Below are 69,343 nucleotides of genomic sequence, written 5' to 3'. Positions count from 1 at the left end.
GGGCCCTGGGCTGGAACCTGGAGTAGAGGGTGGGCCCGGGTTCCCCCCAAATCTCCCAACTCCTGATCAGACACAGGAGGAGCTGATCCAGACTGTGGGGGAGATCACTGAGGTGAGCAAATCTGCCAATAAGCACAGGACCCACCAAGGTAGAGGATGAACTTTGTCACAATATGCAAGCAAGAAGCAAGCTAGAGATAATGAGGTTAACTCAATCAGGGAGGATGAGGCCCTGTTCTAGCAGTTGAGGTGTGAAAACCAAGGGAGGAGAAACTGGTTTTGTAGTTGGCAAGCCATTCACAGTCTTGGTTTAATCCTGAGCTGATGGTGTCAAATTTGCAGATGAACTGAAGCTCAGCAGCTTTTCTTTGAAGTCTGGTCCTGAAGGTTCCTGAGCTAGAGTTACTATGGTGCGGTGTGCAGTTACTGGTAAGAATATGCTTCAGGTTGGCAGGTTGTCTGTGAGCGAGGACTGGCCTGCCACCCAAGGCCTGTCAAAGTGTGGGGTCGTTGTCCAGGATGGATTGTAGATCCCTGATGATGCGTTGGAGGGGTTTTAGCTGGGGACTGTATGTGATGGCCAGTGGAGTCCTGTTGGTTTCTTTCTTGAGTTTGTCTTGCAGTAGGAGGCTTCTGGGTACATGTCTGGCTCTGTTGATCTGTTTCCTTATTTCCTCGTGTGGGTATTGTAGTTTTGAGAATGCTTAGTGGAGATTTTGTAGGTGTTGGTCTCTGTCTGAGGGGTTAGAGCGGATGCGGTTGTACCTCAGTGCTTGGCTGTAGACAAGGGATCATGTGGTGTGCCCGGGATGGAAGCTGGAGGCATGAAGATAGTGGTCGGTAGGTTTTCGGTATAGGGTGGTGTTAATGTGACCATCACTTATTTGCACCAGGGTCTCTAGGAAGTGGACCTCCCGTGTAGATTGGTCCAGGCTGAGGTTGATGCTGGGGTGGAAGCTGTTGAAGTCGTGGTGGAATTTTTCGAGAGGCTCCTTCCCAGGGTCCAGATGATGAAGATGTCATCAGTGTACCGTAGGTAGAGAAGGGGCGTGAGTGGATGAGAGCTGAGGAAGCGCTGTTCCAGGTCGGCCATAAAAATATTGGCATATTGTGGGGCCATGCGGGTGCCCATAGCGGTGCCACTGATCTGGAGATATATATTGTCACCAAATTTGAAATAGTTGTGTGTGAGGATAAAGGCACAGAGCTCAGCAACCAGTTGTGCTGTGGCATCATCAGGGATACTGTTACTGACAGCTTGTATTCCATCTGTGTGTGGGATGTTTGTGTAGAGAGCCTCTACATCCATGGTGGCTAGGATGGTGTTTTCTGGAAGGTCATTGTAGTTTCCTTAGGAAATCAGTGGTGTCACAGAGATAGCTGGGAGTGCTGGTGGCATAGGGTCTGAGTAGAGAGTCCACATATCCAGACAGTCCTTCAGTGAGAGTGCCAATGCCCGAGATGATGGGGCGTCCAGGATTTCCGGGTTTGTGGATCTTGGGTAGTAGATAGAATAACCCTGGTCGGGGCTCTAAGCAGCACTGGCACTAGTGTTTTCAGTGCCCTAGGCACACGGCCATTTCGCCGCCCCGCGCGCTGGTCCTGCGGCTCCGGTGGAGCTGCCGCAGCCGTGCTTGCGGGAGGTCCACCGGAGAAACGGACCATCCGCAGGGACGACTGTGGCAGGTCCACCGGAGCCGCCTGCCGCTCCCCCCCCCCCCAGCAAAATGCCGCCCCCCCAATAATCCTGGCACCCTAGGCAATTGCCTAGGCCTCCTAAGTGGAAGCGCCGGCCCTGGCTGTAAGGGTATGTTGATTTGTTTCAGTGTTAGTGTAGGGAGTGTCCTGAGTAGATAGTGCAGTTGCTTAGTGTATTCCTCAGTGGGATCTGAGGGAAGTGGCCTGTAGAATTTAGTACTGGAGAGTTGTCTGGCGGCCTCCTTTTGGTAGTCAGACCTGTTCATGACGACAACAGCACCTCCTTTATCAGCATCTTTGATTATAATGTTAGGGTGATTTCTGAGGCTGTGGATGGCATTGCGTTCTGTGCGACTTAGGTTATGAGGCAAGCGATGTTGTTTTTCCACAATTTCTGCCTGTGCATGTTGGCGGAAACATTCAATGTATAGGTCCAGACTGTCATTTCAACCCTCAGGAGGAGTTCATGTGGAGTTCTTCTTGTGCTGTTGGTGGGAGGGTACCTGTGTATCAGTGCGCTGTTCAGTGTTGTCCTGAAAGTATTCTTTGAGTCGGAGATGGCGAAAGTAGGCTTCCAGATCGCCACAGAACTGTATCATGTTGGTGGGGGTGGAAGGGCAGAAATAGTCCCCGAGATAGGACAGACTTTTCTTCTGGGCTGAGTGTGTGGTTGGATAGATTGACAATATTGCTGGGTGGGTTAAGGGTACCATGGTTGTGGCCCCCTGTGGCAGGTAGGAGTTTAGACAGCTAACAGTCCTTTTTCCTTTGTAGAGAGGTGAAGTGAGTAATGTAGATCTCCTGTTATATTTTAGTGAAGTCCGTTTGTATGGAAGTTTGGTTATTAATGAGTCTCCAGGTTGGAGAGCTCTTTTTTGATGTTTGCTGTATAGGATGCTGATCAGGTGGTTCCTCAGTTTCTTTGATAAAGTATGGCATAATCACTCACTGTGGTCTGTGTAGTTTGTAGATAGCAGTGGATTTTTTACCTTTAGTCCATTTCGTATGATGTCCATCCGTTTGCATTTGGAAAGGAAGATGATATCTGTCTGTATTTGTGCAAGTTTCTTCATGAGGTTGATGGACTAACACGGCTAAATGCAGTGCCTTGCATGGTATCAAGTATCAGAGGGATAGCCGTGTTAGTCTGGATCTGAAAAAGCAGCAAAGAATCCTGTGGCAGATCAACAGAGCCAGATGTGTACCCAGAAGCCTCCTACTGCAAGACAAACCCAAGAAAGAAACCAACAGGACTCCACTGGCCATCACATACAGTCCCCAGCTAAAACCCCTCCAACGCATCATCAGGGATCTACAATCCATCCTGGACAACAACCCCACACTTTGACAGGCCTTGGGTGGCAGGCCAGTCCTCGCTCACAGACAACCTGCCAACCTGAAGCATATTCTTACCAGTAACTGCACACCGCACCATAGTAACTCTAGCTCAGGAACCAATCCATGCAACAAACCTCGATGCCAACTCTGCCCACATATCTACACCAGCGACACCATCACAGGACCTAACCAGATCAGCCACACCATCACCGGTTCATTCACCTGCACGTCCACCAATGTAATATACCCCATCATATGCTAGCAATGCGCCTCTGCTATGTACATCGGCCAAACTGGAGAGTCACTACAGAAAAGGATAAATGGACACAAATCAGATATTAGAAATGGCAATATACAAAACCCTGTAGGAGAACACTTCAACCTCCCTGGCCACACTATAGCAGATCTTAAGGTGGCTATCCTGCAGCAAAAAAACTTCAGGACCAGACTTCAAAGAGAAACTGCTGAGCTTCAGTTCATCTGCAAATTTGACACCATCAGCTCAGGATTAAACCAAGACTGTGAATGGCTTGCCAACTACAAAACCAGTTTCTCCTCCCTTGGTTTTCACACCTCAACTGCTAGAAAAGGGCCTCATCCTCCCTGATTGAACTAACTTTGTTATCTCTAGCTTGCTTCTTGCTTGCATATATATACTTGGCCCTGGAAATGTCCACTACATGCATCCGACGAAGTGGGTATTCACCCATGAAAGCTCATGCTCCAAAACGTCTGTTAGTCTACAAGGTGCCACAGGATTCTTTGCTGGTTCCCCAAGGAGTTTGACACAGTACAGAAGCTTTAATAAGAAGCCTGGGAGGTGACTGGATCACAATCTCCAAGGCCCTAAATGTGGAGAAGTAGAGGACTCTTTAATCTAACTGACAAAGACGTGACAAGAACTGGTGGCTGGAAGCTGAAGCTAGACAAATTCAGACTGGTAACAACTGATCTACAGATGTGGTGGTTTCTCTATCATTTGAGTCTTTGGATCAAATAGGAGGTCCTAATAGATCTGGTCCAGCCCAGCCAGAAGTTATTGGGCTAGATGCAGGATCTAGCTGCTGAAATTCTCTAGCCTGTGTTGTGTAGCAGGGCAGACTAGATCATAATCTCTTCTGGCTTTCAAATCTATAACTCTGATAGGATTGCTTCCTGTTGTAGGCATGAAAACTGGATCCTGGAGTAGCCTTTGGCCTCAGAACTTTTTGGTCCAGAATACAGTTATTTAATAAGTTAATCTGACACAGCTTTATGTTTTTACTTATTATTGCAATGGGCTTTCATCCTGTCACCTCAGGGCTCTGATTGTGTTGTATGGAAGGCAGTAGCCAATCAGAGTACAAAGATTTGCATAGTCTGAGTATAATTAGTCTTATTTTCTGGCTCATAGAAGGATGCTGGATGCTTCACAGAGACATAGTAAGTCCCACCACAAAGAGTGTGATTAAAATTCTAGATGTGACACAGTGAGCGGGGGTGACAAACTCTGGAGAGATGATGAGGTGAGGAAGGTTTTGGCAGCTTATTGCCATTGGTGCCAGAGTGGGCACTGGCATGTTCTGTTAGTCTATTCAGATGGTTCTTTTGTGACCAGAACCACCCAGATAGATAGTTATTGAAAAATACGTGTATAGGTGTTCCCCAAATACCTCTACTCTGATTAGCCGAGGACCACAGTGAGGATTTCTATGCTGCATGACTGCTGAAAAATAAGTGACATAATTATACAAATCAGAATCTCTCTGCCACTCAGACTCCCAGGAACTACATAATTGAGAAGTGTGCAATTATGTGCTAGTTACTACACAGCATCCCTGCACTCTGGCTGGCTGAGAAAATTCTCAATTCTTTATGGTACCCCATACATAGGAAGCATTTTTTTAATTATGGGAGGAGAGTTTTAAAACACAGACTTATCCTGGCTCTGCCACTGATTTGCTGTATGACATTGCTGATTCACTTCACATTTTTGTACCTTGGTTTGCCCATCTGTAAGACTTATCTTATCAGGGAATTGTGAAGCTTATAGAGCCTGGAGATCTTTAGACAGAAGGTGCTATAGGAACAGAACATATTATTCTTTAAGTAACTGTTTGGGGTTATGTAGTGCTGACACTTCACACAGCATGACATTTACCAGAGCACAAGGTTTACAACCCCCTAAATCCCATATAAGCAACTGTAACAGTGCAGGACTCACCCCTGCGGCGCCTCTTGCTGGTGTCCTGGGAATTAGCTCATTTTCCAGCCTTGGAGCACTCTCTGCAGGTCAGTGTCCCACTGCCACTGGGCCCCCACATGCCTTCCAGGACTCCAGAGCCCCATTATCTGGGGCACTTCCCCCTGCGAGTAACCCCTCACTCTCAGGGTCTCCCCTCCCTGGGGAACCCCCACCCTCTATCCCCACCTCACCTCAGTCATAGGCTACTGCCAATCACCAACTAGCCCCCACTCCCTGGGGCAGACTGCAGTATAAGCCACTCATCACAGGCAAGGTTGGGTTTGGACCTGCTGCCTCTGCCTAGCCTTGGGCTGTCCCCAGCAACCCCAGTACCTGTTTGGCCTTATACTAGGCCGCAGCCAGGGTGGTTTCCAGGCCAGAGCTCCCCAGCTCCCTTGGCCGTCCCCCAGCCCTGCTCCACTCCAGGTACCTTGTATAACTCCCCAGCAGCTAAGCCAGTCTCCCTCACAGCTAGAGGAGACTGTGTCTGCTTCTGACTTTCCTGGCCTTTATAGGGCCAGCTGGGTCTGTTTGGGGCATGGCCACAGCTGAGGCTACCTCCCCAATCAACCCAACCTAAGGCTCCCAGCCCCAGCCCTCTCCAAGGGCTGGCTTTTAACCCTTTTCAGACCAGGAGCCAGTGACCACCCCGCTACAGCAACCCTGCGTAAATGGAAATCAATGGATTTAAAGCCAGAAGGGACCATTATCATCATCTGCATAGGGGTAAATTTTAGTGACACACAATAAGAGTCACTTGGGATAAGTGGATGAGCCAGCTTTCAGATATGATGAAACTCCTAAACTTGGCTTCCTGTGAACGAGGGATGCATGTAACCTTCTCTCTCAAGATATTATGTTTGATCTCGTCTACTCAGTTGACACATGTTTATGTTGCTCAGGGCTGCCCAGAGGATTCAGGGGGCCTGGGACAAAGCAATTTAGGGGCCCCTTACAAAAAAAATACTATATTCTCATGGGGAGTCCTGGGGGACCCAAGGCAAATTGCCCCACTTGCCTCCCCCCACTACCCCAGGGCAGCCCTGGGAAAAATAAACATTTAAAAACCTTCCACATCTCGACACAAACCCAGTTTTGAGAACTTCTTTTCAAGTCACCTTTACAAGGTATCACTGGGTCTCAGCATCAGCTAGTGCTAAAAGGCACTAAAGCTCATTAAAAGGGTTGGACAAATATTTTCCATCAAAACTTTTTTTGGATTGAAAACTAGGGGTTTTTTAAAAAGCAGAAAAAAATCACGGACAATGTCTGCTTTCCTTCAAAATTTGTTGTGTTTTTTTAATTGAAAAGCTGAAATTAGTCTGCCAAAACCTGAACATGGTTTGGGGTTTCAGAAGTGTGTGGCCAAATATTTGCTGCTTGCTGTGTTTGTTTAAAGAAACAATAAGAAATCTGCTTAAAAAAATCCAAAACTTTTGAACCACCTCAGCTTGTGACCAAATGCCTGAGCTCATCCAGTCAGGGATTTTTCCAAGTTTTTGATACTCTGCTGGCTTCCTTGACTCATATCTGTCTCCATAACTTTGGGCTCATTTAGCTTAGAACATAAGAATGGCCAGCCCATCCAGCCCACTATCCTGTCTACTGACAGTGGCCAATGCCAAGTGCCCCAGAGGGAGTGAACCTAACAGGTAATGATAAAGTGATCTCTCTCCTGCCATCCATCTCCACTCTCTGACAAACAGAGGCTAGGGATACCATTCCTTACCCATCTTGTCTAATAGTCATTAATGGACTTAACCTCCATGAATGTACCTGTTTCCTAGAGACTGGCTCCATGGGGTCCTTCATAGACTGGAGACGGTTACTGTGGGTTTGTCTTTAGCATAGCTTATGTACATACTCCACAAACTGAGCATTTGAGCTTGTTCCAGAATCTGGGTAGAGCTTATACTGTGAAAACTGAAATGCTCAAAATAGCACATGCATGTGAATGGACACAGGGTGCTAAAATTAAATTAACCCAGAGGTTCTCAAACTGGGGGGTGGGACCCCTCGGGGGTCACGAGGTTGTTACTGGGGGTCATGAGCTGTCAGCCTCCACCTCAAACCCCGCTTTGCCTCCAGCATTTATAATATAAATATATAAAAAAGTGTTTTTAATTTGTAAGAGGGGGTCACACTCGAAGGTTTGCTATGTGAAAGGGGTCACCAGTACAAAAGTTTGAGAACCACTGAATTAACCCCTCTGGAGCCTCGGGTAATCCAGAGGAAGGAGGACTCCTTGGTAGGATTGGGAAGGAGGTAGGTGGTGTAGGATATTGCTATTCTCATGTGATCCCTCCCCCATGGAAAAGATAACAGCTTGTCTGTTTGTGTTAAATAGCTGTCTGCAAGCCTCAAACTGCTGAATGAGCTTTAGGGTAGGGAAGGCTGTGCCTCCCCAAACAGCCTGGCCCTGCCCCCTATCTGACCCCCATCCACTTCCTGCCCCACAACTGTCCCCCTCAGAATTCCTGACCCACCCTGCTCCTTGTCCCCTCACCGCCCCCCACAAGACCTCCTCCCCAACCACACCCCCGGGACCCCACCAACCCCCTGGTTCCCTGTCCTATGACTGCCCTAACCCCTATCCACCGTGCCCCGCTGAGTCCCGACAGACCCCCGGAATGCCCACGATCCAACCCCCTGTTCCCTGTCCCCTGACTGCCCCCCCCGAACCTCTGCCCCCTCCCTGTCCCCAGGACTCCCTGCCCCTTATCCAACACCCCCAGCCCTGGCCCTAGCCCCTTGCCATGCTGCTTACCCCTGCCTCCCCCCTCTCCCGGAGCCTCAATGCTCTGTGTCCAGCAGTGGCCCTGGCCCCTGGACAGTGCTGCAGCAGCGCAGCTCCAGCATCACCAGACCTTGCAGCCCCGCCCCCTTACCACGCAGCTCCGAGTGGGAGGACCTCAGGCCTCGCCTGAGCCATGGCACTTTAGCTCTGTCCAGGGCTGCTCCTGAATGCAGCGCACTGAGGTGCCAGGGGAAGGTGGAGGCAGGGCTGGGGCTAGAGCATTCACGTTGGGGCCCCTGCGGGGCCCGGGGCAAATTGCCCCACTAGCCCCTCTCAGGTGGCCCTGATGTTGCTACATTCTGATCTCGTCCCCCTGCCCCCCAGACACAGCGGAAGGTGGATTTATATGTCATATCTGGATGTCGCTTTTGTTGTCACACTTGTTTGTGAAATGACATATTTTTCATCGTGCCTGATCCAAAGCCCAACTGAAGTCAATAGAAAGACTCTCATTGACTTTAGTGAACTTTGAATCAGGCCCTTACACATGTGATCCTCAGACCACTACCTCTACTAGTAATAACTACTGAATAAATCTGCATTCCCGAACTTTTAAACAAGGCAAAAACGGTGGATACATGCTGATTCTAACCTTATCACCGAACCCTTCCTATAAATATTTATTTATTACCCTCCAGACCCAAATTCAGCTGGACCACAAACTAAACGATATTTAATATTAAGGGACGACTGTGTATTTTTCATGCATCCAACATTCTCGTAAGAATGGCCAGACTGGGTCAGACCAAAGGTCCATCTAGCCCTGTACCCTGTCTTCCGACAGTGGTCAAAGCCAGGTGCCCCAAAGGGAATGAACAGAACAGGTAATCATCAAGCGATCCATCCCCTGTTGTCCATTCCCAGCTTCTGGCAAACAGAGGCTAAGGACACCATCCCTGCCCATCCTGGCTAATAGCCATTGATGGACCTAACCTCATGAATTTATCTAGTTCTTTTTTGAACCCTCTGGCAAGGAGTTCCACAGGTGGACTGTGCATTGTATGAAGAAATACTTCCTTTTTTGTTTGTTTTAAACCTGCTGCCTATTAATTTAATCAGGTCACCCCTTGTTCTTTTGTTATGTGAAGGTATAAATAACACTTCATTTACTTTCTCCACAGGAGTCATGATTTTATAGACCTCCATCATATCCCCCCTTCATTGTCTCTTTTCCAAGCTGAAAGGTCCCAGTCTTATTAATCTCTTCTCATATTGAAGCTGTTCCATAACCCTAATCATTTTTGTTGCCCTTTTCTGAACCTTTTCGAATTCCAATACAATGCTTCAATGGCAGATTAGGGCATGCCAGAATTGGACGATCTGGCCCTGAATGATTGTTTTTATTTTGGCTACCCACTTGTTTTTCATAGACAAAAAATGACTATCTTTTTGTTAATGTTTTAAAAGGGCATCACAGTACTTTCACGAATATTTATTTAATAATTTCCCCCCACCCCTCCATTATTATTATTATTATTATTATTATTGTCACCATTTTACAAATGGGGTAAACTGAAGTGCAGAGAAGGGAAGAGACTTACATGAAGTCAGAGAGCAAGATTCAGGAAGAGAACCTAAAAATCTTAACTCCAAGTTCCCTGCTCTAACCACTAGACCCCATTGAGGGTAGAACCCAGGACTCCTATTGCTAGAGCACTGCTCTACCCACTGGGCCACACTCCAGCCTGGATGAGTTTAATGCTCTAAGGTGACATTGGTTAAGCTACAGAGACTGAGTTGTCGGATTATAACAGCATTTAAAAGAGAACTAGATAACTTCATGGTGGTTAAGTCCATAAATGGCTATTAGCCAGGATGGGTAAGGAATGGTGTCCCTAGCCTCTGTTTGTCAGAGGGTGGAGATGGATGGCAGGAGAGAGATCACTTGATCATTGCCTGTTAGGTTCACTCCCTCTGGGACACCTGGCACTGGTCACTGTCGGTAGACAGATACTGGGCTAGATGGACCTTTGGTCTGACCCAGCACAGCTGTTCTTATGTTACGTTATTTAATCAAAGACTCCATTCCTTACTCCTGACAGCACCATTGAGGCTTTTAAGTTCTATTTCACCCCCAGCTGTGCAGTATATATAGCAAGAGAACATCATAAAAAAACTCTTTCCCTCTCATCAGTTTCTGCTTGTATAGACTGCTGAGCCCACCGTCCCCATTTGATTCATGCCAGCTCAAAACTAGTAGACACCTTACCCTGTTGAAGATCCTAGCTTCATCTGCTTAGCTATTCTAAAGCTGCTAGTGAAACAGTACATTCCAAAATGCTGTATATGACAGATGCACGTGTCCACCTTTGCATTCATGAAAATTTTATGGCTAAGAAACTATAACTACATCCCAGGCGCTCAGATATCAAGATGATGAGCGTGGTATAAAGCCTCCATAGATAGATTAGTCTAGACAACATCAGTATTTCATACAACCAAATATATTTTAACTGCCCATGTGGTGTACAGGTGCAACTTTTTGCCATTCCATTTGGCTACAGTGTGGAAGCCACCTGCATTCGAAGCTAGCCTTATGCCTCCCACACAGATGGCTTTAACAAGTGTGTGGGGAGGAAGGGGGGAGGTCCGATGCTGTGATAAGTATTTAATTAGCATACCAAAATAGTAAGCTCTATTTTTTTATGCAATGGATTTAAAAGCAGGAGAAAGACACAGAGCTAGTTAAATATAAGCACACTTGTGGAATGACTGTGCAATATTACCACTCATTCGAGATATAATACAACTCCATTATAGACTCTGAGACCTTTCTACGTAATGAACATATGAACTGGCTTGGATAGTTTATCCTCTCTGGAGAAGGGTTTGGGATTCAGGACTCGGCCTAACCTCTCACTTGCACCAGTTTTACACCAAGAAGGGAGATCAGAGTGAGAATCCCAGCAGGTGGTGAGAGATCAGGCATTCAGATCACCCTATCATTATGTACAGAACAGCTAATTTAGAGCATGTTTAGAGATCTGTTCACTCACTAGTTAGCTCTAAGATACAATCGCATTTGCTCCAATCCCTCAGACAGAGACAAACACCTACAGAATCTCTATCAAGCATTCTTAAAACTGCAATACTCACCTGGTAAAGTGAAGATACAGATTGACAGAGCCAGAAGAGTACCGAGAAGTCACCTACTACAAGACAGGCCCAACAAAGAAAGTAGCAGAATGCCACTAGCTGTCACCTACAGCCCCCAACTAAACCTCTCCAGTGCATCATCAAGGATCTACAACCTATCCTGAAGAATGATCCCTCACTCTCAGACTTTGGGAGACAGGCCAGTCCTCGCTTACAGACAGCCCCCCAACCTGAAACAAATACTCACTAGCAACTACACACCACACAACAAAAACACCAACCCAGGAACCAAACCCTACTACAAACCCTGGTGCCAAATCCGTCCACATATCTATTCAAGGGACACCATCATAGGACCTAACCACATCAGCCACACCATCAGGGATTCATTCACCTGCACATCTACCAATATGATATATGCCATCATGTGCCAACAATGCCCCTCTGCCATGTATATTGGCCAAACCGGACAGTCTCTACGCAAAAGAATAAATGGACACAAATCTGATATCAGGAATCATAACATTCAAAAACCAGTAGAAGAGCACTTCAATCTCTCTAGTCACTCAATAAACAGACCTAAAAGTGGCAATTCTTCAACAACAAAAAAACTTCAAAAACAGACTCCAAGGTGAAGCTGCAGAACTGGAATTAATTTGAAAGTGGCTACCATCAGATTAGGCCTGAATAAAGACTGGGAGTGGTTGGGTCATTACAAAACCTAAACTTAATTTCCCCAATATTAATTTCTCCCTACTGTTACTCACACCTTCTTGTCAACTGTCTGTAATGGGCCATTCTCTTACCACTTCAAACGCTATTTTTCCTCCCTTGGTATTAGGGTGATCAGATGTCCCAATTTTATAGGGACAGTCCTGATATTTGGGGCTTATTTTTATACGGGCTCCTATTACCCTCCACCCCGTCCCGATTTTTCACGCTTGCTATCTGGTCACCCTATTTGGTATCCTGCTGTTAATTGATTTATCTCATTATACTGACCTCACACTTGGTAAAGCAACCCCCATCCTTTCATGTATTTATACCTGCTCCTGTTTTTTTCACTTCATGCATCCATTAAAGTGGGTTCTAGCCCATGAAAGCTTATGCCCAAATAAATTTGTTAGTCTCTAAGGTGCCACAAGGACTCCTCGTTGTTTGCACTAGTTTGAATTGCTCTCTGCTTTTTCCGCAGGAAATACACACAAATGATAGCATCATCCGGAAGTTTCAAGTTATTTTGTATTTCCCAGTAATACACAGTGGACTAATCTGAAGATTTAATTAATGAGAGAATAACATTCATTCCCCAAAGTGAATCTGAGACCACCTCACTCCCACTTCATGACTCCATGCCTTTCTCAATGTCTCCTCTGACTCTCCTTTCTCTGATCACCTTTTTCCCCTTTGTTTGGAAACTCCATTGAAGTCATTCTTTGGAGAGCTCCTACTTCATTTTAAAACAGCTGTTCCACTGGGACGCTGATACCAGCTGCCTGGTTTTTTAATCTTTCCCCTCCTCCCACCAGCAATTGCAACTGCAATTTCTGAACTCCACTATTCCAGCTGCTTCCTCATATCCCCTTGGCTCCACCCCCTCACCACAGTCACACTTTGGGGAACATGGAAGAGGGAAATAGCAAGCAGAAACAAATATCAATAGTATTTAGGAAGTGCCTATCACTGTATAGAACCTAGGCACTGCTGGAGACAGCAGAATGATTGATTGGCTTAGAAATCATGACATTAAGGCCCACACTTGCAAAAGCGGCCTCTCATTTTGGGTGCATCATTTTTGGGAGCCCAGTTTGACGCTTAGAGTTGAATTTTCAGACATGCTGGGTTCCCATAGCTCTTACTGACTTCATCTGGAGTTGTGGAGCTTGGGCAGCTCTGAAAATTAGGTTCACAGGATGAAAGCCTCACCCCATCAAAGTAAATGGGAGTTTGCCATTGATTTCAATAGGGCCAGGATTTCACCCAAGGTATCTAAAGTTGAACATTGGAGATCACTGGCTCTAATTGCCTTTTAAATTTCAGCTCCTGGATTTTGTGAAATCATTTCCCCAAATCTCTGTAGATCTCTACTTTTCACTTCCTGTCCCTAACTTTTTAACAAATCAGATCGCAGATTAGATTTAAACAAATAAACCAGGCCTTTTCTGTGTGGCAGATAGGGGAAGTTATTCTATATCAGCAGTAAGAAATGAACTCTCTGAGACAGACTAAGCACAGATCTGCCAAGTCTCACTGATTGGGGGGAATCTAATTCTAGCTGGTTTTAATTTTTCCTTTGCATGTCTCATTGGATTTTAGTTATTTGCAGCCACATGTTCAAATCCATTTGTGTGCAAATCCCTATGGGCTAGATTGTATCAGCAGGAAGAGGGGGAAAACCCTTTTCTGAGAGGCTGTCGGAAGGGGAAGTGTTGTCTTTGTGGCACTGTGTTGTTCCCAATACCTCAGGCTTTGGTGAAGCCCCATTGCAAGAATTTGGATTTGCAGTTGGGGAGGTGGCAGGGGTAGGAAATGAACCTTCCCCATGCCTTGTCCCCCATGCATAATCTAATCTAATTTTTCATGTCACCATAATCCCACATCAGTTATGCTACCACCAATTAATGCAGGCGCTGCACTTCTCCATGCCATGGGGTCAAGGCCTGCTCCAGCTTTTTTGCTGCCCCAAGTGGTGAAAAAAACAATAGACAAATGCCCCATTGAGCTCCCACCGAAGTGCCACTGAAGAAGAAGAGACGGAGTGAAGGACCCGCCGCCGAACTGCCACTGAAAAGTAACGTGGAGCACTTGATAAGCCACTGAGGTGCCGCCGAAGACCTGGACATGCCGCCCCAGCAATGCACGGAGTGCTGCCCCTTTCTATTGGCTACCCCAGGTACCTGCTTCCTTTGCTGGTGCCTGGAGCCGGCCCTGCGTGGAGCTCCCTTTAGAAGAACCTCTGAGAATGCATATTGACAGGGAAGTGTTCTATTGGACCCATATTGCTCTTTAGCCAGGAGATGACCAGAAGGGTCTAAGAGTCAGTGTAGAGCAGTGGTTTTCAAACTTTTTGTACTGGTGACCCCTTGCACACAGCAAGCCTCTGAGTGCGACCCCCCCCCCCTTCCCCTTAAAAATTAAAAACACATTTTTTATATTTAACACTAAGTTTAAATGCTATATTTATAACTTCATGATTTAAAATGAATTTACCTTTTCTCTTTTAAATTAAGACTACACACATTTTTATCAAATTATTGTTATAAGCAGAAAAGTTATTTTTGAAAATTGTTACTGTTTAATACTGGAGCTTGCGAAGAAACTTTGTCAATATCACTTTTCACAGCAGACTTAGCATCCCATTGCCACCCTTACTTCTGCACCGCTGCATGTGCAACCCCAGTTTGAGAACCCCTGGTGTAGAGGCACAGGGCCTTGGGGAGGCTGGATCTGCTTTGGAGAGGATGGCATTGCACTAGTGAAGATCTGTTTCTGAAAACCTAGGAAGTCACCCCCATGCCAACAGCCAGACTATTTTGAAGACTTAAGTGATGCATAGTCCTGGCTTGTATGGCCCTGCATTTCACTCTGAGACTAACCCGTTATGCCATGCTGGGCCTCCCCAGCTCACAAAGGGAAGCTTGGACAAGCTTTAAGGGGATGATGACATTCTTGAATTAAAGACAAAGAGCTGGGCTTGGCTTAGAACAGCCTTTCCTAGCAACAGGGGAGATGGATTCTGGGGCAAGCAGCAGAGGCTGTCGGCTCCACAGCCAAGTAGGAACTGGGACGCTGGGACTGGCACATACAGAAACCACTACTGGCCTCCACCCTTTGTGACCTCCATTTCCCATCCCATGGTAGCATAGCTTCCCGTTGCTGGGTCTGCATGAGTACTAGTGTCAATCTTTTATTCTCATCTGTCTCTCTCTTTCTCAAACCAGCTCTGGTCTGACTTTGCCTCTCAGCCAGATCTGTTACTAGTGAGGGAACAAGTTCAGATCCACCACCCTGGGAGATAACAAAGCCTCTACACTGGGGAGAAGAATGGCCAAGAGGGGCCCACTACCCCAGCAGTGCCGAGGCAGGCTCAGTAGGGACTGCAGGCCATGGGATTCTCTGCTGGCACAGAAGAAACCTTCTGGTGTTCAATTAACTGGGGCATAGTGACCTGCCATTAGAGGGGGCATCATTCCATGGGGGAGGAGAACAGCCCACCAGAGAAACAAGGCTGGCAAAACTCCATGAGGTTCTAGTCCCCTGTGCAGCATATTCATATGTAGAGGACAGTTGGATCGCCAGCATAAATCAGGGAACTGGGAAATGAGTAAAAAAGGAAGCAAAGTATAGTGGTTAAATCAGGGACCTGTTAAGCAGCAGAGTGCTGAATGGGTTATTAACCTGGAGCTCACAAACAGGTTTGATGGGGTCACACCCATCTGTGCTTTCTTTATGGATAAATGGGAGGAGCATCTTGAAAATATTTTCTGAGGTAACATGGGTCCCAGTATGGAAGAGCCTGAGTACTACTGGTCTCTCTAATCTGGCTTCCATGCCCATTCCCATAATATCAGGGCACCTGACTGTTCTTGGCTGTACAGATTTGCTGAGTGATATTGGGCAAGTCATTTCCTCCCTTCCTGTCTCAGTTTCCTCATGTGTAAAAACAGGGATAACAATGGTCCTGACGCCACTCAAGGAGGTAAGAATATATAGACAAGAGGGTTAATTTGTTAATTTGCTGACAAAAAACTTTGTTAACACAGAGTTCAGAGAGACGTTCCCCTGGTGTTATCTGGACCACTGATCTGCTAGGTCACTCCAATCCTCAACTCTGGGAGCCAGTCTTACCCTGCTCTGCTGTGAGAATCCCCACTCCCAGTCTGTTCATGCACAGCCTCTAGCATGTAAGCTGCTTTTTAGCTACCTGACTGAGCATTTTCAGCCAGTCGCTGCTTGGGGTGTGCAACCGAATGATATTAGCTAATATCTCTGGTCATAGACACAACCCTAGGAACCTCCGGCTTGCAGTGCGCAGTTACAGTGGTGGCTCTAAGTATTTTGCTGCCCCAAGCATGGAAGGCAGGCTGCCTTCGGCGGCTTGCCTGCAGGAGGCCCCCGGTCCCGTGGATTCGGCAGCACGCCTGCGGGAGGTCCGCCGAAGCCGCAGGACCAGTGGACCCTCTGCAGGCATGCCACCGAAGGCAGCCTGCCTGCTGCCTTTGCGGCGACTGGCAGAGCGCCCCCCGTAGCTTGCCGCTCCAGGCATGCACTTGGCATGCTGGTGCCTGAAGCCGCCCCTGCCCAGTTATGCCTGCTGGAAGCTGCAAGCTTATATGAGTTTGTCAATTTAACAAAGAAATTGATATGCACCAGGCTTGTTATCCCAAAGGGAGTTTCTGACATGCTTCAGACCAAACACACTGCTTCAGGTATTTATTTACTACAAAAGATAGATTTTAAGTGATTATAAGTCAAAGTACAACAAGTCAGATTTGGTCAAATGAAATAAAAGCAAAACGCATTCTAAGCTGATCTTAACACTTTCAATGCCCTTACAAACGTAGATGCTTCTCACCACAAGCTAGCTGATTGCCCTTCAGCCAGGCTCTCCGCTTTCTCTCAGCGCTTCAGTTTCTTGGTGGTGATATCTGTAGATAGAAGTGGAAGAGAGAGGAAGAGCATGGCAAACGTGTCTCCCTTTTATCATGTTGTTTTTTCCCTCTTGGCTTTGCCCCCACCTTCGGTATCAGGTAATCACAGGGGCGGCTCTAGACATTTCACTGCCCCAAGCACAGCGGCATGCTGCGGGGAGCGCTCTGCCAGTCCCGCAGCTCCGGTGGACCTCCCGCAGCTTTGGTGGAGCCATGGAACCAGCAGACCCTCCGCAGGCACGCCTGAGGGAGGTTCACCGGAGCCCTGCCTGCCGCCCTCCCAGCAATTGGCAGAGCGCCCCCCGCGGCATGCCGCCCCAAGCACACGCTTGGTGTGCTGGGGCCTCAAGCCGCCCCTGGGTAAGCATTACCTCAGTATAGTCCCAAACTGACCAAAGGAAGTGGGATGACTCACTCGAGAGTCTAGCAGATCCTTTGTTGCTGCCTAGGCCAATAAGACTGGGCTGGGTTTGTCCCATACATGCCCTGATGAGGTGTGAACTGCCCCTCTGCTCCTGGAGTGTTTTGCCTGGGCTTGTTTTAAGCCACGAGGACACATTTTCAGCCTCATAACTATATACATGAAATTACAACCTATAACATTACTGTAACAACAATGCTCAGTGCATCAATGAGCCTTCCAAAGACACCTGACATGACAAAATTTTCGTTGCACACCATATAATCATATTTTAAGGATGAACATGGGGTTTCAGGGGCTTCTCCCGAGGTACAGAGCATCACATTCAGGTTGTTGGGTTCCAGAATGTCAAATTCAGTGACACTCAACCCTCTGAAACCCAGGAAATGAAGAGTTGAGGTATACACCAACACAACCTTAACTCTGCCCTCTTGGAGCTGGCAAAAGCCACTGGGAATTACCTGTTTGGCCTACAGCTGCATTCCCTGTTTGAAGTGTAGCTGTACTGAATGGTGGAAGCATTAGTTGGAGCAACTTGACTGAGCTCTGACTGTGATATGAGGGGATCAGGGAGGCCTAAGCTCCTCCCACCCCCGTGTGTGTGACAAAAGGGAAGAGGTGAATGTGTGCCTTAAGGCAGGGGTTCTCAACCTTCTTCTCTCTGAGGCTCCGCCAACAAACTGTACAAACTCCACAGCCCACCTCTGCCAGAACAACTGGTTTTCTGCATATAAAAGCCAGGGCCAGCTTTGGGGGGTAGCAAGCAGGGCAACTGGCTGGGCCCCTTGCCATATGGGGCCCTGAAAAGCTACGTTGATCAGGCTTCAGCTTCAGCCCTGGGTTGCAGGGCTCAGGGCCCCGGGCTTCAGCCCCATGAGGTGGGCCTTCAGCTTTCTGCTCTGGTCCCCAGTAAATCTAATGCTGGCCCTGCTTGGCAGCCCTCCTGAAACCTGCTCATAGACCCCCAGGGGCCCCCATACCCGTGGCTGAGAACCACTGCCTTGAGGGATCCAGTATAGCTCATGTCAGCACACACTTCTGTAGGTTATGTCAGTAGCAGTGCACAAGGGTCTTCTTGCCATGGGACTGTAAGCAGCGAGGAGGAATATGAGCGTGGTCTGTGGGTTTAATGATGGATAACTGAAATACAGCAGTAGATGGACTCCTGGGAGTACAGGTGAATGGATTGTGAAGGGGCTGTAAAACTTAACAAGTATGGGGTTGTTTCTGGGGAGTAGGCTTGGTGTTTGAGTGTAGAACAGTTGTAGGTAGCTCCTGATCAGCACTGTTCACCTAAACTCAAGTTTTGCCTTAGCAAAGAGAAGGTGCTTGACTCTGTGCTACAGTTGTGCCCTTATTCCCTGAATGACATGCACTATCTGCAAAGGCAGAGTACAAATATAGTACAAATATGGCTGTTAGGGGCATACTCATCATCATTCAAGGAGGGTAGCATTAAGGTTGTGTGGACATGTGCCTCAAAGCCTGTATTTCCTGGTTTTCAGAAGTTTATACTTCAAATACATTAATTCTTGAGTTACTGGTTTTGAGAGGTTTGAGTTTTGCAGAACTCAATGTTCTGGAAGGCCTACAGAGCAATATGAACTCTGTATTAATGATGTTTTTGTCAGTGAATTTGCTAGGTTTTTTAATAGAAAGAGAAATGTTTGTTGTAGGAGTCATTTAGGTAGTTGTAGTTATCAGGTAGGTTTGTAGCTGGTATGCTTCTGTGGCTAGGTAATAATTATACCCAGCTCTTATATAGCACTTTTCAAAAGTAGATCTGAAAGCATTTTACATCAATATCCCTATTTTACAGATGGGGAAGCTGAGGAACAGAAAGGTGAAGTGACAGGAATAGTCCCAGTCCAGTGGTCTCTCCAGTAGGCCATAGTTGCTGTGTGAGCCCTAAGTGCTCCTCCCCACTCCCATATATGTACACTTTTTTATAGTGCATTGAGGATAATGATCATTCTTTTAAATGTTTGCAGTGTATAGTTGCGGAGAGAAATCACAGATATGGTCTATATCCTACATTCTTGAGAGTTTTATTATGTGGTGGTTATTGTAACTTTAAGCTTATGAGAGGAAAGTGAAGCATTTCTTCTTTACTATCCTTCCTCCCCCATTCTCCTCTTCTCCTGCCCATTCCCATTTATCCCTCTCCCTTTCTGCAGCCCCCAAACCCCTTTTCCCACCCACTCTTCTGCCTCTAGTTCCCGCTTCCCTCCACCAACCATTCCCATAGTCTGAGTGCCTGCTGAATTATCTGATCTGCTCAGATTACATTTTCCCAAAACAATAATAATGATTAAAAAACAAAGGAACAAATCTGGAGAGATGTGAGTTTCACTCTCAGATTTCTGATAAGAGTAGGTTTCAAACTTAAAGTGCCTGCATGTTGGTCAGTTTTCAATGACCATGCCCGCTGAGGCTATACGAAGGCTAGCAGCTCTCTTGGCTAGTCTTTCTTCACATGTGCACTGTAATCTGTTCAGCATGTGAGTGTTAGGCTCTTGCCTATACGGTGAGTTTTACTCCTTTTTTGAATAATATTTTCAATATTGCTTCCCCAAAGGGGCTGTGAATGCCATGCACTAGCTGGGATGAATGTTGGTCCTGAGATCATTTTGGGGCATGATCAGAAACAGGTTTTGAGCCCCAGGTCTGAGCAAAAGAAATAAAAATAAAAAATGGCAGAATATGTCAACCTTAAGAAAGACTTTTGTGTAGGGGGTCCTGTATCTTGGGAACCTCATTCTCAAATGAGCCCAATTTCGGAACAATGATTCTACCCTGCGGTCCCATGATGCATGCCAAATTACTAGGCAATGCGACTAAGCATGCAGATTTTAGAGCATTTAGATGAGTTGTCCTTTAAACAGTAAGGGCTCCTAAACCTGAACAATGGCAGAGCTGGCGCTTGGCCCTATGTAAAGGCACTGGAGACCCTCCCCTGGAACTTCAAAGGTGCTCAGACTGCAATGGTAGGGTAGGCATGGAGCAGGCAGATAGATGAACAATACAGGAAAGAGGGAAAGTACTGCTAACTGGTATTAATGAATTTAGAATTACTGTAAAAAGCAACAAAGAGTCTTGTGGCACCTTGTATCAGAGGGGCAGCTGTGTTAGTCTGGATCTGTAAAAGCAGCAGTATTCACCCGCGAAAGCTCATGCTCCAAAACATCTGTTAGTCTATAAGGTGCCAAAGGATTCTTTGCTGCTGTTGTGGCACCTCATAGACTAACAGAGCATAAGCTTTCCTGGGTGAATAACCACTTAATCAGACACATGGGACGACATGGGTATTCTTACAAAGTGGGTATTCACCCAGGAAAGCTCATGCTCCAATACACCTGTTAGTCTGTAAGGTGCCACAGGACTCTGCTGCTTTTTACAGATCCAGACTAACAGGGCTACCCCTCTGATACTAGAATTACTGTATCAGAGAGGTAGCCATGCTAGTCTGGATCTGTGAAAACAGCAAAGAATCCTGTGGCACCTTATAGACTAACAGACGTATTGGAGCATGAGCTTTCCTGGGTGAATGCATGCATGCATCCGACGAAGTGGGTATTCGTTCACAAAAGCTCATGCTCCAATACATCTGTTAGTCTATAAGGTGCCACAGGACTCTTTGCTGCTTTTATAGAATTACTGTGTGTCCCAGCACCAGGTGAGTATGTGCACAAGGCGCTTGGGGGTGACAAATGCACCTGCAAACTGCCTGGGAGTCGGTAGGGAAACTTCACTATGTGTTTGCTTTAGTGCCCAGCCCCCAGAAGAGGTGGGTAGAGACAGAACCATGGCGCTGCTTGCATCTATTCGGGGTGGCTATTCATGTTGGTTTGCTACGCTAAATTCACTAATCATCGATTACTAATTATTGTGCATTAGACAAAATGGTTCATCCCAGCTCATGGGTTCGTGCCTGTCCCTGATTTTCATTAGTTATCGGGGGAATTTAGGGCAAGGGTCCCCACCCCTGATCCTGAGCCGCGGGCTCCTGGCAGGTGTGAAAGAGGCAGCCCCCAGCCTGGCAATGGCCCGGACACTCCGGCAGTGCCGCGGACAGGGGGCGCCGGTGCCCCCAGCATAGGGGCAGGCGGGGGCTGGGTTTGGGGTCTCCACGTGACTCCGCGAAGTTTCGCTGCGAGTTTGACAGAAGTTTGAATCGCGGGTTTGTGCAGCCGCCAGGGCGAAGCGCAGGAGGCAGCAGCCGCCGGCGGCAGTCCCGGAGCAGCGCCCCCCGGACAGCCCCCTCTGCGCCTGGGCTCATCCCCAGCCCTCCTCTCCGGCTCCCCGCAGCCCATCGCCCTGCAAGGGTGCGCTCCGCCCGGCGACACACGCATCGGCCAGCCCTGCCCGCAGCCTGGACATGTCCGAGCCCACCGCCCCGGCTGGTGACAAGGAGCCCGGGCAGCAGGTACGGCCCCCTCCCTCTCCTGTCCCCTTTCTCTGCCTTTCCGCTCTCCTCCCGGGGCTTGGCTGACCATGGCTCCCCGCCCTTGTCTCTCCCCTGCAGGGCCGGCGGCTCTTCGGGCTGCGCTGGGGCCGCCTGGAGGAGCCCCTGGGCTTCATTAAGGTGCTGCAGTGGGTGAGTTTGCTACAGAAGCTCTTTCTATTTCGGTACCAGTGAGTGACGTTCCTGCAAAGCAACGCAGCGCTGGCTGGCTGGCTGCACTGGGGGGGAGGAGGGCTGCTCTTTTCGGGGGCGAGTTCTTGGTGAGTGGGGTATGGGGTAGGGGGTAGGGTTAGAGGAGGGAAGGAGCTGGGCATGCGGTGCCCCTCCCAGGCAGCCCTTCTATGTGCAAGGAAGGCCTGCGTCTTTCGGGAGAGGTATGGGAACTGGCCTTAGCCCTGCTCACGTTTCACTCCGGGGAGAGGGGGGGAAAGCTGGCTGCAGTGGTTTAACCTTTCCAGAGCTCTGATCCTGCACATACCAGGCCTCCAGGGTCCCCCAGCTCACTGAACTCGCCTCTCCCACCTCCCGTGGGAGAGGTTGGAATCTTGTGCTTATTTGGACCCCAGTACTTGGGGCTGAGTGTGTGGGAACCCCAGGCCCCTCTCAACAGATCTGTTATAGAACAGCCTTCTGCCACCTTCTGATCACTGAATCAAGTGGTAATAGCCCCAGTTGTCTGCTACAGCACTGTTGAAAGAATTGTGTTCCCAGGGCAAAGTTACAATTGTTTTATAGCAGGAGTTCTCAGATGGGGTTGGGACCTCTCAGGGGGTTGTGAGGTTATTATATGGGGGGTCACGAGCTGCCAGCCTCCACCCCAAACCCCGCTTTGCCTCCAGCATTTATAATGGTGTTAAATACACAACAAAGTGTTTTTAATTTATAAAGGGAGGGGGGTCCCACTCAGAGGCTTGCATGTGAAAGGAGTCACCAGTACAAAAGTTTGAGAACCCCTGTTTTATAGCGTCGGAGTCAGGCTCCACTCTGAGTGTGTAAGGCATTGTCAAAAGAGCTTTACATGTACTGACTCTGTTTAAGGAAAGAACTGTTGTCTAGGGCAGGATGCTGAGAGCCAGGACTCCTGGGTTCTATTCCTACTGACTCTCATGTGACCTTGGGCAAGTTATTTCACCCCCAGGAGCTTCAGCATACCCATCCATACGGTGAAGATATGCACCCCCCTTTCAGCAGCATTTCACCAAGGCCATTGTGAATTAAACAGGCTATAGAAGAGCTCAGCGTTGGTGTTCTGAATACCACCAGTTATGAATTACAAAGTTTGCAAAGGTTACTGTTTAAAAGGCCTTCTGTCTGAATGAGGAACCGCAGCACTAGCGTATCTCGTAGCACATCAAGGGGACTGCATTTGTTTCATGCCTCCATGTGGTGACCAAGTGTTTGTGGTGTGCAGGTCACGCTCTTGATCTGCCAGGATCCAGGGAGCCTGTACTTGGTATATGGTGTGCCATGTATTCAGCATTCGGCTTGCCTGTAGCTCTCTTCATCCGGAAATCACAAAGGTAGGGGAGTGTCATGGCCCCTGTTTTACAGCTGGGGAGAGTGAAGAAGACAGGGGAGGTGATTTGCCCAAGGTCACTGGCAGGGCTAGGAATAGACCCACATTGCTTGTCCCACCCCACATCCCAGCCCTCACCCACACAGCCTCTGAGAAGCTGGCTGTGACTCTGTTTACTTTGGTTTCAGAGTAGCAACCGTGTTAGTCTGTATCCGAAAAAGAACAGGAGAACTTGTGGCACCTTAGAGACTAACACATTTATATGAGCATAAGCTTTAGTGGGCTACAGCCCACTTCATCGGAAGCATGTAAGTGGGCTGTAGCCCACGAAAGCTTATGCTGAAATAAATGTGTTAGTCTCTAAGGTGCCACAAGTACTCCTGTTCTGTTTACTTTGGGTTCACACGTCGAGGCCGACACCTTCCCAAAGTAGCTCCGGTTTCGGATCCCTCTGTTTTTGAGAGCCTAACCTGAGACACTGGGAGCCAGATTTTCAGAGGTGCTGAGTGCCTTCAATCCTGACTAAAGTCAATGGGAGCTGCTGGTGCACAGCACCTCTGAAAATTCAACGTCTCCAGTCAAATACCCTGAAATAGAGGCATCCAAAATCAGTGGCCAGTCTCACAAACATTAGCCTTGCTTCTCACTTAGCCACATCTGAGAGGTGCTGAGTACCCAGAATTCTCACAGAAATCAATTGGAATGGAAAGTGCTTCAGTATGCTGCAGAATCAGGCCTCCAACCAATAGTAGCAAAAGGGAATAAATCCTGGGGAGGGAAAGAAATGATACAGGGCGGTTCAAAGGGACATAACTAGGAGCGACACTCTTAACACTGAACAAAGAAACTGAAGCTGAATGCAGGAAAACAAGGGGTAACAACGGCCAAGATCCTTACAGGTATTTATGCTGTCAGTGGAAGTTAGGAGCCTAAATACCTTTGAGCATCTGGGTCAAAGAGTTCTTTGTGGTATAAAGTCTCAAGTAAAATGGTGGGAGACACATTTAAAATTAGGCTGGGCAAAGTACTTGGAAATATACAGTACGAAAAAGTCCTGCACTGGCTGAGAATGGACAAGGCGACATAAGTCCTCCTTTGCCCCTGACTGTTGTGATTCTCTGCCTGTTCTGTTCAGGATTTGGTTACATAGATCAGTCCTTTATAGATGAAGTGGGAACCCGTCAGTCTGTTCAGCCTACGTTTTCATTCTCTTTCCTGTACACATGCACACAGAGAGTTGTTTTCTCTTCCTGTCGCTCATGGGAGCCAAAGTTCAGGGTGCATGAACTTAACCAGAGCTGAGTGTTTCTGCATGAGTTACCAGAAAACTATTCAGAAGCCACATTCATCTCCCCCCCCCCCCCATGCCAGTGGAAGAGAAAGAGAAATTCAACTCAGAACCAAGAACAGGAAATGTCATTTGAGACTCGTAACCGTTTCCTGCATGGATGAATTACACTCTCATTACTGGGGGGGAGGCAAAGAAAACAAGACATCAGTTTATTGGTCCTGTAATTGAAAACTGATTTTGGTTTAGAAGCAAAAAAGGCCCTTGACCATAATCAGCCCCAGAAAGCGAATTAAAAGGTGCGTTAAAGGAAAAAGATCCTACCGGGGGCTCAGGCCCTCAGCTTCACAGTTCTGAGAGAGAGATTTGGGTATCAGGTTGCATCTTGCAATGAGGCAGCAAGTTTGAGGTTCTTGTGAAAACACAGATTTTTCTTTTAATGGAGTCTGTACTTCTGCCAACGCCACCTGTCTGCATGTCTCTGCATCAGCCGTTCTGGAAACACCAGCTTCTCTGGGAGGTTTCTGAACTGTTAATTCTGGGCTTTAGGGCACAGGTGGCCCTGTGGTGAAACTCTTCCAAGGAGTCTGCTCACCCATCCGCATGGGCAGGTAATCCCCACTGAGGCCAATGGGGTGGGGAAGAACCGTGTGCAGCTTTAGGTCTCATGGGACAGCATCCAGGTCCCTTCTCTGCCTGTGGCAGTTCCCTTCCACACACCCGGAAACCCATTGCGCTCCTCCATCTGCCAAGCGAGTGCAGGGGGCCTCATGGAGTGCACACAAGCTGGCCAGTGAGCAATGTGGGGAAGGGAGCCTGTAAGAAGAGATCTTTGGGATGGCGCCTGGCCAGCCTGTGTTGCTGGCACAGATGGGCAGGGATGGAACAGAGGAGCTCAGCAGGGAGGAGGAATCACTGAGAGCGTGGGCTGTCTATCAACTCTGCTGGACGGTTACTAGTGCTGTCAGCTGTTTGGTGGTGGGGATCAGGCACCATGGAGCCCCCACAGGAAGCACTGGTGTGACAGATCTTTGGAATGGGGAAGCTTAATGAGCCAGCGATGTGTTCACTGCCTTGTGCGCCCAGGTGTCCTGGTGCTGTGCTGCAGTCAATGGAGCCTGTCTGCCCGTGCGGCTCAGTGTCTTCTTTGTGAGCAGAGCCCCGGGTGCCATGGTGTGCCCCAGGGGGAGGCATCAGCCCCATTGTCTCCAGCAGTGGGACAGCTCTTGCTGTCTTTAAGCCATGATGCCTATGTTAGTCCCTGCAGCTATTCTCTGCCCTTACCTAATGGTTTCTAAGTGATTCTTAGAGCAGCTAGTAGTTGGAGGTGGGTGTGGTGCAAAGCAGACACGGATGCTGGGTAAATACCTCTGCCAACCTGGCATGTTGCCTGTTAGGGTTTCTTTCTGTGCCGACCCTCCTCAGCCCTGGAACCTGCAAAAGGCCTTGTTAGAAAGGAGAGTTACAGGAGTCATCCTGGCGGTGCTGTTGTTCCCTTCCCTGGGGCTGGTGCATACTGGGGTCTGTTAGAGCTGAGGTCAGGGAGTAAGACACTGAGGTTCTAGTCCTAGCACTGCTACTACCTGCCTTTGTGTTCCTGGGCAAGTCACTTCCCTGCTCTGGGCCTCATCTCTTCCTGCAGTAGGGATCAATGGGCCTGCTCCGCAGCTGCGGTAAACTGGTGTAGCTCTGCTGAAGTGAGAGCACCAGTCTGGGGGCACATAACAGTGACGGGGAATGTGCATCCTGAGAGAGACTGTAGTCTGAGATCACACCTCTCATTGTCCCTGCAAACGTGACTGGTCCTCTCTGAGCCCTCGTCCAGACTAACCCGCGGCATCGGCGGGTTAAAATCGATTGCTCGGGGATCGATATATTGCGTCTAGTCTGGACGCGGTGTATCGATCCCCGAGCGCGCTTACATCGATTCCGGAACTCCATCAATCCGAACGGAGTTCCGGAATCGACACGGAGAGCCGCGGACATCGATGGAGCGCCGTCCAGACTGGTGAGTACCTCGATTTTAGAAATTCAACTTCAGCTACGTTATTCTCGTAGCTGAAGTTGCGTATCTAAAATCGATTTTAATTCCTAGTCTGGACGTGGCCTGAGGAAGGTACATACTTAGTTATATGCAACATAGCAAGTAGAATCCCAACCAACCGAACTGGGAAGAGAGGCTGGCTCAGAGGATTCCTGGGATCTAGAGAACTTTCACTGCTAGGCTGCCAGCTTGGCCAGCTCCCGGTCAGGGGAGCAGTGACTGAGAGCTCTGGTGGTGGCTCGCCAATGGTGGTCTCAGCCAGGTTCCATAGCCCAGAACCTCCATCCCAGTTGGCACTGACTGGCCCGCTTACTGGGCCTCAGCCAGAGTGGACTATGGACACTGCTTCTGTCTCTGTCTGGGTCATAGCACTGCCTGGTCTTCTGTGAGGAAGAGATTGATTCCAGCTCCGCTTTTTCCTCCCCTTGCACTGCTGCTCAGGGGAGTGCTCTAAGAGTGGTTGCTTGGGAGACAGGGGTGCTCAGGAGCCTTGGGTTCTGTTTCTCCATGTTTTGCCTGCATTTGCCTGTACTGATTTCTTGTTACAAATGTTATCACTCAAGGAAAAGACCTTGCTGACTGGGTTTTCTGCTGGGTCCTTGCACCAGGTGACAGGGATGTCATATGACCATGGCACTACATTGCAACTGTTGAGGATGTTGCCTTTATGATGGTGTGTGGATGCACCATTGTTATATTGTGATGATGCCCCAAATAAACTCAGGACTATTTACCTGTGAACACTGAGGCTATCTTGTACATTTCAGGAGACGTGGTAAGCCCAGAAGAGCTGCTTGCTAAGCCTGTTACATGTTGCTACTTCACTGTCACCAGCTGGAGTCCCTCTGACTCCAAAACCTTTTGCTTTTCTCTTCCAGCTCTTTGCCATTTTTGCCTTTGGATCCTGTGGCTCTTTCAGTGGGGAGACAGGGGCTACTGTGAAATGCAATGATGACCTGAAAGAGATGACTGCCATCTCTGTCCAGTTCGGATACCCTTTCAGGTAACGAGGGGCCTTGCTGGGCACTAACCCGGAGGATGCTTCCTCTCCAGAGTTACATGCCGCTGGAGATGGTAATCAATCCATCTGAACAGATAGACTGGCCAGACAACAATGCTTGACTCAATGGAGAGAGGTCTGTGAAGGCACCAGAACCCATATCTTACCCCCCAGCTTCCCAGATGAGTGATTTTCCCAAACCAGTACACTCTGACTTGCTTTTATTACAGTTTTCAAAAAGGAAATACTTTTGTTGGGGGGAGGAAATGTATTTTTAACCAGTGGAACTCACTGCTGCATGATATTTCTGCCAGAACAAGACTCTCACTGCAGGTTTTTCTTTCATTTTAATGCTACCTAAACAGATTGAACTTAGTCTGGGAGTTGAAGGGTGGCTGTTTAACTGCTCCTATTGAAAAATGACTCCCATTTGGGCTCTGCTTTGGGTTTTGAAAATCCCTTCTGCAATGGGTATGGGCAAGGAAGGGGAGAAGGCAGGGTGGTATAGGTCTTAATTACCCCCAAACTAACTGCAAATAGGAAGCTGCGAGGGAACGGATCCAAGGAAATGGCCTTTGGATGCCTGAAGAGTGGGGGCAAGTGGGCACAGGATGGACACTGCCTGATCCCATGGTGTGCCAGGGAAGCTGGTTCCTAGGCCAGCTTAGTTGCAAAGAGAACAAAGCATTTTTAAATAAACAAGTGGGGAGAGCCAGCGAGAGGAACTGTCAGCCTTCCCCTCCACGCTCTGCCGAAGCCCTGTCTATGCAAGGCTCCTATGGCCATGGAAGCACCGTGATTCATACCAACTGAGGATCTATCTCCACTGTAGTCAGTGGAGCTGCGTCCTTTGACATCAGCATGTCTTAGATCTGCTCTGAGGAGTAAATGGTGCTTAAAATGGTGCCAGCTGCCTCCCGAGGGCTCCCAGCGTTGCTGCTGCCCATGGAGCTCAGCTGGGGTTAGCAATGTTTGAAAAACTCCCTTTGTGGAGAAAAGGGAGCTGCAGTCAGGCCACAAGATGTAAATAAGGTTATGGCCAATGGAGAAACCTCCTTCTCAACCCAGTCCAGATCTCTTCTCACCTCAGCAGAGCAGACTCCGCTCCTCGGGCCAGAGTCAGGCCATGCTTTCTCACGTGAGCGCCTGCAGGTCATGTGTTTTGTTGATTATATTTTTTTCTCTCTCCCCTGAAACATGTTTTGTCCAGTAACATAGACACCCACCCACTGGGGATTTACTCAGGAATGCAATGTTCTGTATGGGCCCATCTTCTCAGCCCTCTGCTAGGTGACTTAGGGACCTTGAAAGCAGGGTTAATCAATGCTTGAATAGCTTTGACTGCATCGTATTTAAAGGTGTATCCTCTCCGAGCATCTCCTGGAGACAGAATACCCAAAGGAGAGCCAGTCCATTATGGACAGATCTGATCTGAGCCCTTTAGCTCTTGATCCAAGAGAGCATTTCAAATGCAGACCCCAGAGCATAGGGAACCCTTTGCCCAAGACAAGCTAAGGAGGCTGTATGCCTGAGCTGAAACCTTTTGGACATCTTCAGGCTGCATTGTATGGATGAATGCATGAGTAGATCCGGTATCGGTTCCCACAAGAGAGGAATATGTGCCACTATTATCTGAGGCAAATAGCGTAGCAAAGCTTCAAAGAATGATTAGGTATTTGTACGAATAAGAGCAGCACCTTCAGTTATAATAGTTCTGATAATAACTGGAAGGACTTTTAGTCCTCATGCTTCAGGGCATATGCTGATCACCAGCTGGGTCAGGAAGAAATTCTTCTCCCCCCTGCCCTGCCCCCTGGTATGGCATTTAAAACAAAGTATTTTTCTTAAAGCATCTTGCACTGGTCACTCTTAAGAGATGAGGTGCTGGACTAGATAGATAAACCATTGATCTGTTCAGTCAAGCAGTTTCTCTGCTCGATTCTCTGTAGGTTGGAGGGCTCAGAGATCCTCCTTAATCAGCTAATGTGGGTGTATGGAGAAAACCATCATAATTCAGAGGTGACTACTTTAACCCCTTGTAGCTCACAGGTGTCAATGTCACAGCTGTGAATTCTGAGTGCTATGCTATGGGCTGGCTGCAAGCCTGTCCCCCTTGCTGGTGTCTCTGAATGTGCCCCTTCAGGTGTCAGGCCTCATGCCTTTTCTTCCCCGGGGGTGGAATTACATGATTCTCTCACTCTTAGACTGGGCCCTGTGCTTCATCACCTTATGTATCTACTGTGCTTACCCCGACAGGTCCGAGTGGGTTCAGCACCAGTGGTTCATCCCTTTGGGAGCTTGTAAGCAGTGGTTAGTTCAAAGAGCCAGAAAGCCTTCTACACCAAAGCATTGTTCAGCCTTAACAGTAGGAGCCAGGCATAACATGAGAGAAGGATTAAACAAGAAACAGCCTGCACTCATCTCTCTTATCTAAAGTCCACCATCCCCTAGGAAGCCCAGAAGGCCTGATTTCTTCAATTCCTCCAAATGGGTGTCTGTGTCTGTCTGCCCCTCCATGACAAGGCAGAGAGAGTTTTTAACTGTTTGGTTTCTGTTTCGTTGGTTGGCTCCCAGTACTGGCATAACAAGTCTTGTAACTTGGCTGGAGCCTGGAAATAGCAACTTCACAGCAAATAGCTCAGGCATCCACTTTTAATGAGTGGCTAGTTGCTTATCTGCAGCCATTGTGTTGCCCTCCTACATTTTCCTAGTCAGTCCTACTATTAAACTAAACCAACTCATACAGAGACAGTGAATGTCCCAACAACCCACCATAGCCAACAACCAGGTCACATACAGTGTTCATAAATCATCATCCGCTCCTCCCCACATCCTGCACAGCTGTTCCTTTACTCCACTGGCTGTAAACTTGCAAAAGGGGCAGCTGGCCTTGGAAAATATCCCTCAGTCACCTGTTTGGAGGTGTGGTAGGGAGAGGGAATATACTGCAGGATCCATCACCCCCATTTCTGACCGCTGCTGAGGTCAGGAGGCAAGTTGCTGCAAACTTCAGCTCATGTTTCAGGTATAGGCCATTGCTGGAAGCAGGGTACTGGCATTGATGAGCCAGTGGTATGTTCCATTATGGCCGGCATTTGTTAATCCCTCAGCCACCCCAAAGCCAGAAAGTTTTGTCAAGCAGCAAGGAAGTCAAAGTGAGCACAGGAGTAGCCCCGTTTGTTAGGGATCAGCAAAAAGGCCTCTCGGGTGAGCAGAAAAGAGGCTAGAATTAGATTGAAATCCAGCCTGTGAAGCTAAACGTATGAAAAGTGTGAACATGGCTATATCTATCCACACATCTCGGCCTGCCTGCCAACATTTGATAGCTATAAATAGAGGCACACCTCTGATCTCCACTGAAATGCATCTGACTAGGAGCACTGCTAGGAGGCTCAGAGAGGGGGGAAATGGAGAACTGTGCTACTGAAATAACAGTGACTGTCCCTGCTCAATAAAGACAGTTGGCAAGAAGGCGTGGCAAGGCCTTGGGCATACCTCCGTTCCTCCTTAACAAGTGCTTGCACCATCAGAGCTCCTCTAGGGACCTCCAACATATGCAAGACTCCTGCCCAGCTCCAAACACAAGATGAAAGAGTATAGCTCTCATCCCAGTCTGCTGGGGCGCATCACCAAACTCACACCCCAAGATGATGAACACAGGGAGAGTTTTAAGCATCTAGTGAACTTGTCCCCTGTTTGACGGTCCGTTTGCTTGATACATTTCACCGAATGGAAAACAGGCTGCTCTGTTTCACTGTCCAGGTCGGGTCATCATCCTCCATCCTGACGTACACAGGCTGAGCCAAGTGGAGCGTTGCCCATTTAGACCTGCTCCGACCTGGCCCTCGCTTTCTGCTCAGTTTCTAGCTGTAGTTCTTGGTACTAGTCTGGTGCTGTTGTTTTCAGCTGAATGAGAGTGAAGGGAGAGAATCAGGTCGAAGAGAAAATCCCCTTTTTCCTTTAAAGTCAAACTTGGTGGGTGGGGTGATTGGGTCAGAAAGTTTTTCACCCCTCGGTGGCTGTGTCATATTCAGTGTCGGACAGTGATGACAGAAAGTTACCTGTTTACCTATGGGGCTTGACTGCCATGGACAAAGGAGAGCTCACTGCCCGGGCAGGGTGCAATCTAATCAGCGTGCACAGAATTGGAATGCAGGTGCCATCTGATGGTTCTTAGCAGCCTGTGTGAAATGAGCGGGTGGGTGTCATACCGGAACTGAAGTGACAAGTCACAAAATCCTTTCTGTTACTGGCATGAATCAGCCCCATTGCTGGCAGCCTTAGCAGAGAGGTGGTTGGATACCATGGTGATGGGCAACCTAATGGAAACCCAGATAGATAGAGTGGCCAAGGACTGACTGCTGTGGAATCTGAACTCGTTCCTAGAGTGTGTCTACCCTATCAAATCATCCAGGGGTAGTGCTGCTCCAGTGTAAGAGCAAGTGCAGACCAGACACCTGCATTTATACAGCCATGGGCAGGGCTACTGGTGTAGGTCAAGCCTTAGAAGGGATGAGGCATATTGGTAGGCTGAAGTGTGGGGACCTTTCCCTGCCACTGCCCGTGCTGTCCTTGTTCTGTGGATAATTCCCACCCATGACCCCCGAGCCCCAAGACCACACTGACAACCTCCTTCACAGGCAGGCCAAGACAGCTGTCCATCTGTCCAGGGGGGGAGCAGGACAGAGGTTTCTCTGTGACTGTGGGGCCTTTTTCCAGGCCCTTGTCCGTTCACGCATCCAATCAGGATTCCTATGGTTGCCATCCACTAACTCCTTGGTCTCCTCTGGGCAGCAGGTGCTCTAGGGGATTCTCTGCTCAGTGTCTCCCTCTGCATTGCTGGTTTTATCCCAAGACCTGCACCGCCCATCCTGTTGGCTTTTGTCCCCCATACTCAGTCCACCATATCTGGGTTCCATGGCCCCACCCCTGTCTGAGGGGGTGGGCCTTCCAAGGCTCTGCCCACCAATCCCAGCCTTCAGACAGGCTGGCTCCTTTTACCCAAGAGGGCGGATGGAGGTCTCACCTTCCTCCCTGCTAAATGCGTCTCTCCCCATCCCTTTCTCTGTGGGCAGGTTATCCAGGATTCCCTTTGAGATGCCTGTCTGCGAGGGCAACGCCACTAAAAGGACTCTGCATCTCATGGGGGACTTCTCGGCCCCCTCTGAGTTCTTCGTGACCCTGGGAGTCTTCTCCTTCCTATACAGCATGGCAGCCCTGGTGATCTACCTGCGATTTCACTCCCTTTACACAGAGAACAAGAGGCTTCCCTTTGCGGTGAGATCCCTGCCATAGCCCCCAGGGCTGGGGTTTGTTTGGTGGCTCTTACAGCTGTGGGGCTTGTTCTAAAGAACCTGTGCCAGAGCACAGGGCTGGAGTTAGGTCTCCTGGGTCTGATTTCTGGCTCCGCCACTGACTCACTATGGGGCCTTGGGCAAGTCACTTTCCATTTCTCTGGAGGAGAAGTTTGGGAAGGCAGAGCTGCGCATCTGAGGGCTTCCCCTACCATTGAGCCATCATTCTGTCCCCGCAGCCCCTTCCAGCCTGGGAGTTCTCCCTGTGGTGCTGTCACAGAGCTAACCCTTAGCAGGTACCTTCCCCCTTATCCTAGCCAGGGTCAGCAGCCAAGTGATTGAGCCTTCAACTCTGTGTGTTAGGTGCAAAGGCTGAAGGCAGTTTCAGAGCTGGGGCTTGCAGATGAAAGCTGCAGGCCCTGTGATGAGATGTAGCAGGATGTCTGTTTGGTGCCCAGGGCTTCAAGTCAAGAAAAGGAGGCATTAGATGCAGGCAGCAAGGGCAGATGGTCCTAAACCCCTTTGCTTATCAAAGAACAGGGGAGATGCATACATTGCGGGGAGGTGCTGGGACACTTGTGGGACCCTCCAGGGAATTTAGGGGCCTTTCTGGAGCATTGGGCCTAGATCTTTTAGAGTTTGCCCTAGTCTGCCAGCCAGAGGGGCTGGGGCAGAGCTGGGAGGCTGGTCCCTGGGCAGGTGGTGTTGGGAGGCAGCATAGGCCAGGTGGGCTGGAGGTCCTGGAGCTAGAAGAGCATTCCCATCTCCATGCCTGGGGCTGGAGCGAGTGAGAGGAGCCCTGCTGTGCACAGCGCCAGAACCAACATGATATTTCCTTCCTTCTGCCGCCCTCCCAGGATTTCTGCGTGAGCGTCTCCTTCACATTCTTCTGGCTGGTGGCGGCTGCAGCCTGGGGCAAAGGCCTGTCAGACGTGAAGGGGGCCACGCGGCCGTCCAGTCTCATCGCCGCCATGTCTGTGTGCCATCTCAAACAGGCGGTGTGCAACGCGGGGGCCACGCCGGCCATGGGGCTGGCCAACATCTCCGTGGTAAGAGCCCGCAGCGAAGCCAGCGCCACAGCTGTGCGCAGGCAAAGGGGGCAGGGGACTCATTTGGCCAGTTTTACACCTGGTCCACAAGCTGCAAAGCCTGTGACCACAAAACTGGAGTAGAGTGCTGGTGGAGACACCTCTTAGGCTGTGCTATGCCCTGGGTGGGGGTGGGGGCGTTATCAGCACTGGGGTTTGATCCAGGGACCATGAGCTGCTACTGACTGAGCTCCAGAACCTGGCTCTGTTAGCCAGAGCTGGACCAGGCCCATCGGCCTCTGTACATGGAATGCCTGTGCCTCGGGGAGATGGATGGCCACATGGTGCTGTAGTTTAACCAGTGCACCAAGGGCAGTCAGCATGCCAGGAACTGCTCAGACACCCTGGTGTCAATGGTGCATTGAGTGCTGTCTCTGTACTGAGTGCATTGTCCGGAGAGGCAGTCACTGGGAGTGGATGTGTGCGCTGTGAGTGACTTAGCTACTTCTTCAGCACCGGAACAGGGGCAGAGGCAGCAGCTGAAGAATTGAGGGGATTTTGCCAAGTCTGCATGGCCTCTAGGCCTGGGGAGCTAAGGGAAGTTTTCTGTTAGCTGTAGCAGTGAGCAGCCTTATAGCCTTTGAGCCCCCAGCCACCGGGGGGCCATGCAGCGGAGAGCCGAGCCGTTCTGATTCCACCCAGGAGTGGGGTGTACACAGCTGGACGCACGCATGCGCCTGAGGCTCGGAGGCCTTGCTGTGAGTGCACTGATGGTAATTGTGCCCTTTGCTCTCTCTGACTCTCCCCTAGCTCTTTGGCTTCATCAATTTTATCCTGTGGGCTGGAAACTGCTGGTTTGTGTTTAAAGAGACCTCGTGGCATGCGCAGGCCACCAACAAGGAGAATTCTGCTGAACAGGGAGCCATTGACAAGCAATAAAGGCCCTCTCTGCCTGCCCACCCCTTTCGAGACCTTCTCCCACCCTGGACAGTCGGTACCTTGTCACATACATGCCTTCATCCCAGCGCTGTGGGACCGTGTTCTGTGCAAGCTCCATCCTCATGTTGGCATTTCTCCTGAGCATTCTGGGATGCCCGCCTATGAACGACTGGCAGGCGGGAGTCCTGACTCGGTCCCAGGTATACAGAACTCGTTGCAGACTCCAAGGTTCTGGTAGCAGGGTTTATTAATTTTGTTAATAAGTGTAATTTATTTGTTTCTGTGTTCCTGGCCCCCACCAGCCTGTGGCTGTGTGGAATTGCTCTTCACAGCTGCTGTGATGAGCCTAAACCAATCAGGAGTTTAGATGCCACAGGATCGGCTACGGAGTCACTTGCAGGTGAGAGTGGATGTGCTAGGGAAACCTAAGACTGGGGCACTACAGGACCACCCCTCATGCAAGAGAATCCCTTACTGCCCAACCATGGAAAGGCAGAGGCTGTCTCAGACCTACCCCCTACTTGACTATGAACAAGGGAGACAGACTAAGATGCAGAAAGGGAAAGTGGAGAATATGTGTTTCTTGCTCCTGGGAGAAGGCCAGTATATTTCTCCTCTCCCCTTCTGCCTGCAGCATTGTGTATGTCCTGGAGGAGGCTGATGGAGGGTTTTCAGCTGCCCTTGAACTCCAGTTTGGCTCAGTGGGAGACCACACATTAGGCCAGATAATCTAGTGTAGTAGCAGCTTGATACGGGGGTGCGATCCTGCCCTTGCCGGACAGTGCTCTAGGAGGGTTTTCCCATCTCTGATCGCAAACACGGGCAATGCGGGGGGTAGGCAGTTCCTTACTCAGATCTCCAGATCGTTTCTCTTCCCAAGACAACCCGCCCTATTAGCAGCTTTTGGTGCTCGTCCCCTCCCTCTTCTACAGCTGAGGAGCAGCCCCCGATTCCTCCGATCCCTCCTTATAAAAACTCCGAGTGTGCGTGTGTGTCCGCTCCATCGACTCCCCGAGAGGCAGCAGCAGGGGCTGACCCTCTCCAGTGTCCTGAGCCAAAGAGTTTTGCTTGGCTTCTAGGAGACTTTTCTCACAGCCAGAGGAGCCACTAGCTGAGTTTATGACCCTAGACGGAAGGATCCAGGGCTGAGCTGTGCTGACACCAGCACAAGCAGAAGGGAAGCTTTGTCCAAACAGAGTGTTCAGATCATCATCAGTCTCCTTGTCTGCAGTAGTAAGGCCGTCCCCTTACCCTGCTGGCACTATACCAGCTGCTCCTACTAAGTCCTGTCCCTGGAGCCCAGTGACACTGATTGGTGACAGAACCCCTGAACAGTACTGTCATCTCCCCTGGCCACTGGGGCACGAGGCAGCTGGCTCTGAGCCCATTGGCATTTTAACCCCTGCCCCCCCCCCCAAGGTGCTCTGTGCTCCCGGAGCTGCTGGGCAGAATTGTAGCGTGGCATCCCAGGTCCCAAAGACAGCCCTGCTTTGTTCTTGGAGAAGGGGCTTGTTCAGCAGCTGCTTTAATGCCCTGAACTCTGTAAACCCCTCTGAGCTTCAGGGCGTTGCTCTGTTGCAAAGGGCTTGCTGTCTCCCCTACAGATAGGTGAGAGCTTTGGTTCAGGGGCACGGGGAATCCAGACTCCTCGCTGACTCTTCTGGGCTTCCTCTCTCTCTTTCCTCCCTCTGCCCCCCATGATGGGGGTGCCTCCCTTCTGCTGAAGGAGAGACCGGCGTTAGTGGTGCTTTGTTAGCTGAGGACCTTCTCTTCAGCAAAGACCTAATTCCTGCATATTTTGTATATTTCCCCTCCGCCAGCACCTCTCACCCCTCTACGGCAGCCAGGCTCTGGCCAGTTGTAGGGAGCCCTGTGGTGTCTCTGCCCCAGAACCACAGGGGGCTGAGCCCCACAAAGCTGTGATGCCCAGTTCCCTGCAGCACAGCCCCAGTCCACATGCTGTGGTCCTTACTGTGGCCATTGGATGCCCTGCAGGACAAGAGCATTGACCAAACTGTTACTGGAGGGCTACCCCCTCCCCACCCAGGCTTCCTGGGCCGACTTCTGTCCTTGAGTTCCTAGAGGTATAAACCCTCATGTTTCCAGGGGGAGGGATAGCTCAGTGGTTTGAGCACTGGCCTGCTAAACCCAGGGTTGTGAGCTCAATCCTTGAGGGGGACATTTAGGGAACAGGGGCAAAAATCTGTCTGGGGATTGGTTCTGCTTTGAGCAGGGTCTTAGGCTAGATGACCTCCCAAGGTCCCCTCCAACTCTGATAGTCTATGATAAGCCACCACTAGCTGCCAAGGGTCAGGAAGAAGCTTCCCCTGTAGCCAGGCTATTCCATAAATGTCCAGGAGGGGTTTTCTTGTACCTTCTTCTGAAGAAGCTGGTGCTGGGGACCAGATCCCAGACTAGGCAGACCACTGGTCTGATAATTCCTACACTCCCATGGTGGCTCCAAGAGTACCAGGAAAACCAACACACCACTGCCACATTTGGTTCCTTCTGCTTTGCCTGTGTCCCAGTTTGCTAATTTGGGGGGAGAGTTGAAGCCAATCCTCAGCTGCCAGGCTCCATTAAAGTCAGGAAGTGACACTGCTTTATGCTAGCTGAGGGTCTAGCCTTTGTGGATAAGCCACTGCAAGGACCGATGCTGCTCAGATCTTCTCAGAGTCCAGCGATGGAATGGCCTGGTCTTTATTTTGCTTACCAGTGATTAGTAATAATGGCTCCAGAACCTAGGGGGGAGGAGAGGGCACTTCTCTGCATTTTGTAACCTCAGCCCTCATGGGGAAGCGGGGGCTGGGAACCATTTCTAATGTGAGGCTTGTTGTGTTCTGTGTTTGTTTATTTATTTTTTTGCTTTGGTGCTAAGGTTGGCACCTGCCCCTTTGCCCAGCACTAGGAGCAGCTCCTGTGCCAGCCTGCAGTCCTCCCACATGGATAACCCCCGCCCAGCTCAGGCAGCAGGCTCCAGGCCAGGGATGTGCTCTCCTCATTGGGCTCTGCCCTGTGACAGAGATCCCAGAGGAGGGGTCCTGGGGTTAGGGGGAGAGACCAACCTTAGCTGGTGCTGGCTTTCCGTTTTCCTGTAGAATCTCTTGGATGGGGGTGGAGGCAGCCTGGTGCCAGCAAAGGGCCCTGAATGTGTGTGACTCTGCAGGGAGAGGGGTCACGGGAGATGTGGGGGAGGAGGAGGAGGCAATTGCTCAGAAACCCTTTTGGCCACTGTTAAAGCAACTGATTACAGCAGGAGCTGAGAAGGGGGCAGTGGCCCAATCCCAAGCTCTGCTGTGTGCGCCCTGGCACTGACTGGCTGCTTTCCAGCAGCCCCTTCAGCCTCCCCAGGCCCAGCCCGGCCCAGGATTACATTGCATGGTTTTCTGGTGCTTGTTGTTATGACTCTGAATAAAAAGTGCAGTGAGGGTTTGCTACGACAAGGTGCCGCTCCAGGCCAGTTTCCTTTGCACTCTCCACCCATCTCCAACAGTTGCTCTCTACCCTGCTTCATGTCACGGTTCTAGCAAGCCACTTCTCGGCTCCTGCAACTGTCACGCCTGCAACGTGTGGTGGGCCTCCTCCTCGAGGGGTTAATCCAGATAGATAAACAGCCTACTATTACTGCTAGCTGATGTTCCCCTCGCTGGAGAGGTGCAGGCCTGTGCTGTTGGATCTGAGGGCCCTGGGTTCAAACCCCTGAAAGGAGAGGAGTTGTTAGCACAAGCAAGCTGCTGCCTGTGCTTGGCTCTCCACCCCATATCAGAGGAGAGCAAATTCAGACCCTGTTCCACCTAGCAGCTCGGGAGGTGCTGGCACTAGGCCAGTGAGGACACAAAGCCATGTTTGCATCAGCTGCTGGGACCCAGCTTGACATCCATTCAGCAGCAGGTGCTGATAGCCTGTGGCCCCCACGTCTCCCAGGGTGGAGTGGAGCGCAGTGGCCATACCTGTGATGGGCCCTGCACTACTCCAGGGAAGGGGTGGGTATGCTGCTGCGCTGGCTGCCTCCCCTGCCCCAAGGGAACAAGCCTGCACTCACCTCCAGGTCAGGTGCTTAGGAGACCTAATACAGCTTTGCTGTTGCAGCGTCTGCCCGCTGACTCCACCACCTGTACGGCACCTGTTCTGTTGCCCATAGCATTCAGGCAGGGAGGGCATATAGTACGCAGCCATAGTCACCCATATGCCAGAGGCTCCCCATCCCCACTGACCTGGCCTGGGAATACACTGCCATCTCACCCACAACATGCCCCAAGGATCAAGGGGGGAAGAGCCCTTGCTTTGATTGTTATGTCTGACCAATCATGTTAGTAGAGCCATACAACCAGGAACTCCCCAGAAAGGGAAAATCACCATCTGTTAAGGGCAGAGCAAATCCCACTAGGCAGATAGGTTGGGGTCATATTAGTCCCAACAAGCTGCTGCACCATTCTTTGCCCACAGGCAAGTGCCAATCAGGCAGGGCAAAATGCTTCCCTGCCTTTGAAAACATGGGAGAAAATGCTTCTGGGCTGATCCCAGCCCCAGGGCACCCCACGGCTCAGCGTGAGCACCAAGGGAAAAGGCTGTGAGGGTGGGTTGGTCATTTCTTCATGTTACTATGTACATCTCAGCAGTGTACATGGCACCTAGAAAGAGGAGCAGCTGGATTGTGATCTAGGTTACACTGGAAAAAATCCACAGGAACTCCACTGACTTGGACAGAGTCACTTTGGATTTACACCAGTGTAACTTAGATCAGAACCTGGCCCAAGCTCTTTGTTGCCAGGATCTTTTGGTGTAGAGTTAGGCTGATGCCAGGATGAAAGGGTGCTAGACACAGAGGGGATGGGTGCCGCAGTGCTGAAGAAGGGGATGCAATTTCCTGTGGAGATTGAGTGCTAAAAGCACAGTGGCTTTCTTGTGGATCATCCTTCCAAACGAGGCTCAGGGCTCACACCCAAATACCTTCCTCTGAATCGTACTCAGTGCTGGTGCAGGTAGCTGCCTTGCCGCCAGCGAGAGTTGAGCCTTACAGCCTTGGCTCCATGTGCCAGGTGCAGTAGTGCCCATGTGGATTCATTTTAAAGGCATTTGCAATGGTCCTCGCTCTCTGCCTGATCTACTAGGTTCTGAGGCTCTGCTGCATGTACCCCAGGGTGGGCCTCATCTTTGAACACAGAGGAAATGAGCCCACGTGGACATGGGTTTTTTAGAGCGCTGGGAGAGCTCCCAGCACTGCGCCACAACCACACAAGGCATGTTAAAGCACTGCCGCGGCAACGCTTTAGCGTTGCCAGTGTAGATTAGCCCTGAGCTGTGCAGGATAATGAACTATGCAAAGTGCTAATGATGCAAGAGGCTGTGATTACAGCTAGAAGAATCTGGTCTCTGCGCAGCTCCCACTGACTTGGGCTATGTCTGCACTATAGCCTGTCAGCAGAACTTATGTCACCCAGGAGGGTGAATAAATCACTCCCTGAGCGATATATGTTACACCGACAAGTGCACGTGTGCACAGCGCTATGTAAGCGGGAGAGCTGCTGCTGCTGTTGTTCGTGGTTTTATTATGCTGAGGGGAGAGCTCTCCCCCATCGGCATAGAGTGTCTTAACCAGACACGCTGCAGCAGCACAGCTGCCGTGGTAGAGCTGGGCCGTGCACAGCTGTTCATGTAAACATGCCCTTAGTTTAACCTGGTACCCCCAGTGCTGCAGTGGGGCCCTTTCTCCCCGCAGCCCTGAGATTTCCAACCCCTCGGTGTATTCCCAGAGCCTGAATCCTCTCCAGGTCTTCAGACCAAATGTTGAATTAAAGCAGGTAGGCAGAACCCCAGTGAGACTGACTTTTATCTCTGTCATCTGATGGGAAGAGGCAGGGTTATGGGGGAAGCAGGATCTGGATGCTGTGATTCCAGCCCCACCACAGCCTGCTAAGAGGAGTGCCAGATTCTGGAGAAATATTGCTGTTTGGAGACTTAGCAACAGCCCTTATAGGAGAGAAAATATTCATTAGAAAAGGAGCAAAAGTGATGGATGAACTCATTCTGCAGGCTGGGCTGGCGGATGCCGGCTGGCTGGCTGTATTGATTTCCATGTGGAAGGTGGAGAAATGGATCAGCACAGGCATTGTAACAGACAAAAGCTTTCAGGGCCCCAGGGGGCCCCCTTGGCTGCAGTCCTTGCTGACCCCAGGGAGTCCTCTGTCACCATGACAGGAGAGTCAGGTCAGCTCTTGGTGCAAGCTTCTTATGGCCTCATCCTAGGTGGTGAGGTGAGGCTGCAGCGGTTCTGTCACCCCAGTATCCTGATGGATGGTTACTGCTAGACCCTTTATCTCGGGTCATTACCTTCTGCCTCCCTCAATTCCCCCTGGCAGTTTCCAGTGATACAGGATACTTCTTCACTTCCTGTCCGAACCTGTTGGGTGGTGGTTTCTGCGGAGGAAAACAGAAAGGAACATAAACTTTGGCCAGCCAAGTGTAGAAGTATAATTAGGCAGGGCAAAAAGAATTTGAAGAGCAACTAGCAAAAGACTCAAAAACTAACAGCAAAAAAAATGTTTACGTACATCAGAAGTGGGCACTGGACGATAAGACCATTGCAGGGAAACTAAATGAATTATTTGAATGGGTCTTCACTGCATAGGATGTGAGGGAGGTTCCCAAACCTGTGCCATTCTTTTTAGGTGACAAATCTGAGGAACTGTCCCAGATTGAGGTGTCAGTAGATGCAGTTTTGGAACAAACTGATAAATTAAACAGTAAGTCTCCAGGCCCAGAAGGAACTCAAATATGAAATTGCAGAACTAACTGTGGTATGTAACCTATCACTTAAATCAGCCTCTGCACCAGATGATTGGAGGATAGCTAATGTGATGCCAATTTTTAAAAAAGACTCCAGAGGTGATCCCGGCAATTAGAGGCTGGTAAGCCTAATTTCAGTACCAGGCAAATTGGTTGAAAATTTAGTAAAGAACAGAATTATCAGACATGTAGATGAATGTGATTTGTTGGGGAAGAGTCAACACAGCTTTTGTAAAGGGAAATCATGCCTCACCAATCCATTAGAATTCTTTGAGGGGGTCAACAAGCATGTGGACAAGGGGGATCCAGTGAATATAGTGTATGTGGATTTTTAGAAAGCCTTGACAAGGTCCCTCACCAAAGATTCATAAGCAAAATAAGCAGTCATGGGATAAGACGGAAGATCCAATCCTGGACCGGTAACTGGTCTCGAGGTCCCTTCCAGTCCTAGAGAGTCTATGAAACTGGTAACAAAAATAGCAGGAAACAAAGAGGAAGAATAAACAGTCGGTTTTCGCAGTGGAGAGGTAAATAGTAGCATTCCCCAAGGATCTGTACTGGAACCAATGCTGTTTGACATATTCATACATGATCTAGAAAAAGTGTAAACAGTGAGGTGGCAAAGTTTGCAGATGATACAAAATTACTTGAGACAGTTAAGTCGAAAGTAGACTGTGAAGAGTTACAAAGGGATCTCACAAAACTGGGCAAGAAAATGGCAGACGAAATTCAATGTTGATGAATACAAAGTAATGCACATTGGAAACTATGATTCTAACTATACATTTAAAATGATGGGTCTAAATTAACTGTTACCACCCAAGAAAGAAATCTCAGCATAATCATGGATAATTCTCTGAAAACATCCACTCAGTGTGCAGCGGCAATCAAAAAAGTGAACAGAATCAGGAAAGGGATAGATAATAAATAGGGCCCTACCAAATTCATGGTCCTTTTTGGTCAATTTCACAGTCATTGGATTTTAAAAATCATAAATTTCATGATTTCAGATATTTAAATCTGAAATTTCACGGTGTTGTAATTGTAGAGGTCCTGACCCAAAAGAGTTGTGTGTGTGGGAGTGGGTCACAAGGTTATTGTTGGGGGGTTGTGGTACTGCTACCCTTACTACACTGCTGCTGATGGCAGCGCTGCCTTCAGAGCTGAGTGGCTGGAGAGCGGCGGCTGTTGTCCGGGAGCCCAGCTCTGAAGGCAGAGCTACCGCCAGGAGCAGTGCAGAAGTAAGAATGGCATGGTATGGTATTGCCACCCTTACTTCTGCGCTGCTGCTGGTGGGGCGCTGCCTTCAGAGCTGGGCTCCCAGACAACAGGTGCTGCTTTCCAGCTGCCCAGCTCTGAAAGCAGTGCAGAAGTAGGGTGGCAATACCATGGCTCCCCTAAAATAACCTTGTGAGCCCCCCACAACTCCCTTTTGGGTCAGGACCCCCAATCTGAAATGCTGTTCTCCCCCATGAAATCTGGTCTTTTGTGTTCTTCTACCCTGTATTATACAGATTTCATGGTCCGTGACATTTTTCATGGCCATGAATTTGGTAGGGCCCTAATATCAAGATAGTAAATATCATGTCACTATATAAATCCATGGTACTCCCAAACATTTAACTGCATGCAGTTCTGATCACCCTGTCTCAAAAAGGGTATATTAGAACTGGGAAAAGTACAGAGAACAGCAACAAAAATGATTAGAGATGTGGAAAACAGCTTCCATATGAGGCAAGATTAAAATGACTGGTACTGTTCAGTTTGGAAAAGAGACTAAGGGGGGATATGATAGAAATCTATAAAATCATCACTGGTGTGGAAAAAGTGAACAGGGAAGTGTTATTTATTGCTCATAACACAAGAACCAGGGGTCACCCAATGAAATTCATAGGCAGGAGGTTTAAAACAAACAGAAGGAAGTATTTTTTCACACAAGTCAACCTGTGGAACTCCTTGCCAGGGGATGTTATCAAGGCCAAAAGTATAACTGCATTCAGAAAAGAGCTAGATAGATACTGGGCCAGATGAGCCATTGGTCTGACCCACTCTGGCCATGCTTATGTGATGCTGTGCAGTGTTAGACAGCTGCTGTGCTCTGTGCCTAGGGTAACCAGACAGCAAATGTGAAAAATCAGGACAGGTGGTGGGGAGTAATAGGAGTCTATATAAGAAAAAGATCCCAAAATTGGGACTGTCCCTATAAAATCAGGATATTTGGTCATAACCCCCTGCACTTCAGAGGCAGGTGAGGAATCACTCCTTCCCCCGCAGTAGAAACAGTCTGTACAGCATTAGTGATCCTTGTGCTATGTAAGGTCCTATGGAAACCCCAGAGGCTATTACGACTTCCCAGATCACTTTTGTGCTGTAGAAATGTTGAGGGTGAAACTCCCTCCAGTGCAGGGATCCCAGGCAGAGCTGGACACAGAATAGGGTGACCAGCTGTCCTGATTTTATAGGGACAGTCTCAATATTCGGGGCTTTTCCTTATATATGTGCCTGTTTCCCCCACTCCCCAGCCCCTGCCTTGATTTTTCAGACTTGCTATCTGGTCACCCTTAAACAGAACCCTGGCGTCCGGGCTCCCAGTGCCCTTCCCCCCAAGGGCAGAGATAGAACCCAAGCGTCCCGGCTCCCAGTGCCCCTCCCCCGCGAGGGCAGAGAGAGAACCCAGGTGTCCCAGTTCCCAGTGTCCTTCCCCCCAAGGGCAGAGAACCCAGGCGTTCAGGCACCCAGTGCCCCTCCCCCCAAAGGGCAGAGAACCCAGCCGTCTGGGCTCCCAGTGCCCCTCCTCCCCAGGGCAGCGAGAGACCCCAGACATCCCAGCTCCTAGAGCCCCTCCCCCGCGAGGGCAGAGAGAGACCCTAGGCATCCTGGCTTCCAGTGTCCCTCCCCGCGAAGGTAGAGAGAGACCCCAGGCGTCCCGGCTCCCAGTGCCCCCAGGGCATGGAGAGAACCCAGGCGTCCCAGCTCCCAGTACCCCGAGGGCAGGGCGAGAACCCAGGCGTCCTGGCTTCCAGTGTCCCTCCCCGCGAGGGCAGAGAGAGACCCCAGGCGTCCCGGCTCCCAGTGCCCCCAGGGCATGGAGAGAACCCAGGCGTCCCGGCTCCCAGTACCCCGAGGGCAGAGCGAGAACCCAGGCGTCCCGGCTCCCAGTGCCCCGAGGGCAGAGAGAGAACCCAGGCGTCCTGGTTCCCAGTGCCCCCAGGGCATGGAGAGACCCCAGGCGTCCCGGCTCCCAGTGCCCCGAGAGCAGAGAGAGACCCCAGGCGTCCCGGCTCCCAGTGCCCCGAGAGCAGAGAGAGACCCCAGGCGTCCCGGCTCCCAGTGCCCCGAGGGCAGAGAGAGAACCCAGGCGTCCCGGCTCCCAGTGCCCCGAGAGCAGAGAGAGACCCCAGGCGTCCCAGCTCCCAGTGCCCCGAGGGCAGAGAGAGAACCCAAGCGTCCCGGCTCCCAGTGCCCCGAGGGCAGAGAGAGAACCCAGGCGTCCCGGTTCCCAGTGCCCCCAGGGCATGGAGAGACCCCAGGCGTCCCGGCTCCCAGTGCCCCGAGAGCAGAGAGAGACCCCAGGCGTCCCGGCTCCCAGTGCCCCGAGAGCAGAGAGAGACCCCAGGCGTCCCGGCTCCCAGTGCCCCGAGGGCAGAGAGAGAACCCAGGCGTCCCGGCTCCCAGTGCCCCAAGGGCAGAGAGAGACCCCAGGCGTCCCGGCTCCCAGTGCCCTGAGGGCAGAGAGAGAACCCAGGCGTCCCGGCTCCCAGTGCCCCCAGGGCATGGAGAGACCCCAGGCGTCCCGGCTCCCAGTGCCCCGAGGGCAGAGAGAGACCCCAGGCGTCCCGGCTCCCAGTGCCCCGAGAGCAGAGAGAGACCCCAGGCGTCCCGGCTCCCAGTGCCCCCAGGGCATGGAGAGAACCCAGGCGTCCCAGCTCCCAGTACCCCGAGGGCAGAGCGAGAACCCAGGCGTCCTGGCTTCCAGTGTCCCTCCCCGCGAGGGCAGAGAGAGACCCCAGGCGTCCCGGCTCCCAGTGCCCCCAGGGCATGGAGAGAACCCAGGCGTCCCGGCTCCCAGTGCCCCCAGGGCATGGAGAGAACCCAGGCGTCCTGGCTCCCAATACCCCGAGGGCAGAGCGAGAACCCAGGCGTCCCGGCTCCCAGTGCCCCGAGGGCAGAGAGAGAACCCAGGCGTCCTGGTTCCCAGTGCCCCCAGGGCATGGAGAGACCCCAGGCGTCCCGGCTCCCAGTGCCCCGAGAGCAGAGAGAGACCCCAGGCGTCCCGGCTCCCAGTGCCCCGAGAGCAGAGAGAGACCCCAGGCGTCCCGGCTCCCAGTGCCCCGAGAGCAGAGAGAGACCCCAGGCGTCCCGGCTCCCAGTGCCCCGAGAGCAGAGAGAGACCCCAGGCGTCCCGGCTCCCAGTGCCCCGAGGGCAGAGAGAGAACCCAGGCGTCCCGGCTCCCAGTGCCCCGAGGGCAGAGAGAGACCCCAGGCGTCCCGGCTCCCAGTGCCCCGAGGGCAGAGAGAGAACCCAGGCGTCCCGGCTCCCAGTGCCCCCAGGGCATGGAGAGACCCCAGGCGTCCCGGCTCCCAGTGCCCCGAGGGCAGAGAGAGACCCCAGGCGTCCCGGCTCCCAGTGCCCCGAGAGCAGAGAGAGACCCCAGGCGTCCCGGCTCCCAGTGCCCCCAGGGCATGGAGAGAACCCAGGCGTCCCAGCTCCCAGTACCCCGAGGGCAGAGCGAGAACCCAGGCGTCCTGGCTTCCAGTGTCCCTCCCCGCGAGGGCAGAGAGAGACCCCAGGCGTCCCGGCTCCCAGTGCCCCCAGGGCATGGAGAGAACCCAGGCGTCCCGGCTCCCAGTGCCCCCAGGGCATGGAGAGAACCCAGGCGTCCTGGCTCCCAATACCCCGAGGGCAGAGCGAGAACCCAGGCGTCCCGGCTCCCAGTGCCCCGAGGGCAGAGAGAGAACCCAGGCGTCCTGGTTCCCAGTGCCCCCAGGGCATGGAGAGACCCCAGGCGTCCCGGCTCCCAGTGCCCCGAGAGCAGAGAGAGACCCCAGGCGTCCCGGCTCCCAGTGCCCCGAGAGCAGAGAGAGACCCCAGGCGTCCCGGCTCCCAGTGCCCCGAGGGCAGAGAGAGAACCCAGGCGTCCCGGCTCCCAGTGCCCCGAGAGCAGAGAGAGACCCCAGGCGTCCCGGCTCCCAGTGCCCCGAGGGCAGAGAGAGAACCCAGGCGTCCCAGCTCCCAGTGCCCCCAGGGCATGGAGAGAACCCAGGCGTCCCGGCTCCCAGTACCCCGAGGGCAGAGCGAGAACCCAGGCGTCCCGGCTCCCAGTGCCCCGAGGGCAGAGAGAGAACCCAGGCGTCCTGGTTCCCAGTGCCCCCAGGGCATGGAGAGAACCCAGGCGTCCCGGCTCCCAGTGCCCCGAGAGCAGAGAGAGACCCCAGGCGTCCCGGCTCCCAGTGCCCCGAGAGCAGAGAGAGACCCCAGGCGTCCCGGCTCCCAGTGCCCCGAGGGCAGAGAGAGAACCCAGCGTCCCGGCTCCCAGTGCCCCCAGGGCATGGAGAGAACCCAGGCGTCCCGGCTCCCAGTACCCCGAGGGCAGAGAGAGAAACCAGGCGTCCCGGCTCCCAGTGCCCCCAGGGCATGGAGAGAATCCAGGCGTCCCGGCTCCCAGTGCCCCGAGAGCAGAGAGAGACCCCAGGCGTCCCGGCTCCCAGTGCCCCGAGAGCAGAGAGAGACCCCAGGCGTCCCGGCTCCCAGTGCCCCGAGAGCAGAGAGAGACCCCAGGCGTCCCGGCTCCCAGTGCCCCGAGAGCAGAGAGAGACCCCAGGCGTCCCGGCTCCCAGTGCCCCGAGAGCAGAGAGAGACCCCAGGCGTCCCGGCTCCCAGTGCCCCGAGGGCAGAGAGAGACCCCAGGCGTCCCGGCTCCCAGTGCCCCCAGGGCATGGAGAGAACCCAGGCGTCCCGGCTCCCAGTGCCCCGAGAGCAGAGAGAGACCCCAGGCGTCCCGGCTCCCAGTGCCCCGAGGGCAGAGAGAGACCCCAGGCCTCCCGGCTCCCAGTGCCCCCAGGGCACGGAGAGAACCCAGGCGTCCCGGCTCCCAGTGCCCCCAGGGCACGGAGAGAACCCAGGCGTCCTGGCTCCCAGTGCCCCCAGGGCATGGAGAGACCCCAGGCGTCCCGGCTCCCAGTGCCCCGAGGGCAGAGAGAGAACCCAGGCGTCCCGGCTCCCAGTGCCCCGAGGGCAGAGAGAGACCCCAGGCCTCCCGGCTCCCAGTGCCCCCAGGGCACGGAGAGAACCCAGGTGTCCCGGCTCCCAGTGCCCCCAGGGCATGGAGAGACCCCAGGCGTCCCGGCTCCCAGTGCCCCCAGGGCATGGAGAGACCCCAGGCGTCCCGGCTCCCAGTGCCCCGAGAGCAGAGAGAGACCCCAGGAGTCCCGGCTCCCAGTGCCCCCAGGGCACGGAGAGAACCCAGGCGTCCCGGCTCCCAGTGCCCCCAGGGCACGGAGAGAACCCAGGCCTCCCAGCCCCGAAGCCAGCATACCCCAATGTCCGCGGGAAGGCGGCTGTGGGGCGCCTGCGCACAGCCGCCCTCCCCCGTCGGGGCCGTGGCCCCCTGCCCCGGGCGCAGAGGACTACACTTCCCAGGGTGCACGGCGCGCCTGCGCGTGGGCCGCCCCGGGCGGGCGGCGGGGGGCGCGCGCTCCCGCGGCGGTGATGGCGGTGCGTGGACGCGCGGCGGCGGCGGCAGCAATGGCCGCTGTGGATCGGCGGCTGCCGAGCCTCGATGACTTCGCGGGGCAGAGCTGGAGCGCCTGGGTGGAGAGGGCGGGGCCGCCCGCCGAGCCAGGTGAGGGGCCGCGCGCGCCGCCCGGGGCCGGGCCTGCGGGGCGCGGGGGCCAGGGCGGGGAGCGGGCAGCCGCCGCCGCCGTCCGGCTCCGCACCCCCGCCCGCCGCCCGCCTCGAACAAAGGAGCCACGGGGTCCTAGCGCCGCCTTCGCCTGGTGCGCCGCCGGGTCCTAGCGCCGCCGGGTTTCCCCGATCCCCCCGAGATCCCGAGCACCCTGGATCCCTGAGCCCGTGGGATCCCCCGGATCCATTATGAGATGCTGGGCATCCCGCAATCCCCGGACCCCACTGGATCTCCTGTTGATCAGCTGCACCCCCCAACACTACTGGATCCCCTGTAATCCCATGTATGTATGTCCAAAGCATCCCATGATCCCTGACTCCACGGATCACCCATGATCCATTATGTGTGTTCTGAGCATGTATCATTTCATGACCCCACTGGATCCCCTGCGATCACTGATCTGTTTTGTATGTGCTTAGCATGGTGTGCATGCTGTGATTCCCCAACCCTGCTGGATCCCCTTTTATCCCTTATGTGCATCCTGCGCATCCCCTGATTGCAGACCTCACAAGATCCCCCAGGATCCCCAAATCTTGATCCACTAAATCCTGCTATTATCCTTGAGAGCTCTGATCCTTTCTTTGGATCCTGACCACATAGATTCCCGATCCCACTGGATGCTCTCTGTGATCCCTACTTGCCTGACCTTCTCTGTAGCCTCTGAAAGCAGATTCATCCTGTGATCCATAAAAACAACAAGGAGTCCGGGGGCACCTTAAAGACTAACAGATTTATTCGGGCATAAGCTTTCGTGTGTAAAAAAAACCCACTTCTTCAGATGCACGGAGATCCTTCTCACCATTTCCTGCCCAACAGATCCCACCATGATATTTGTCCTCAGCTCCCTAGCCCCCCTGATCCTCTGCACTCTGTGATGCCTGTCCTCCGTTTGCCCAGCTGTCCCTTGCACCCAACACTTGTGACCCCACGTTGGCCTTGATTCCTCACAAACGCATGCCCTCGTAGCTCCTTGCTTCTGATGTCTCCTCTCCCTGCCCTGTCACCCCCTGAACTTTTCACTTGAGCCCCTGAATCTGGTCCTCCTCCATCCCATGCACCGTGATTTTTCCCTGACCCCCTGCATTATCCCTGACCTTTGAACCCACAGCATAGTGTGCCCTGAAACTGATCTCCCGACCCAACTCCAGAGTCTCTCATGGTCCTCTGACCCTCCCGGGATCCTCTCCTCCACTGGATTGCCCTGCAGACCTGAACTTGATCATGTTCCCCTTGCACTAGGATCCTCGTGCCCAGGAGACGTGTCTCCTCTCTCTGCTTTTCTCCCTCTGATCCTCTCCGCCTTCCTTCCCAGCTGCTGGCCCCTCTCCATTTACCTTTCCTTTGTGGCTACTGCCCATTCCCCCTGTCCCTCAGTGCACAGGGGTAGAACTGGGTGTGATACCAAGGGTCAAGGTGGGTTCTCCATCACATGACCTTTGCCCTTCCTGAACCTGGTCTCTGAGCCTTACCAAGCCTGATCTCCTGCCACGCCCCCATCCTGCTCTGACCCCTACTCCCCTAAGCCTGGACCTCTGCACTCTCAACCCCTGCATCCTGCCTCTGTTCCACTTGCTCCAGCCACTTCACCATCCCTCTGAGCCCTCTTTCCTCCCATGCTGCTCTTCACTCCCATGTTGTTCGCTCCCTCACTCCCGCCCTCTGCCCTCTTTCCCCAGGGGGATGGAGCTGATAGCTGTCTCTTGAGACTTTTGCCCTAGAAATCTCAGGAGTTGTTCAGAAGCATCAGCATTTTGGGGGGGATCATTTGATTTCTCCAGCACAGTCTGACGCTGGACTCTGGAAAGGCCCTGGAAGTGGGGGAGCGGAGGCTGGTGGAGCTGTCCCTGGTGACGCTTCTTACACTGTGGAGCAGTGTCCCTTCCCCCTCCATTATCTTTCCCTTGCACTAGATGTAGTTAGAGCATCGTGCTTCCTGATCTACTTAGGGCTCCGGCAGAGTTTGCATAATGACTCCTGTGTTTTCAGGGATTTATAGCTGGGCTGTGAAGCAAATTCCCTTTACAGACAAGTTCATGCTGTCGGCTAAGTTCTTTGCTTGTAGATTGAAAATGGTACAGCAGTGAGAGCTGGAGAAAGCCTTGTTAGTTTTTATCTAATCTTTCCTCCTGCTGGGTGCAGTGCAGGAATCTCCCCCTCGTGGGTTTGTCCTGGCTGGCCTGAACTAACTCACACTGTGGCGTTTAACAGCCATGCAACTTTTTGCAAGTTGTTGCTTTATAAAAATATGCAGTTTCCCTTCTCCAAGGCTGTTCCTTGCTGAGAGCCTGTTGGTGTTTCCCCCTGAGATTGGGCCATGGATTTGCCCTGGTTGGCTTTAATTTCTAGGATCATTTTCAAATCTACTTTTTAAAAAGCGTTGTCTGGGTTTAGTGCCAGAAGGAAATGACAGCGCCGGGAGAAGGGCGAATGCTTTATTGCCTCATTGATGCCTGCATCAGAGCGCAGCCTCATCCTGCAAACCACTGCTTTGTGAGAGTCGGTCCATGTTTTGAGCTCTGTCTACAGCGGGTGCGTCCTGCCCAGGCAAGTGCAGGCTGTGGTGTCTGGCTATTGGATGCAGAGAGAGCATGGTGGAGTGAAGAAAGCAAGGCCCTGAATGTCAGGACTTGTGAACCTGGCTCTGCTGTTGTGTGATAATGGGCAGGTTAGCCGCTTCAGGCCCAGTTTCCCATGGGGCTTGCTGAAGTTTCGTTGTGTGGGGATGCCTGGGTGAAAAGCGCCAGAGAAGGGCACAGTGGGGAGGAGAGGGTTGTGAATCCTGTTGTTTGTGTGTAGCATGCAGAGGTCCAGAGGTGGTCAGGACTCTGGGAGCTGCCTGGATATACACTAAGGCCATGTCTACATCTAAAATTTTGCAGCGCTGGTTGTTACAGCTGTATTAGTACAGCTGTATAGGGCCAGCGCTGCAGAGTGGCCACACTTACAGCAACCAGCGCTGCAAGTGGTGTTAGATGTGGCCACACTGCAGCGCTGTTGGGCGGCTTCAAGGGGGATTCCGGGACCGAGAGAGCAAACCGGGAAAGGAAACCAGCTTCGCCGCGGTTTGCTCTCTCGGTCCCGGAGCCAGCCAGCAAACCGCAGGGAAGGAGACCTGCTTGCTCGGGGTTCCGGGACCGAGAGAGCAAACCGGGAACGCCGCGGTTTGCTCTCTCGGTCCCGGAGCCAGCCAGCAAACCGCGGGGAAGGAGACCTGCTTGCTCGGGGTTCCGGGACCGAGAGAGCAAACCGGGAACGCCGCGGTTTGCTCTCTCGGTCCCGGAGCCAGCCAGCAAACCGCGGGGAAGGAGACCTGCTTGCTCGGGGTTCCGGGACCGAGAGAGCAAACCGCGGCGAAGCTGGTTTCCTTTCCCGGTTTGCTCTCTCGGTCCCGGAACCCCGAGCAAGCAGGTCTCCTTCCCCGCGGTTTGCTGGCTGGCTCCGGGACCGAGAGAGCAAACCGCGGCGTTCCCGGTTTGCTCTCTCGGTCCCGGAACCCCGAGCAAGCAGGTCTCCTTCCCCGCGGTTTGCTGGCTGGCTCCGGGACCGAGAGAGCAAACCGCGGCGTTCCCGGTTTGCTCTCTCGGTCCCGGAACCCCGAGCAAGCAGGTCTCCTTCCCCGCGGTTTGCTGGCTGGCTCCGGGACCGAGAGAGCAAACCGCGGCGTTCCCGGTTTGCTCTCTCGGTCCCGGAACCCCGAGCAAGCAGGTCTCCTTCCCTGCGGTTTGCTGGCTGGCTCCGGGACCGAGAGAGCAAACCGGGAAAGGAAACCAGCTTGATTACCAGAGGCTTCCTCCTTCCACGGAGGTCAAGAAAAGCGCTGGTGAGTGTCTACATTGCATTACCAGCGCTGGATCACCAGCGCTGGATCCTCTACACCCGAGACAAAACGGGAGTACGGCCAGCGCTGCAAACAGGGAGTTGCAGCGCTGGTGATGCCCTGCAGATGTGGACACTCTCAAAGTTGCAGCGCTGTAACTCCCTCACCAGCGCTGCAACTTTCTGATGTAGACAAGCCCTAAGAGTCAGTTCTTGCCCTGACACAGGTACAGCTGACCTAGCCCAGCTAGACAAAGGATGGGAGACTGGAAGAACTGTCTGCCTCATCTCATGGGGGGAACTGAGGCATGGAGAGATTATGTGACTCGCTCAGAATCACACAGGGAGTCTTTGGGGAGCAGGGGAGTGACCCAGATCTCCCGAGTCTCAGTCTGGCGCTTTAGCCACACCACCACCAGTTTTGGAGCTGCAATAACCAGGTGCATCAGCTCCAACACGTACGTCCACAGTGGATTCTTTTTCCGCCCCTAAAGAATTTAAATTAGTCCCAGCTCCCTCCCCCACCAGAAATTCCCAGCCAGCCCTGCTTGCAGGTGGCGTTCAGACAGCACCATGGGGCTGATTCGAAGGGATGTTTGGAATCCTGGAGCTAGCGTGTTTGCCCCTCGCACCCCGTTGTGTGTGCAGCGCCTGGGTGTGGCAGGGTGGGGGCCACGCTGCTCAAGCAGCTGGTTTGTGGCACAACCCCAAGGTGTTCATGGGGGGAGGAGGGAGTGGTGGGATGCTACTCGTGCCCAGGAGACGTGTCTCCTCTGTCTGCTGTTCTCCCTCTGATCCTCTCCGCCTTCCTTCCCAGCTGCTGGCCCCTCTCCATTTACCTTTCCTTTGTGGCTGCTGCCCATTCCCCCCGTCCCTCGGTGCACAGGGGTAGAACTGGGTGTGATACCAAGGGTCAGGGTGGGTTCTCCATCACTGGTAATTTGGAAATCAAGACGGGATGGCTCTCTGCTGTAGGGGTGGTTTGGGGGCAGGTCTCTGGCCTGCACTATGCTGGGTGTCAGGCTGGATTGTCACATGGTCCCTTCTGGCCTTGGAATCTATGAGCTCAAGGAAAGGAAAATGTCCCAACATGTGGAATCTGCTGGACCCCACTCCCCCCTTGCAGATCCACTTGGCTGGGGGATCATGTCCCAGGGGTGGTAGGGGCAGTCCCAAAGCTCAGGACTCTTTGAGCAGGTCTGGGCTAAGCCCTGGAGAATGATGCTGGGGACAGATTAGTGATTCCGATTTCCAGCTGCCCTGGCTGAGCACATTGGCTGTCGAGATGGTCAGCAGGGAAAGAGCGAGCCCTCCAGAAGTGAGTTCTAGCAACCTGGAAAAAGTCGGAATAAGAGTGTCCCCAAAGGGAGCTCTTCTGGAATAGTACTGCCCTTGGAATAACTTCCCCATGTAGACAACCTTGAGCAGGGGCTGCCTTTGGCGACACGCCTGTGGGAGGTCCCCGGTCCCGCGGATTCGGTGGCACGGGACCTCCGCAGGCGTGCAGCTGAAGGCAACTTGTCTGCTGCCCTCGCGACGACCGGCAGAGCGCCTCCCGTGGCTTGCCGCCCCAGGCTCGCGGTTGGCGTGCTGGGGCCTGGAGCCGCCCCTGACCTTGAGTCCTGCAGGGTCCACTAGGGCGAGCAGAGAGGTTGTCATGGTTTGCAGGGAAAGGAGCTGCGCTAAAGGCCTTTCACAGACCCAGACAAAGACCCCTTCTCTGCCCCGGGGCCGCATCCTGGTTCCACCCCCACCTGTCATGTGGCAAATGGTCCATTGATGGTGCTGTTTGCATGTCCTGCTTGATTCAAGGAGGCCAAACAGGAGATTCCCTGAGACCAAGGCCCTGCACCTTGTTAACTGACTGATTCTTAGGGCTCCTCAGTCTGTTGGCAGCTTGGCGACCTGCCATCCTCCCACTTTGCAAACAATGCCCCCGCCCCCAGCCTGTAGGGAGCAGGCTCTCTTGGCTTCTGGGTTAGAGGGCTATGGGGCTCAAGGAAGGGTCCTGACTGTTGGTGATGGGGCTGATTTTCTCTAGCAGGGTCTGAGGTGGAGGAGAGCAGCAAGAATGGCAGCAAGAAAGTGGATGCAATGACACTCATTAAGGAAGGTAAGAGCTCATCCAGCTCCTTCCAGCTCAGAAAGCTGCCTGATTCTGTAGTGGGCATGATCTGTTCCTTTGGCGAAGGCTCTTGTTATCTGTGACGCCGGGGGCGGGGGATGGTTAGCACAGGAGCTGTTGTGAATTTGGCATCAGCGGGAAACTTTGTGGCCCTGCTCATGGGTTGAGGCTGTCAGCACCATTTCCTTTCGCCTGGGCCATTCAGACTGGTCCAACGCTGTCTGGCCCTCTCAGAGGAGAGAGCTGCTAAATAGCCGACACAGCAGGATCTACTCCTGCTCCTAGCTGCAACAGCTCCTCTTGGCTGTGCAAACCACGTCCCCTTTGGGTGGAAATGGGCTTCAGTGCATAGAGCAAACGCGGGACAAACTTCAACCCAGGCTGTGCCTCTCTGGCCTCGCGCACTGTGGAGCTCTGCAGAGCTGGCCTGGAGCCCAAGCACAGAACGTGGCTGGTGAGGGCTATGCTCTTCAGGGACCCCCACATCCCTTGCAAGGTTGGTGTAGCTCCAGCATTCCTGGCCTGACTGTTCCCCAGCTTCACCTGGCAGCCCAGGGCCTCGATCTCGGTTGCTGCAAGGGAGGCTCCCGCAGACATTGAAAGCTGGCCCAGTGCTCTGTAATCCCCCCTAGCCTCACACCAGGCAGCCCTGCGATCCAAGTGGATGAACCCGAGAAACCTAGCATACCATATAGCCCTAAGTCAGTCGCTTTGACCCAGTCACACTCGGGGCGGGGGCAGCTTGAGGGCCACAGGCTGTCCCCCAGTTTAAGGCTTGGGATGCAAGGTTTTGGAGCCCCTGGTGAGGCCCTTGTCTCTGGATTGTTTGTGCAGCGCACTCATAAACCGGACACCAAGGTGCCATAGCCCCAGCATCCTCACGGGTGGCAGCTGCCCCTCCTCCATGCCAGCTTGCCCTGAGGGACCTTCTCCAGGGCTGAGTGGGGATGTCAGGCCCCATGACCCATTTGACCTTTGGCCTCTACTTGTGGTGTTGGCAGCTGTCCTGTGTCTAGTGAGATCTGAGACCCACCATGCTCATTTCACACAGGCCGTGAACAGCCATTGGCTGGCAGCAGGGCTGAGCTATGCTGGGTTTGAGCTGGAGCCCCTGTGGTCTCTCTTTGGGGAGCGAGGACGTGACTGTCCATTCGCATTGGTTACAAAAGATGGGTTTCCTTAGGCGTGTCTCTTGGCCTGGGCAGCCACAGCCCCACCAGGCCGCAGGGGGCCCTTCGTGGCCTCTCCCTTACCGCTGTCTCTTGCCCTGGCAGACATGTCTATCTTTGGGCACTGCCCAGCCCACGACGAGTTCTACCTGGTGGTGTGTAACCACTGTAGCCAAGTGGTCAAGCCTCAAGCCTTTCAGAAGCACTGCGGTAAGCCGATTGACTGTCCGGGGTGAGGTCAGCAGCTGGGCCCCTTCTGCAGCCGGCCGGGAATGGGGACCTGGTTCTATTCTCCTCCCCGCGTTCTCTGGGCCCTCGGGCACCAATCTCGGAGTGGCTCTGGAATGACAATTCTGCTGGTGTCCCGGCCACAGCTGCTGTGTTCGAGATTGAGCTTGGGGCACAGGGGTCCAGAGGGAAGGCTCTGCCTCCTCCGTCTGCAATGGGGAGAGAAATGCTGCAGAGGCAGCAGCATGGGGCTGTGCAGGAAGCCGCAGGCCACCCAGGCTACCCACCAGCTGCACTTGGTCTTGTTTTGTGATGTGACTCGTACGTGCCCTTCGCCCTGGCCTCGCAGCCCTAATGCTGCCTGGTGCAGAGGGGCAGCCCCAGGGGGTGAAGGTCTAGGAGAGAAGCCCCCTGCACTCACTGTTGTGGGGCTGGGCCTGGCTCCCTGCTCTGGGCATCGTGATTGGGTGTAGGGGGTCGCAACGCCATGCAGGTGTGGCCTGGCCATCATGATGTGGGGTGGCCAGGTCACACTTGGGTGAGTGATATTGTGAACTAGCGCATGCCCATGAGAGAGGGGCAGCCGGGCCAAACCTGAGTGACGCTGTGACCCCCCGTGCCAGTCTGCAATGCCTGTGGCGAGCCAGACCTGGCCCCACAGGACAAGAGCTGCCACTATGGGGAGAGTGTGGGGTGGGCTTGCTCTCTGGGCTGGGAGAAGTGTATGTTTGCCTAGGGCCTGGGAACCCGCTTAGATCCTTCCCATGACTCGCCAGTGGGTCAGGACCCACCATTTGGGAAACGCTTTCTTAGGGGGACCTTCAAAAAGCATCCTTGAGCTATGAGTTGGCAGCTTGTTTCCCATCCCAGCCGTCATTCTCTGTCCCGCCGCACCTGGAACAATCCCACCCTCTCCTCCACAGCAGGAGCTGTCTGCTGCTGGGATGCCCCCGGCAATCAGTGGCAAGGCGAGAGAGTGTGGAGGAGCTACCTCTGGCATCCTGGAAAGGACCGGTGGGGGGGCTGGGCAGGGAAGAGCAGCATAGAGAGCCATGTTCCTGGGGTGGGCAGAGCAAGGAGTGCCTGGCTGCTCTGCCTGGCCTGGTTGGGTGGCTCCCAGGTTCTGGTGCTGGGCATGGTTCTCCAGGGGCCTGCAGGGAGGTGGAGTGGAGCAGCCTGTTCGGGACCCTGCCACTGCACTGGGGTGTCGAAGGGCCTGATAGCTGTTGGCACGTGTTGGACCCACTGGGGTCTGTTGGGCCAGCTCCAAAACACAGGGTTTTGCAAGCAAAGGTGATGTACAAGGCAGCTCAGGCTGCTAGAGTGAGGGGGTTGCCTGTTGGGCTGAGCACAGGCCCAGGAGCCAGGACTCCTGGGTTCTTAGCCAGCACTGCTGCTAAATTTAGACAAGCAGGCTGGAGATGGGAAAAGTGGCGTTGCCCAGGCTCCACCCCAGGCCAGCTGGATGGTTCTGTTAAAATGATCAGCAGTGAGATGACTGTTGCTATTTCAGTTGTCGTCATTAGCCTTCAGAGTGAACAACACGCTGAGATGAACGGGGCCATTCCTGTGGGGCTGGCCTGGCTGCAGACTCAGGCAGCCCTTGGTGCCTTTCCCCCGGGGCGTTGGAGAGCAGTGTGGGCTGTCCCCCTCCTCTGATGGGCAGGGCTTCATGTGCACACGTCACTGACAAGGCCTCCCCCTCCCCCACAGAAAGACGTCACGGACCTCTCAGCAAGCTCTACGCCCGGGCGCAGGCGTCTGCCAATGCCCAGAAGTGCCATGCGGTCAACGGGCAGCCCCCTGCCTGCGGGGGCCATAGCAGTGCCAAGGCCTCGCGGGAGAAATCACAGAGCTCCCGCAGTCGGGCCCAGCACCTGCCTGAGAGGCCAGACAAGGCGCAGAAAGACAACCTCTGGTGAGTGGGATGGGGCAAAGGGGGAGCCTGCACTCACGTGGTGGGGGGGGGGGTTGGCTCGACACAGAGGGGTTGAGGGGAGCCTGGCTCCACTCTCATGTGGGTGTAGGGGAGCCTGTGCTCTTCTGATGTGAGAGGGGTTGGGGGGCAGCCCCACTCTGGGGAGGGGACCCTGCTTTCTTGTGCAGGGAGGAGGAAGGGGGGCGATGAAGAGAGACGTGGGAGAAGGGGAAGTAGGGGAAACCACTCCCTGCTCATACACCGAGGGACAGAGAACCCCACTCTGATATGGGTGGAGGGGGTTGGAGAAGCCCCACTGAACTCTGACAAGGGGGGAGGGGCCTCAGGGAACCCCCAGCTGGCTCTGACGTGGGGAAGGGGATGAAAGGAGATGTGCTGGGGAAGGGGGAGCCCCACCCCACTTTGTTGGGCTCAGGAAATGCACTGCTCTGGCTGTGTGGCGGGGTCTCAGTGGAGACTGCACCTTTGCCCCCGGCTGCCTGGGCCTCAGTGGATGGAGGCATTTCCAGAGCAGGGTGTCGTCTCCCTCTGTGCGTGCCGGGGCTTGCTCATCGGGACTGTGCTCAGGAAGGATGGCAGACCCAGCCCAATGGGCCCCTCCGAGGAGGGGCAGGGGAATGAGAGCCCTGGACTAGCTCAGCCAGCCCCAGCCCCTGCCAGTGCTTGCACCTCCCATTCAGCCCAGTCACCGTGGCTGGTTGGACTGGTATCTGCATGCGACACAGGGGTAGCCCGAGGTCCGTGGCAGGCCGGAGCATATGCGCCCACAAGACTGGTGGGCAGCAGGCCCAGTCCAGGGGCTCAGAAGGATAGCCCAGAGTCCAGGTCTCACAAGCCCAGAGCACCTGCCCCAGGATGTGGCTCAGGGGCTGGGACCTGGCCCAGACGGGCCTCAGTCACCCTCTGCTGCTAGGGAGGTTAGCAGCTTTCGCTAGCTCATTCCCTGGCTGAGCTCTCAGAGCCTGTCCCTTCTCCTTCCAGTTTGTTCATGCCGGTGGTGAACCTGGAGAAGATTTCCAGCCTTCCCAAGCCGGATGGACACGGCATCAAGGTGCCCCCGAAGACTGCTGCTGCTTCTGTCTCCGGGCAGCCGCCTGCCAGCTCCAAAGAGCCCATGGGGAAGCTGTCCCTGGCAGTGTCGCCCAAAGAGCCGCTTGTGCCAGCCAAGGCAGGAGGCGACTCCGTTGTGCCCGCCGATGGTCTGGACAGGAAACCAGAGAGCACCTCTGCCTCAGGGGAGAAGGAGCCGGGCGCCAGCAAACCGCCTCCCAAATCCCACAAGAAGATGGCGCGTGAGTCCTGCTGTTCCTCCTTCGCTGCCTGGTGGGGATGATGCTGAATCAGGCCAAGGTGACAGCTGGACAGGGCGGTTAGGTGGTGGCGACTCAGCAGTCCTGTGCGATGATGCAGCTGCGTGGCTCAGGGCTGGCTGTCAGCCGTGATCGCTTAGTGGCTTAATGCAGCCTCTCTCCTTGAGCGAGGAGGTGTGGGAGGTGGGCTCTTCTCTGCCCCATGGGCAGGGATCCTGGCATCTCCATTTCTCTCCTGCAACACACACACCAGCTGAGCCTCTCCCTTCCCAGCCCAAGGAGCGCTCCCCTGGTTGGAGCCCAGGAAGAGTGAGAAGGCCACCAGCCAGATCCTGGGACTCTTCTAGTGCCTGTATAGCCCTAAAGAGCTGCATGCAGCTAGGGGACTGTCTGCTGGGTCCCATGACAGAGAACCTGGGCCAGTGCCTCAAACCTAGAACTGGGACTCAGGCCATCTGTGTCCCAGTGCCCTGCCACTGACCCACTGTGCAGACTTGGGCGAGTCACTTAAATGCTCAGTGCCTCAGTTTCCCCATCTGGACAATGAGACTAACACTGGAGCTTGTGAGGCTGAAGGAGCTGTTCGCAGTGTTCAGAGATCCCATTGCGTGTCTTTGCATCTCCTGCACTCGCCCAGCTCTGCTATAGTTGGGGTTCGGGGCATTTTAATCCACCCTGGAAGCCCATGAAAAGCTTTCCATTCATGCCCCGTTCAGTAAGCCCCAAACTCCACCTTGCTTTGTAATAACAGATCCTAAGGAGTGGGCCTCATTTCTCAAGGGGAAGGTTTTATGTAGCACCTGCTGCAGTTGTATCTGAGCTCCGCCCCACGGCAAAGAGCATGAAAATAGAGGCAAGAAGCAAGATTTCCCCTTTTGAAATGGCGAGAACCTCCCAGCACAAAAGCTTGTTCCAACAGTCAACCAAAGCTCCAGGCCAAACACAGGGATCTTAGGAAGTTTGGCAAAGACTCTAAAGAGCAGAGTGAGCTCAGGGGATTCAGCCAGGCTCTGTCACCGTGCCCAGTAACTGCTGCTTTCACCTCATGCATCTCAGCTCTGTCTTTCTGCCCTGCAGGGAAGGAGTGTGATTTGAACAGGCAGTGTGGAGTTGTGAATCCTGACACCAAAAAGATCTGCACCCGGCTGCTGACTTGCAAGGTACTGGCATGTGTGAGATTGTTTCCTGGTAGAACAGTAGGAGGCGGGGTGAGTTCAGGTCCCCCTACAGCCCAGCTGGAGGTTGAAGGGCTCTGCAGGAGGCTGCAGACTGATGTGCCCACTGGGGAAGAGAAGCGTTTGCTGTTGCATGGCTGTAAAGTGCCACTTTGTGAAGGTCTAATCCAATGGTTCTGAACCTATTTATCATTGTGGGCCGCACATGCAGCTCTCTGTGTTATGTGGGCCACATCCACACAGTATATATACTACCTGTACGGCCCTGAGGATGTTACATGGGCCACAGCTGTGCGCTGATGGGGGTGCAAGCAGCCCACGGGCCAAGGGTTGAGAGCCACTGCTCTAGTCCATTGGAGGAGAAGGGGGTGGGAGATGTAGTGCTGACTGGCTCCAGGAGGCCCCCATGGACTAGAGACACCGCTTCATCTCATGGCTTAGCGGCATGCATGCAGTCAGGGAAATGTGGAGCCTCGGGCCTCTGCTCCAAACACAGGCTTGGGAGGCCCAGGAGAATCTCCACTAGCTGAATTAGTAAGAGGGTCTGTAGCTCCTGCGAGCCTCTAGGCACAGGGGGGGTTCCCATGGAGGTCTGATGGCATCCTGTGGTGAGCCGGGGCTGTGACGCTCTCCCCTCCTGCCCTTTTCACAGATTCACTCCGTGCATCAGCGCCGTGAGGTGCAGGGCCGGGCAAAGGACTTTGACGTCTTGGTGGCGGAGCTGAAGGCCAGTTCCAGGAAGGGGGAATCCCCCAAGGAGAAGAGCCCAGTGAGGAAGGAAGTGCTCCCCGACCGACTCTCACAGGAAGCCTCCTCTGGGGCGCAGACCTCCGTGGTTCTACCCAGCACTTCCCCTTGCCGAGCAAAGCAGCCGCACTCCCACTGTGCACTTCCCAGGTAACGCAGCAGCAGGGAACCTCGGGTTTGCCTCCAGCTACCACCTGTGTGTGTCAGTCTGGGCAGATGCACCTGCCCTAGCATAGGAAGGGGTGCTGTGCAGGTGCCTCTCTCGGGCTGGCCTCTTGCATCTTCCCCATGCAGGGATCCCAGCAGAACCAGGCCCCAGTGGGGACCGTCTGCCCTTTCCAGCAGTGCCTCTGGCACATAGATCCCCCCTGGCCTAACCCCATCCCTCTGCAGCTTTAACCTGAAGGCCCCCAGCAACGGCAGCTCACACTCTTCTGCCTCTCATTGGGTTCAGGTCCAGGGTTTCCTCAGAGAGCGACTCGGAGGAGCCGTCCACGACCTGTGGCGACAGAGACCCCGGGCTCTACCCCTTTCCCGTGCCCAAGGGCAGTAGCCGGGTATCGAGTGACGAGAGCGAGGATGACATGGCTGAGGAATCCCACAGGCTGGACTGTCATTATGCAACACGGCCACCACGGCCTCAGGCGGTGAGTGCTTTACGTGAGGTAGGGTGGGTCTCTGCCCATCTCTGTGCGAAGACCAGTGCCCCTGCTGGCACTGGGGACAATGATCTGTCCAGTGATTCTCAGGCCAGTTTGTCAGCATCCTGCTCCCACAGAGGAACTTGGATCTCACAGTCCAGCTGGTACCCATGCAGAGTTGCCACGTTTGGGGCAGGGAAGGAGATGAGGGGTTGAGGACTCAGCGGACAGTCCATCCTCTCTGCCATGCTATGGGCTGGGCTCCTGACCAACGGCAGGGGGCTGCTGTGTGGTCTACAGGGGTCTCAGCCTCCCTGATGGCTCTTTTCCCCTCCTCTCTTAATCTCAATCAGTTCTGCACCTTCGGAAGCCGCTTGGTCAGCCCCGGGTGTTACGTGTTCAACCGACGGCTGGACCGATTCTGCTCAGCCCTCAGCTCCATGCTGGAGAGACACCTCAGCTCACACATGTGGAAGTGAGTGTCCCGCTGGGGGAGGCAGCGCCTGGACCAGGGTGGGGCAGGTGTGTCTGCGCCTGGCCCAGGCAGTGGGGGTGGGGTGCTTGGGAGTGTGGGAGGAAATCGTTCCCAGCTCACATGCTGAGATGAGAGACTGCCTGAGTGGCATCTGCCCCTGCTCAGCTCCTGTGGGGGTTGCCTTCCCTTGTGGTGGGGACAGCTGAGCACTGAGCTGGACGGTTGGCAGTTCCCAGTCCAGCCACTCCACTCTCCAGTCAGCTTCCAGAGGGTGGGGTGAACATTAGCACCTCTGCCTCCCATCCTCGGCCTAGTGCCGGGGTTGCATTGGATGCGATTGGCCTTCAGTCTGTTGGGAAGCCCATGCAGTGTGGGCAGAGAAAACGCATGGTAAGATCTCCAGCCGTTCATGGGGGAAGCTCACCCTACATGCACGAGGGGGTGTCATGACCCCGTTATTGTAACCCAGGCCAGGGGAGCTGTGGCAGGCTGCAGAGGAAGCCTTGGGGGACCCAAGGAAGCACTGAGGAGGCAGTTTTCAGGAAGGGAAGTCAGCTGATGTGTCAATCACTTTTGTTCCTTTCAGCTTTGCTAAATTTAGAGGGTGGCTTCTATTTCAGTCTGTACGGTAATGCCTGCCCCTGCCCGCCTTCCCTTCTGCCTGCAGTGGGAGCAGCAGGTGGGATCCCTCCATGCCCTTCAGGGCATCTGGGGGAGCGAGAGAGGATGGCCATTGTGAGCAGAACCCCAAATAGAGTGGTAGCATGTTAAGAGATTACAGCAGGCACTGAGGACACCTGTGTTCTATTTGTAGCTCAGTAACTGACTTACTGAGTGACCTGAGCCAGCCTCTTTACTGCTCTGTGCCTCAATTTCCCCATCTATATAACAGGGGTGACATCCCCAGTCTGTTGGGGGAGCTGATGCTGGACTAGCGTTCTGAATGTGCTTTGAGATCTCAGCAGCAGGGAATACTAAGTGCAGGATCCTTATAAAGTGCTTTGCCAGGAACGTAAATAATTCCTATTAACATTTATCGAGCTGGTTAACACCTCCCTGGCCAGTTACTACCCCACACTCCCAAATCCCCACCACCTGCAGTGATGCTAAGTCCCGGCTTTCCTGAGCAGGTGGGGCTGGAGCACAGGGCTTGATGCACAGCCCTGATAGACAGGTGCATGGGAGAGACAGCCGGGGATCGGAGGGGGAGGAAAGAGCTCTGACGGGGTCAGAGTAGGGAGGAGATGGGTGGGGACTAGAGGAGGAGGCTTCTTGGGACTGGAAGGGCAACGGGGCCAGGGGAGAGGTGGGACATGGCCTGGGATCAGATGGGAGAGGTGACAGCCTGGGGTTGGATGGGGGAAGGGCAGGTGGTGGGGCATGGGGGAGGCAGCCTGGGATCTAATGGGTGAGGAGGCTGGCAGAGGTTGGAGACAGCCTGGGATTGGATAGGAGAAGGGCAGGTGGATGGGGCATGGGGGGAGAATGCCCAGGATTGGATGTGGGAGAGTCCAGTGATTGTATAGGGGCAGGGCAGGGGGGTGGGGAGTGCTGGGAGAGAGCCTGGGATCAGATGTGGGAGGGGGCTGGCAGGCGCTGGAGATCAGGTGGAGGAAGGGCAGGGGGTGGGGATGAGGGACATGGCCTGGAACAGATGAGGGAAGGGCAGGTGGGAGAGATGGGTGGGGGACAGCCTGGGATGAGATGGGGGAGAGGCTGGGGGCGGGATTTGTGGGGTGTCGTTTAAATAAGCAGCAGCCCCTCCCCCCACCTTTCTGATTCTGCTTCTGCTTCATTGGCCTCACCAGGAAGATCCCTCCAGCCGCCGACCCCCAGCTGCACCCAGCCCCGTCGCCCGCCGGCCCGGGCTCCTCTACATCCAGCACTTCCCAGATTGGCAGCTCCTTGCTGGCATGCAGCCTTCCCCACGGCACCCCTGGGAGGACCTCCTTGTCCTGTACAGCAACAGCCGCCAGGGAGTGCCGCGGCCACCCCAGCCTGAGCTACACGGTGGGCTCGCCTCACGCCGCGGCCGCCTGCAGCCAGTCGGACTGCACAGGCGGGAGCCAGTCCATCACCTCCCCGCTCCCGGCCAACACCCCTTCGCCATCCTTCAGCAAGTTGCCTTCCACCAAGGCCAGCAAGTCCTCCAAAGCCAAGGAGCTGGCGGGCGGCGGGGAGCCAGAGGCCTCGGCCCGAAGGCGCAAGCAGCCTCTGGGCGCCGCCACTGGCCCCCCGTACAAACGGACCTGCCTCCTGGACCCAGGCAAGGGCAAGGTGGCCGGCTGCCAGGTCCCCCACCCACCTGCAAAGACCAAACCCTCCCTGGGCTCCCCCTCTACCGCCTCCCTCAACGGCACTATCTCGCCAGGCTCCAGAGTCAAGCGGGCCAGCCACCTGGACTGCAGGGCTCCCAGCCACCCTCAAGTCAAAGCCTCCCAACTGGAGAACCGGGGCTCCCCCCTGAATGGGCCGAAAGCGCTGCAGGCCAACTGCCTCTCGGACGAAGAGGCCAAGAAGCGCAAGAACACGGCCACCTACTGCAGGCCAGTGAAGGCCAAGCACCCGGCTGCCGCCTCCGACTCAGGCTGCGCTGTGCGGAGGAAGAAGGCCGTCGCCTCGCTGGGCTTCGAGGAGAAGCGGAATGCACTGAAGGTACCTGTTTCCTCCCCCTCCACCCCCCCACTGCTATGCACCCCCACAACGGGCTGATCTTCCTGCCCTGCCCACCAATGCAGTGGGCCTTTGGGTCTCCCCATGCTGCTCTGTCATCCCCCTCACCCCACAGCAGTTCTTTTCCCAAAGTCCCCCTCCCCATCCTCGTGGCTGCGTCCTGGGGTCTGTGGCGCCTTCCCAGATGGACACGGTGGTTCATGGGGCCCTTCTGAGCTCTGCGGGGCTGGACCAGGCTACAGAGGTCTGAGCAGAGTGGACACAGGGAGTCGCTGCCACAGGATGGAAGCCCCTGCCCTGGGGCACTGCCTGGCAAGCTGGCTCCTTGAAGCCCAGCCAGCTGGCAGCTCATCCCCAGGCCACCAGACAGTACAGATCCCCAGCAGGAGACGGGTTAATAGGACTGTGGATACGTGCAAAGTGGTCTGTATTCCAAGCACTCTTTGGAGGTGTCACATCCCCAGTGGGTGGCGCTGTTGGGAGTTGGCTGGGGAGGTACCCACAGCTGCTCCCTCCCAGCAGGGGCTCAGGCTGAGGACAGCCAGCAGGACATGCTTTTTCCAGTAGGATTTGCTGTGGAATTGAGGCAGAGGCCTAGCCTTGCTGGAGCTTGCAGCACTGCAGAGAATGGTCCTGGGCTGGTGCTGGCTGTTGGGAAGGATTGTGGCCTCTCCTAACAGGAGGCTTGTAGGTCACGGCTGGTGTGAAATGGGTACACGACCGGTACCCCCTAGTCTGGGGGACTGTGGGGTGAGAACAGGGCTGATCAGCTGCTGAACTCTGCCAAGAAACAGTTCTCTTCCCACCTCTGCCCTAGACTTGCTGGGCCTCAGTTTCCCCGTCTGTAAAATGGGGAGAATGATCTTGACCTGATTTTCAAGGGCTGTGAGCTTTGATGTGCTGATCTGCTCTGAAAGGTGAAACATCCCCCGTGTACTCAGCCAACCTGCTTTCTGGCTGTGTTCATCACAGCTGCTGGCTTCTTGGTGTCATTACGTTTCTACTGCTTGTGACTCCCATTAGCCCTGCAGGGCAGAGTCTATTCCTGTTAGACCTGTGGGGCCAGCCAGGCCACCAGAAAGTCTATTCTTTTTTGTGCATCAACGGAATCAGTCAGTGACCTCTGTGAAATCCCGCGAGGGGTCACTTAACTTGGCCTGTCGAACCTTTATTACTGATGATGTGCAACAAAGACAGAGCCCAGGTGGATTCTCAGGTCCCTGGGGAAGTTTGTGGGGTAGGGAATCACCTTTTTATGGGAGGGGGCACATTCGCTGGGAAGTCACAGATCTGAACAGGGGCCACGCGATGGCATTTCCAGCAGCACAGGGCATGCTGCACTTCTCTGAAGGGCTTCGGCACTGAGAGCTCTTATTCAGCTATTCAGCTGCAAACACAAGAGTGTGTTTTATTATAAGTAGACGCCAGTCAGACACAGCTCTTGGGCTCCTGACAAGTCGCCCTAGTCCCTGAGCCCCTGCAGCGGGGGAACATTGGCCCTCCACACTCATCTGTTCTGCTCCTTTGTTCTTCTGTGCTGACCCCCTGTCCTCTTGTCTCCTTGCAGTCGAAAGCGCATTAACAAGCAAGTGCCTGTGCGATGCAGATGGAGCCATTGGTTCTAAGGACTGGGAGGCCCTGGGTTGGATTCAGAGGCCACTGCTTTTTATAACTTTATATTATTTTTTTTAAAAGAAAAAAAAACTCTATAAAAATACCTCAAGACTCTTTTCCTGTTCTGTTGCTGCTAAAAAACCCGAACGAACAAAATCCCAAGGGGGAAAAAAAATCCAGACGCAAATCCGATCCACATCTGGGAAGAGGTTTGAAGTGGATGGACTGGACTGAGGAGGCAGCCGCACAGCCGGGCTGGGATATTTATAAGAATTATTATTGCTGTTTTTGTTTCTTTTTAAAAAAAAGAAAAATCAGTATTGAAAGGGTGGTTTGGCCTGTGGCTTTCAGCGTGGGGGAGGGGCAGGTGCCCCCTCCTGGCAGGGCCAGGAAGCGGATTTTCCAGCCAGCTACATGTGGGGGTGGATCCCTCTGCAGGCCGTGCCCTGGTGTGCATGTCATCGCCCATTGCTGCTAGTGTTCTGACATATTCCTGGTGCATGGGTGGCTCCCCCCGCTGGCAGTGCCCTGACATTTAGGCACTTACCTTCTCCCAAAGCTGTGCTTAGTGGCGCAAGCATTTTCGCTACTCTGGAATGGGGCTTATGTCAGGATCATGCAATGTTCACGCCGGTCCTTTAGTGCAAAGTCCTCTGTTTTTCTGATTCCCTTTGCTGCTCATGTGCCTGGCCCGATCTCTATCTCAGTGCCCCCTTCCTGTTTTAACCCTGGTCAGCGACTGGCACCCAGTGAAGTGGTTGTGTGATAGACAGGAATACCCCACCCCAATGGGTCAGCCCTGAACTGGCACCCATGTTCTTGTCTAACTCTACTCCAGCTCATGGCTTCGTTTGTGAAGATTACTACCTTGCACTGTCCTTAGAACCAGAAGGGTGGCTTGAGCCAGTCGTGGTGTGGCTGAGAATCGTATTTGCTGCTTGGCCAATGCTGTGCTGGTCCTACCCCCCAAGTCTATTATTAGGACTTATTTGTTGTATTGGGCTAATGGCTCAAGGCCCCGACGAGCTGAGCATTGTACAAATCCATGGTCGGACACAGTCCCTGCCCCAATCTTAACTAGACAAAGGGTGGGGTGGAAAACAGGCACAGAGACGGTAAAAGTGACTTGCCCAAGGTCATCCAGCAGCCAAGTGGCAAAGCTGGGAATAGGCCCAAGGCTCCTGACCCCCAGTCCAGGTCCTTTGTCCAGCTGCCTTTTTTCCCCCTCTTCCAAGAAAGCTGGTTAATGTCGGATCTGTAACTTGATGGTGAGATCCTGGGGAAAGGCTGTAGGGCTCAGCGGCAGCTCCAGGCACCAGCGCAGCAAGCACGTGCCTGGGGCGGCAAGCTGCACGGGGCGCCCTGCCGGTCTCTGCAAGGGCGGCAGTCAGCCAGCCTTCGGCGGCAATTCGGCCGAAACCATGGGACCGGGGACCTCCCACAGGCGCGCTGCGGAAGGCAGCCTGCCTGCCGTGCTTGGGGCGGCAAAAAAGCTAGAGCTGCCCCTGGCAGGGCTGGCTTCTTTCAGCTGGCATTCCAAGGAGAGCCCAGACAGGCGGTTTGGAGAGAGACCCTTTTCACTTTAAACCGGCTGGGACTGGGTGCCTGGCAGTGGTGACTTAGGTGCCTCAGGCTAATGTTTGTACAGAGCCTAGCAGAATGGTCCATAACTAGGGCTCCTGGGCACTACAGTAATACATGTCTCTGTTTGGCTCAAGCTGTGCCTCCCAATCTGTCCTGTTTTCAGCCATGTCGTGTCCTGCTGTCTCCCAGCTATTGGATCCTTCCCCACCAGTCTTTCACTGACATGTTTAACTACACTGCAGTGTGGACACAATGAGCTTTTCACTGCAGTGTATCGCTACACGTCCCTAGACGCTGCCGACACTGGTGTACAGTGTAGACATCAATCCGCTCTCCCCAACCCCAGCTCTCAATTCTAGCTCCTGTTCCCTCTGCATTCACATCACGCAACTTTCTCCTCCAGGCTGCCTGGACCCAGCCAGAGGGGTCACTGAGAGCATAGAAGACAGGCTCCTTGCTCTCAGTTCGGGCACCCTGGCTGGGCCTCGGCATGACCCACAGCAACCCAGAACTGCACTTGCAGGGAGAGTGCTTGTGAGGCCCAGCCTGGAGTGGACCCAGTGCAGCCAGAATCTTTGGAGAACTGAACTGCAAAAATCAAAGTTTTAGCTGAGCAAGTGCAAACCACAATTTTTCAGATGCTCATAACGTGGCCAAATATGGGCAGATTTCTCCAGGGATGGCAAAAGGCACATCTCTAACATCCTGTCAAACGTCAAGTCCCTGTCCCAAAGCAGGAAGTCGCTAGAGCTTTCCAAAGAAAAGAGGACCAGAATTTTTAACACGGGAAAAACAAGGTATTTTTCACTAGTCTTCATCTCAGAAGCAGCTGAACTGTTTTGGCTGAAATCCTCCATCATCCCCCACAAAAATCAGCTTGGAGCAGACACCTAGCATGTAAATTTTTAGCCCAATTGGTTAAAGTTTGGCAAAGTTATAAGCAACTGAAAATAGGCTTTTATAATGGGAAACGTCCAGCAACCTGAATGGTAGGCGCCGCTGCCAGCCCTGCGCATGAGAACAGCAGCCCTTCTGCTGCGAAAGTGAGGAAAGGCCTGTCTGGAGCAGGCCTGCAGGAAGCAGTCAGCTGATCCTTGCCCAGAAATGGGCAGGCAGGGGAGTGGTTTAGAAAAAGCCCTCAGCATCCAAGTGGGAGGGGTGTCCGTGACCAGATCCTTCTTCGTGGAGTTTCCCCAGCCTCATTCTGCTAGCCATAGGGCAGCAGAGCGTGCCCATGGGGCAGGCCCAGGAGCCCTGGGCAGTGTCCCTGTGTGGGAAGGCTGAATTCATGCTGCTGGGGTGTGGGCCTGGGTCTCAAATGCCCATGGAGTTGCCTCTTTTGGAGTCCCGGCCTATG

The 69,343-nt window shown here is 53.3% G+C and overlaps 2 protein-coding genes and 1 long non-coding RNA gene across 3 annotated transcripts; 2 read left to right on the top strand and 1 right to left on the bottom strand.

Annotated features, from left to right (window-relative positions):
* The first annotated feature begins 21,505 nt into the window (after positions 1–21,505).
* Positions 21,506–36,972, top strand: SYPL2 (synaptophysin like 2). The gene is made up of 6 exons (XM_030561094.1): positions 21,506–21,651; positions 21,751–21,822; positions 27,417–27,541; positions 32,614–32,815; positions 33,690–33,881; positions 34,671–36,972. Exons 1-6 carry the CDS (start codon positions 21,604–21,606, stop codon positions 34,797–34,799), a joined length of 768 nt encoding a protein of 255 aa, XP_030416954.1. The 5' UTR covers positions 21,506–21,603; the 3' UTR covers positions 34,800–36,972.
* Positions 36,973–40,839: 3,867 nt separating this feature from the next.
* On the bottom strand, positions 40,840–48,201 carry LOC115650743. The gene is made up of 3 exons (XR_004000207.1): positions 48,122–48,201; positions 41,944–42,049; positions 40,840–41,216 (listed from the first exon to the last, which is right to left on the bottom strand). It is a non-coding gene; the product is annotated as an uncharacterized LOC115650743 (long non-coding RNA).
* Positions 48,202–48,294: 93 nt separating this feature from the next.
* ATXN7L2 (ataxin 7 like 2) lies at positions 48,295–66,450 on the top strand. Its single transcript, XM_030561093.1, has 11 exons — positions 48,295–48,427; positions 54,351–54,419; positions 55,706–55,810; positions 57,542–57,746; positions 58,749–59,059; positions 60,155–60,237; positions 60,905–61,149; positions 61,454–61,646; positions 61,994–62,115; positions 63,924–64,770; positions 66,356–66,450. The coding sequence occupies exons 1-11, from the start codon at positions 48,295–48,297 to the stop codon at positions 66,368–66,370; spliced, it is 2,328 nt and encodes a 775-aa protein (XP_030416953.1). The 3' UTR covers positions 66,371–66,450.
* Positions 66,451–69,343: the final 2,893 nt, after the last annotated feature.

Source organism: Gopherus evgoodei, chromosome 4, assembly GCF_007399415.2.
Source record: "Gopherus evgoodei ecotype Sinaloan lineage chromosome 4, rGopEvg1_v1.p, whole genome shotgun sequence".
In the NCBI taxonomy this organism is placed as follows: domain Eukaryota; kingdom Metazoa; phylum Chordata; order Testudines; family Testudinidae; genus Gopherus; species Gopherus evgoodei.
This window is presented reverse-complemented; position numbering and strand designations above follow the sequence as displayed.

Bases quoted from the DNA above. Each gene is read 5' to 3' on its own strand.
- ATXN7L2 (XM_030561093.1), top strand. From the start codon at position 48,295: ATGGCGGTGCGTGGACGCGCGGCGGCGGCGGCAGCAATGGCCGCTGTG. The intron at 48,428-54,350 runs GTGAGGGGCCGC...TTTCTCTAGCAG, and splicing joins GGGGCCGCCCGCCGAGCCAG to GGTCTGAGGTGGAGGAGAGC. The intron at 59,060-60,154 runs GTGAGTCCTGCT...TCTGCCCTGCAG, and splicing joins ATCCCACAAGAAGATGGCGC to GGAAGGAGTGTGATTTGAAC.
- SYPL2 (XM_030561094.1), top strand. From the start codon at position 21,604: ATGTCCGAGCCCACCGCCCCGGCTGGTGACAAGGAGCCCGGGCAGCAG. The intron at 21,823-27,416 runs GTGAGTTTGCTA...TTTCTCTTCCAG, and splicing joins TCATTAAGGTGCTGCAGTGG to CTCTTTGCCATTTTTGCCTT. The intron at 27,542-32,613 runs GTAACGAGGGGC...CTCTGTGGGCAG, and splicing joins CAGTTCGGATACCCTTTCAG to GTTATCCAGGATTCCCTTTG.